The 72,089-nt window shown below is 42.8% G+C and overlaps 3 protein-coding genes across 3 annotated transcripts in view; 2 read left to right on the top strand and 1 right to left on the bottom strand.

The window, feature by feature from the left end:
* klhl8 (kelch-like family member 8) overlaps nucleotides 1-14,172 on the bottom strand; it is a 21,128-nt gene extending 6,956 nt beyond the window's left edge. The window contains exons 1-9 of the mRNA XM_083792933.1: nucleotides 14,060-14,172; nucleotides 9,961-10,180; nucleotides 7,647-7,708; nucleotides 6,543-6,708; nucleotides 6,009-6,329; nucleotides 4,650-4,836; nucleotides 1,548-1,691; nucleotides 858-969; nucleotides 346-514 (exon numbers count right to left, since the gene is read on the bottom strand). Of these exons, the coding sequence (XP_083649059.1) occupies nucleotides 346-514; nucleotides 858-969; nucleotides 1,548-1,691; nucleotides 4,650-4,836; nucleotides 6,009-6,329; nucleotides 6,543-6,708; nucleotides 7,647-7,708; nucleotides 9,961-10,158 (1,359 nt within the window). The 5' untranslated portion in view covers nucleotides 10,159-10,180; nucleotides 14,060-14,172. The remainder of the gene's footprint in view (nucleotides 1-345; nucleotides 515-857; nucleotides 970-1,547; nucleotides 1,692-4,649; nucleotides 4,837-6,008; nucleotides 6,330-6,542; nucleotides 6,709-7,646; nucleotides 7,709-9,960; nucleotides 10,181-14,059) is intronic.
* Nucleotides 14,173-22,659: 8,487 nt separating this feature from the next.
* On the top strand, nucleotides 22,660-33,517 carry sdad1 (SDA1 domain containing 1). The gene is made up of 22 exons (XM_083794019.1): nucleotides 22,660-22,832; nucleotides 23,006-23,110; nucleotides 23,288-23,386; nucleotides 23,789-23,899; nucleotides 24,134-24,205; nucleotides 24,462-24,562; nucleotides 24,865-24,922; nucleotides 25,010-25,084; nucleotides 25,172-25,273; nucleotides 25,816-25,885; nucleotides 25,985-26,088; nucleotides 26,427-26,484; nucleotides 27,227-27,285; nucleotides 27,962-28,038; nucleotides 28,633-28,730; nucleotides 29,124-29,200; nucleotides 29,469-29,586; nucleotides 30,370-30,464; nucleotides 30,799-30,986; nucleotides 31,791-31,875; nucleotides 32,359-32,520; nucleotides 33,335-33,517. Exons 1-22 carry the CDS (start codon nucleotides 22,743-22,745, stop codon nucleotides 33,380-33,382), a joined length of 2,052 nt encoding a protein of 683 aa, XP_083650145.1. The 5' UTR covers nucleotides 22,660-22,742; the 3' UTR covers nucleotides 33,383-33,517.
* Nucleotides 33,518-36,046: 2,529 nt separating this feature from the next.
* Nucleotides 36,047-48,399, top strand: LOC310878976 (uncharacterized protein). Its single transcript, XM_083793391.1, has 15 exons — nucleotides 36,047-36,330; nucleotides 37,081-37,199; nucleotides 37,649-37,737; nucleotides 37,861-38,036; nucleotides 38,324-38,481; nucleotides 38,853-38,942; nucleotides 42,819-42,983; nucleotides 43,187-43,325; nucleotides 44,197-44,311; nucleotides 44,936-45,030; nucleotides 46,162-46,280; nucleotides 46,380-46,499; nucleotides 47,188-47,285; nucleotides 47,703-47,756; nucleotides 48,078-48,399. The coding sequence occupies exons 1-15, from the start codon at nucleotides 36,074-36,076 to the stop codon at nucleotides 48,165-48,167; spliced, it is 1,884 nt and encodes a 627-aa protein (XP_083649517.1). The 5' UTR covers nucleotides 36,047-36,073; the 3' UTR covers nucleotides 48,168-48,399.
* The last annotated feature ends 23,690 nt before the right edge of the window (nucleotides 48,400-72,089 follow it).

Here is a 72,089-nt window from a genome sequence, read left to right as displayed (position 1 = left end):
CAAGTAAAGGTGAGAAAGCCTTCTAGCACGAAACTCTCCTTTAAGACCAGAGCTAAATCAGCACGAGAGAAAGGGAGAGGGTTAGGGGAGATGGAGAGGGTTAGGGGAGATGGAGAGGGTTAGGGGAGATGGAGAGGGTTAGGGGAGATGGAGAGGGTTAGGGGAGATGGAGAGGGGGGAGCAGATGAAGATGAGAGAGAGATCATGCAATAACCCGGTAATGCTAGGTACCAAAACCTGAATGAACACAACAACCCCAGCAACGCCGGGCAAGTATATACTGTATGTATGTAGTACTATATGTATATGAATAGAGTAGATGAACATTGTTCTGTTGTTTCTTACCCCCAAGGCTACAGAGCCCACCCCTCCTCTAGGTGAGTTCATGGAAGCAACAGCACTCCAGCGGTCGCTTTCAATGTCATAACGTTCCACATCATTGAAGCAGGAATTGTCATCCAAACCTCCAATAGCATATATAGGACCTCCAAGGGCTGCCAATGCTATGCCCCTTCTAAGAAACACACAGCAAATGCTACATCAGCAAATGATCTAAAAAATAACAAAAGTAAGAATAAATACAAAGGCATGCAGTATGGTAGATATGTTACAATCATTATGTTTAACACTTCTGACTTCAATTAAAAATTAATACATTTAACATTTCTAAATGTACCTATTTTGTGCATATTATAGGTGAAAACGCTTCCATTCTTTTCCAAAGCACCAAAAAAATTGCATCGCGGAGAGACACATTCTGAGCTTGTAGATCAGCTATTTTCACATGTTGTATTTCGAAGTATAAACTATGGCGAAGTTTGCTCATTAAAACATTTAAAATATACGGTGTAAATGACCTCTTTGTGTTCATAGAGGCTTTCATCATCCACTTATTAGTGAGGGGGTCGAACATCTCCATGTTTCCAAGGTGTTCACTTCCATCATGGCCCCCGACCGCATACACCTTCCCTGAGGAAAGATTACAACGTTTCAACATTGTGTCAACATTCCATTACATTGTAGTCTCGTGTAGCCATGACAACTATTCCACAATCTCTGGATGCTATGTAGAGTCTGGAACTAGAGTCTGGAGCTCACGTCACGGCTAAAATACTGAATATATGCTTTGATGGTGTCTGTTTATATCGGGATACATTTGCACGACGGAAGTGGAGGAGGGGGCGGCTTCCGCTTTCACCCTTAATCATTTTCAGAGCTTCCGTGCTCTGGAGTCTCAGCAAATCAGCAGCAAATGTTGAAAATGTATGTTAGAATGTTTTGAGATACACTACATTTTACTCAGTAGGATTAAATAAATATATATATACATTAATAGTGGTATGACAAATACATTTAGACACAAGGATGGACATTGGATGTGTTTTTTCATGGGAAGGCGGTTTGAAGCCCTGCTGCAAAGAATTTACTTGCGGTGAGGAATACAGACACATTGATGTTTTACATTTCCTGTCGATATATCCATGTTGTTAATGCATGGTACAAAATGGACGACACTGCTAGGACCTATATTTCCTATCTCTTCTCACCTCCTACAGAAATCACTCCTACATGGCGTCGTCTGCTGTTCATTTCGGGGCCAAAGAACCAGCTGTTCTTGGTGATGGAGTAGCACTCGATGCTGCGGAACGGGTCACCCGATCCACCTCGGCCGCCCACACAGAACAGCACACCTGAGGTGACAAAGAGAAGGTACAGTAAGCAAAAACAATATTCACTTCAGACTAAAATAAAACACACATTCGAGCCCATCCCTCCTTTTAGTTGTGTTGTGTATGTGGGAGCAACAGCATGTTGGTTTAAACATAATCTCTCAAGAAGACTTCTTAGATGTGATTGGCATTGTGCACAGTAACAAGATCTAAGTTATTGTTTTTTTTTTTAGGTGTGTAGATATTATTAACCATGAGCAATTAGATTTTCTTAACTGCATGAATTTAAAGGAAAATATTAAATAAAAGGTAGTAAAAACCTTTATGCCGAACCCAAACTACCAACGTGTTTTTGTCTCAAGAAAAATAAAATACTTTATTACATCAGGAACTAAATAACAAAATGTTAGCACAATGAATGTCACATGATGATGATCAAATGTAGTGAAGCCAAACTCCACCTTGTGAGTCCTACCTGCAGTGTGTTTCCTGGGTGTAGTGTGAGTCCTACCTGCAGTGTGTTTCCTGGGTGTAGTGTGAGTCCTACCTGCAGTGTGTTTCCTGGGTGTAGTGTGAGTCCTACCTGCAGTGTGTTTCCTGGGTGTAGTGAGTCCTACCTGCAGTGTGTTTCCTGGGTGTAGTGAGTCCTACCTGCAGTGTGTTTCCTGGGTGTAGTGAGTCTACCTGCAGTGTGTTTCCTGGGTGTAGTGAGAGTCCTACCTGCAGTGTGTTTCCTGGGTATAGTGAGTCCTACCTGCACTGTGTTTCCTGGGTGTAGTGAGTCCTACCTGCAGTGTGTTTCCTGGGTGTAGTGAGTCCTACCTGCAGTGTGTTTCCTGGGTGTAGTGTGAGTCCTACCTGCAGTGTGTTTCCTGGGTGTAGTGTGAGTCCTACCTGCAGTGTGTTTCCTGGGTGTAGTGTGAGTCCTACCTGCAGTGTGTTTCCTGGGTGTAGTGAGTCTACCTGCAGTGTGTTTCCTGGGTGTAGTGAGTCCTACCTGCAGTGTGTTTCCTGGGTGTAGTGTGAGTCCTACCTGCAGTGTGTTTCCTGGGTGTAGTGAGTCTACCTGCAGTGTGTTTCCTGGGTGTAGTGTGAGTCCTACCTGCAGTGTGTTTCCTGGGTGTAGTGAGTCTACCTGCAGTGTGTTTCCTGGGTGTAGTGAGTCCTACCTGCAGTGTGTTTCCTGGGTGTAGTGTGAGTCCTACCTGCAGTGTGTTTCCTGGGTGTAGTGAGTCCTACCTGCAGTGTGTTTCCTGGGTGTAGTGAGTCCTACCTGCAGTGTTTCCTGGGTGTAGTGTGAGTCCTACCTGCAGTGTGTTTCCTGGGTGTAGTGAGTCTACCTGCAGTGTGTTTCCTGGGTGTAGTGAGTCTACCTGCAGTGTGTTTCCTGGGTGTAGTGAGTCTACCTGCAGTGTGTTTCCTGGGTATAGTGAGTCCTACCTGCAGTGTGTTTCCTGGGTGTAGTGTGAGTCCTACCTGCAGTGTGTTTCCTGGGTGTAGTGAGTCTACCTGCAGTGTGTTTCCTGGGTGTAGTGAGTCCTACCTGCAGTGTGTTTCCTGGGTGTAGTGAGTCCTACCTGCAGTGTGTTTCCTGGGTGTAGTGAGTCCTACCTGCAGTGTGTTTCCTGGGTGTAGTGAGTCCTACCTGCAGTGTGTTTCCTGGGTGTAGTGAGTCCTACCTGCAGTGTGTTTCCTGGGTGTAGTGAGTCCTACCTGCAGTGTGTTTCCTGGGTGTAGTGAGTCCTACCTGCAGTGTGTTTCCTGGGTGTAGTGAGTCTACCTGCAGTGTGTTTCCTGGGTGTAGTGAGTCTACCTGCAGTGTGTTTCCTGGGTGTAGTGAGTCTACCTGCAGTGTGTTTCCTGGGTGTTGTGAGTCCTACCTGCAGTGTGTTTCCTGGGTGTTGTGAGTCCTACCTGCAGTGTGTTTCCTGGGTGTAGTGAGTCTACCTGCAGTGTGTTTCCTGGGTGTAGTGAGTCTACCTGCAGTGTGTTTCCTGGGTGTAGTGAGTCTACCTGCAGTGTGTTTCCTGGGTGTTGTGAGTCCTACCTGCAGTGTGTTTCCTGGGTGTAGTGTGAGTCCTACCTGCAGTGTGTTTCCTGGGTGTTGTAAGTCCTACCTGCAGTGTGTTTCCTGGGTGTAGTGAGTCCTACCTGCAGTGTGTTTCCTGGGTGTAGTGAGCCCTACCTGCAGTGTGTTTCCTGGGTGTAGTGAGTCCTACCTGCAGTGTGTTTCCTGGGTGTAGTGAGTCCTACCTGCAGTGTGTTTCCTGGGTGTAGTGAGTCCTACCTGCAGTGTGTTTCCTGGGTGTAGTGTGAGTCCTACCTGCAGTGTGTTTCCTGGGTGTAGTGAGTCCTACCTGCAGTGTGTTTCCTGGGTGTAGTGTGAGTCCTACCTGCAGTGTGTTTCCTGGGTTTAGTGAGTCCTACCTGCAGTGTGTTTCCTGGGTGTAGTGTGTCCTACCTGCAGTGTGTTTCCTGGGTGTAGTGTGAGTCCTACCTGCAGTGTGTTTCCTGGGTGTAGTGTGAGTCCTACCTGCAGTGTGTTTCCTGGGTGTAGTGAGTCCTACCTGCAGTGTGTTTCCTGGGTGTTGTGAGTCCTACCTGCAGTGTGTTTCCTGGGTGTAGTGTGTCCTACCTGCAGTGTGTTTCCTGGGTGTAGTGTGTCCTACCTGCAGTGTGTTTCCTGGGTGTAGTGAGTCCTACCTGCAGTGTGTTTCCTGGGTGTTGTGAGTCCTACCTGCAGTGTGTTTCCTGGGTGTAGTGTGTCCTACCTGCAGTGTGTTTCCTGGGTGTTGTGAGTCCTACCTGCAGTGTGTTTCCTGGGTGTAGTGTGTCCTACCTGCAGTGTGTTTCCTGGGTGTAGTGAGTCCTACCTGCAGTGTGTTTCCTGGGTGTAGTGAGTCCTACCTGCAGTGTGTTTCCTGGGTGTAGTGTGAGTCCTACCTGCAGTGTGTTTCCTGGGTGTAGTGTGAGTCCTACCTGCAGTGTGTTTCCTGGGTGTAGTGCGGACCGAATACTCAAAGTCAGGCACCACCTTGTTGCTTAGGTGAAGGTGGTAGTTCCTGGCCTCGTCCAGAAGGTCCCGACAGTTGAGATTAGTTTTAATAATCTCTTCCTTGGCCACCGTCCCCGTCAGGAATTCCACTGGAAGCAGGGGGAGGCGCACCTGAAGGGGAAATTGACAACTCAATAATAGTAATTATGCTTGCACATCCATTATACATAATGTCATGAACATGCATACACACTAGGATGTGTATGGACACACAAGTAAGACGCGCAAACGCGGGAAGCGAACGCAGCTCGTAAATGGCAATAACAACAATTAGAATAAATTACATACTTTTTTAAGGTTTTCTTTTTAAAGTTCTCTTTTTTGTGTTTTTTTAAAGATTTTATTTTGAAGTTAAGTTTTTTGAAGTTAAGTGTTTTTAAAGGTTTTTTTTAAGTTAAGTTTTTTCTTTTTCATTTTAAGTTAAGTTTTTTTTTAAGTTAAGTTTTTTTTAAGTTAAGTTGTGTGTGTGTGTGTGTGAGTGCGTGTGTTTTGTGTGATACAGCTGCGCCCTCTGGTGGCGGGCGGGTGGTGTAACAGCGGGACAGACAGACACACACACACACGGACACACAGACATGATCTGCAGGGTCTCATAGTTAGTGCTCAGTGCGTTCGCAACTAGGATGAGACATTTTGGCCGATGGCCGCAAAGCGATATCGATATGATCTCATTCTGTATAAAAACTTTTGGCCATTCTGAAAAAAGCTTATAAACACTGAATTTGATAAAAAGCAATGCCTTTTTATTCCAAAACTAGGGATGAAACGTTATTGAAATGTTAGCCCATATCCCAACATAAACAGCTTGAATGTAGTACCGGTATTTTTATTTAAAAATGTTCCAACTTGTTGACTCTTTTGAAAGCTCCCCCAGAAAGCACTGATATAATTTACAGTTTATCATCACAAAAGGTTTTTTCAGGTGTTTTTCAACATAATTATAAAATAAAATATCTGCTAAAACAGATATATTATTTTACCGATACCGATTACAGATATATTGGTTTAAGGCCAATCGGCCAATACCGATATGTTGACCGATTAATCTCCCATCACTAATACACACTGTCTACCTTGACTATGATCTGATTAGCTCTGAATCGATATCATGATGAGATTAGATATCTTTGATAAATCTTTAAAAGATTGCTGATGCAAAAGATAGCTTGAAAAATAACAATGCATTATATTATTGTCACAATACAATATTATCGTTACAATATTGATGAGGTATAATATTGTTAGGGGTATTTATATAGCAGGCAGGCAGACGTTTCTCTAACCTGAGACAATATCTGGTCCAGCCAGGCCTTATGGTGCTGTGGGTTGGCTCTCAACCACTTGACTGCTGCATTGTACACCTGTGTTTCTGTGTGGATGTTGAGGTCGCTGGAGGACAGCAGCGTGCGCAGGTGCTGCGGCGACACAGACGGGAAATCCTCACACTGCACCACCTCGCAGAAGTGCTCGCAGGCATAGCGGTCGGCCATGTCCATTAGATCCACGCGGTTATGGCTCTCGGCAAACGTGCGCACCGCCAGGCAGTTGGTGGGGTGGAAATGGGCCTTCATATATTCACAACAGGCACGCGCCACCAGTTCAACCTAAAGGATTCAGACCACAATTGCAAAGGCGCATGAAAACACTAGGCTGATTTTCCACTTCAGATTAAAATCTACAGCAGACGGCAGGCTAGTAAGCAATGCAGCCGCAGCAAATACAATTAATTATTATTTGTTTGTCATATGACAAAGGAGGGAGAGTGAGAGAGGATAGAGAGGGCCTCGCAAATCTTGTTTGCATGTATATTTTGTCACCTGAAGGATGCAGGCGGCGTAGAGCAGCGGCTGGACGTTGTCAACAGTTAGAGTGAGTCTAGAGGAGTAGGCAAAGTGCACGAGGTCCTGGATGGCATCACCGTCAAAGTCCTTGATCTCAATCAGCTGCTGCTTGGCTTCTGACATCTCTGATAGGAACATGGCCCTGATGGGACCAACAGTCTCTCAGACAAAGACTACGAAAACTCAAACATCTGATAGGAACATGGCCCTGATGGGACCAACAGTCTCTCAGACAAAGACTACGGAAACTCAAACGTCTCTGATAGGAACATGGCCCTGATGGGACCAACAGTCTCTCAGACAAAGACTACGAAAACTCAAACATCTCTGATAGGAACATGGCCCTGATGGGACCAACAGTCTCTCAGACAAAGACGACGAAAACTCAAACGTCTCTGAGAGGAACATGGCCCTGATGGGACCAACAGTCTCTCAGACAAAGACTACGAAAACTCAAACATCTCTGATAGGAACATGGCCCTGATGGGACCAACAGTCTCTCAGACAAAGACTACGAAAACTCAAACGTCTCTGATAGGAACATGACCCTAACTTAGATAACGACTAGAAAAACTGAAGTGCTACTCCAAACAGAACCTAAGCTTACGGTTTCCAATAAATTCTGTTACAGGATATTTTTGTCCTTAAAAATGGTTCACTGTTTTTCAATCCACTGTTTTTCAATCCACACATATTGTCTTTTATAATCGTGCATCGCACAACCTCACCAATAGCTTTACTAGTACTAAGAAATCTACTATGCTCCTGACGAATGTCTATATTCTGACACAAACAATGGTCACAAACAAACTTAAACTGCCACATCACTGATTTACAGGTTATATTTTCTTTTCTTAAAAATATACAGTGTTTTTTTCCACTTTGGTAATAAATAATTATTTTGGGGAGCATTCAAAACGGTGTGCATACGTCCTCTTTCTCTATCTCGTTTGTTCAAGCACCTGTTGAATTTTCTTGGATGTGCGTGCACCTCCTGACCACTATAGATTAAATTACCACAATATTACTACAATATAAAAAACAAGAGGACAGTGACTAAACAATGAAAATTAAATGCACCTGAAGTAAGGGATGACACAGGCCAGCACCAGCTTGTGACATGGTATCAGCTTACTGCCCACCTACAAATCAGAGACAGAAACGTATGGAAAACTCATTGCTAACTTGTTCACATAAAACATTTTAATCATTTTGTGTCCTTGTTAGGGCCGATTCATACTCCTATTTTAGAGCCGAATAAAAGTCGGTTCGGCGCTGTAAAGCCTACAATTTGACGTAATTTGAGGTTCGGGGGGGGGCGGGTACCGTTCTAAAGTCAGCTCTTCGGTGCTACTGAAAATTTTTGACGAGCCGAAATCATTTAGGCACTACAGCGCCGAAACAGCGGTAAAATAGGAGTATGAATCGGCCCTTAGAGTTGCCTGAAAGTCTCAGGCGGTTCCACCATTTCTGGAGAACTTTGCAGTAACATTAGGATATTTTAAGGTAACTATGAAAACGTTGCGAATTTAACAATTCATGTTGTACTGAAAAATGATAAATATATGTAAATAAATTAATGTGTCCCTATATTCACCACAATGTTTTCCTAAAGTCAAAGGAGTCTCACTCTCAACATGCTTTTTTAACCCATTCTGACCGGGCACCCATTTTGGTGTCGGCATCATGTTATGCTTTAGCTATTAAAAAATAGCAGATCTACAAGCTCATATCGCGCCACCGAGTGGCGCGATATGAGCTTGTAGGTCTGCTATTTTTTGAAAAATCGAAGACACTTTTAGAATCTGATCTCAGGTCAGAATGGGTTAATAATGAAACTGTCAGGATGTAGTAGACATTTCTAGAATCTGATCTCAGGTCAGAATGGGTTAAAGCAGTTAACCTTTGTTTATTTTATTACAGAAGTTCTTTATCATAGCTTAACTAGCAAATGTGCAGAGCAGAGCACAGACCTCAGCCAAGGTGGCAAGGTGCCAATATAACTGCAGTGATGATGATGCATGTGACCAGTTAATCAGTTCTTCCTGGGTCCATCCATGATGTAAAGCGTCTTGAACAACTTGTGATTTGGCACTATAATACATTTGAAATGAATTGACTGCACATTGTGGAAGTGCTTTGGATGGAAGGCGCTACAGCAGTGGTTTTCCAAAACTGATACCATTAGGAGAGATAACAGGCAAACATTGATCAAAATGACAATCCTTCTACTTTCTCAAATTGTTTAGACTTCTTGTAAACTAAGTAATGCAGTTTAACAAATGAACAAATGAAACAGAAAACGGTCCATTTTGTTTCATTTTACACTCTCAAGAGTTAAATACCCATATGAGTCCATTTGGTTACCAACTATCCATTATTTTGCTGGGGAGTGGGGAACACCTGGACCACTGGTGGTCCCCGAACCACTGGTTGAAAACCACTGCACTATAGAAATGCAGGCCAGATAGTGGAACCTGAGGAATGGCAGCAGCGATGAGGACAAGGGTTTCCCAGAGTCCCATCTACCATGTTTAATTGTTTATATGATTATGACTGGAAGCGTCATCCCATAATGCTAGGACCTTTAACCATGGCAGCCTTGCTAGTGAAACTTTTAATGCAATTACTATTATAGTTACACCCTTAGCCACAGGTCTTTAAGTATTTCTTTTAAAAGTCTGTCCTTACTAATTAGTTCTCCCAACTGAACAGTTGACGTGTGAAATCAGGTACAGTATCAGATTAATTTGAAGAGAAAAAAGAAATTGAGATGGGAACAAAATTATAATCAGATTCAGTAATGCCGTTTGTATCAATTGCTCCCACATGTTCCTAAAATGCAAAGTTACCATGGAAATGTCAGTTCAAAAGTCAAAAGAATCAAAGTCATATACGTTAAAAAAACGTATACCCCTTTTATAATCCTATTCGGATTGCAGATATGCAAAATGAAAGTAAGCAAGGGCCCATCATACTTAACGTGACACACAAACACACAACTATTTAATTTAAGCAATATTACACAAGAGGGTGTGCGTTATCGTGATTATTGGCACACCAGTATAAGAAATAAAACATCATAGAGGTCATTGATTGTCCCATATAAATAATAAATATGCATCAAAAGCTACAGTAAGGGCCGATTCATACTCCTATTTTAGCAGAATAAAAGTCGGTTCGGCGATGTAGAGCCTACAATGTGACGTCATTTGAGGTTCGGGGGGGGGGGGGGGGGGGGTACCGTCCTAAAGTCGTCTCTTCGGTGCTACTGAAGATTTCTGACGAGCCGAAATCATTTCGGCACTGCAGCGCCGAAACAGCGGTAAAATAGGAGTATGAATCGGCCCTAATTCAAATTTCTCTTTCCCTGTGAGCAGAACGAGGGCCTTACCTTCAGGGTGACATCACACAGCTCTCCGACCTCGTAGAACTGCCTGAGAGAGTTGTGGAAGTCCTTCCAGGCCTCATGGGCCTCAAACACAAAGGAACCATCAGGCTCACAATCCCCCTTTGAAGGCCTGCAGCCAAGCCGCTTCTCCTTGGATTTCAGCTGCTTGGCATGGTCTGGCACCACGTCACCTGGTGCCATAGCAGTCTACAGCACCCAACACCTGGACAGGAAGATAAGAGAACAATCTTACAAAAGTGATGGCCAATGTTAGTAGGCCATGATGGGGCTATTCAGAGACCTTATTTACGGCAAACACAGGGGATATTAGTAAAAGGGACACACAGATTATTTACCAGCTGAACAAGTTTGGTATGCAATTACCTCCCTCTCAGTTTCACTTCCTGATCGACTCCCTCAAAAGTACATTAATGAATAATGCAATGTGGAAAAAAGGAATTACCTCAGTCACATACAAAACATATGCAACACTACAGTAGCTATAGCTCACTGCTGACAGTACAGGGGAATCCATGCCATATAGTTAAACATCCAACCAATAATTGTTGAGTCTGATGGAGAATCTGTGCAGCTTTTGCACACTGAGCAACTGAAAGCCAGGAGCCAGGGGGCTAAACTCCACCCACACCTTACAGATAGTGTGTAGGGTCTCCCTACTTTCCATTTCTGTCTATGAATAGGCTCAGTGTATCGCCTCCTCATCGTTAGTCCACTCAGCTATACGTAGAGAGGATATTTAGGCTCTACTTGCTCGGTTAGGATGGGTAAAACACAGAGCATAAATTCCACATGAGCAAATGTACGGTTACAAATACAACTAAAAGTGATGGAATCATAATTATATTATTTAACATGAAGTGGGGATATTCATTTTCACACAAGGAGTGTGTATTTCCTGCGATTAATTCACCACATAGAAGACAAATATTAAAGGGGCAATAAAGCGACAAACAATACATTTTTGAAACCAGGTCTATTTTTCACAGTAAATAAGAAGCATCAATTTGTATCGTTTATTTGTCACGGTCCTTTATTGACACAAGGTATTTTATCATACAGAATGCACAATGCTATACACAGTAGTTCGACACTATATAATATGATATAATTGGATCTTGATCCAGCCAAATTAGTGAATGAGTCTAAACTGAAATATCAGTGTGTAGCACAACTACTCAATTGCAAGTAGACTAAAACTTTCTAACAGAAAGACAGGGCAAATATCAACAATGTTTCATTTTGCTATGCAGTTGGTATGCGTTTCATAATTATGTTCCCACTTCCTGGCTAACAGGAGATTCCGCTAATCATGCAAAATTCCACAATATGCAGAATGGATGTGCAATCAGTCATTTTGTCATGATCTCTTCCACATCCAAGGAAATGGCTTGTTCTTAGCTTTAAAATATCATGCTTCAATCAATGGCATATCCTTTGGCAAATAGTTTTTTTTAGAGCAGCCAATTTGTTCTTTTTTCCATGTCTGTTTTCCATTGTACATGTCTGTGTTGTGACTGTTATTGTACCCTAGTGCAGTGTTTCTCAACCTGTAGGTCACCACATGATTTATTGTGGGTTTCCCAGATGACAAAGACAGTAAAGTGACAAAAGGACTTTTTAATACCTAAAAATATATATATAATGAAATGGAAAGACTGCATCAAAAGTATTCAACAAAAGAACTATACTAGTATAAACTATATAGCTTATAGATATGTTGTATTATTTTTTCCTCGCCCACAATAATTTCCTGTGTCAAACAAAATGTAATGCCTCAAGTGTTTGTCAGGGTGGGAGAGGTCCCCAGTTCAGATGATTACTTTGGGGGGCATGGCCTGCAAAAGGTTGAGAACCACTGCCCTAGTGGCTCACTTGCCAGTTGCCAGTGAGTCCCCACCAGGAGGGTGGGACTCCTCAAACCACCACATCCAGCAGGAATCACTAGCAGAGCGACAAAGATCACCCTTCCGCCCCCCGCTTCCGCGTACGTAATGGAAGGGGAGGTTCGGTAGGCCAATCAGAGGCGCAACTCCCTCTTTCCCAGTGGCACTTGCTTTGGCAATGTCCCTGAAAAGACGTGCTGTGATTGGCCAGTACTACCCAGTAGTCACTTGAGTGGCAGTGACGCGGCGTGACGTCGGCACTAGAGACGGGTGGATCCAACGAACTGCAGCGACCAATGAGGCATCTATATATTTTTATATATATGCTTTACCCCTGTGCCATGCTGCCACCCATGCACCATGGGTTTAACCCATTCTGACCTGAGATCAGATTCATAACGAGGTTTCCGCTGGACACACACTGGTTTGATCAACACATTCTGACCTGAGATCAGATTCTAAAAATGTCAGTCGTTCTTCGATTTTTCAAAAAATAGCAGACCTACAAGCTCGTATCGCGCCACTCGGTGGCGCGATATGAGCTTGTAGATCTGCTATTTTTCAATAGCTAAAGCATAACATGATGCTGACACCAAAATGGGTGCCCGGTCAGAATGGGTTAAAACATGTGTACATGGTGAACCTGCATTTGCCAGGCCCATTGCTTTGTAGAGTTTATTTCACACACGCCGGCGATTACCGAAATGACATTTTAACTTGCTCCTCTTCTCTTTACTCCCTCTGCAGGTATATGCCCATCCACTTCCATCCCTCAGTAAATAAATGCACCATAAAAAGCATTATTTAATTGCTTGGCCAGGCCTGATTTAGTTTGGCCGACATCTATAATTATAACTGTCTACATCAATCCACTGCTAAGTTGGGACAGGCAATGACAACAATAATTAAGTACATCAAAAATGTAACGTTGGCCAGTGGCCACATAAAAATTCATGAATGCATAGGGGGCCTCAGCATGTGAGATATAGTATATTATGGGTCCATTTGGTTACAACAACACTGCAAATTAAATTTAAGCTGCTAGAGTATCCCCAACTAATAGTTAAAAACGTTATTTATAACATTAGATGTAAATGGTGTAGCCTCGGTAGCAGCAGCACACCTGCAGTGGTTCTGGTTGGAAGGTGGACTCCCCACTCTTGAGAAATGTAGACCCTGGTACTGGGTAGGACTGGACAACTGCTGGTACTGTCCAAAGCCAATAATAAGCTAATTATCTATTTGATCGATCCTGAGATTAGTGTATCCATAACACATAACAGTTAGAATCAAGCGGCGAATCCGGCGATTCTTAGCCGAGTTGATGTGGTTCAAACCCAGTGTCAATGCATGTGAATTGAACACCACGCGTTGTGGTGGTGTGCGTTTGATTGATTGATTGAAATATGTATTAACAGTTTGTAGAATTACAGTACATTTCAAGCACAAACTCAATACAAAGACTGATAACTGTGAGTGGACGACCCAATTAAGCATTACACTTGTTTACAACAGGGTCCACATTGTTCAATTCATCAAAATTGTGTGTTACCAGAACTATTTTAAACCACTGAGTAGATAGTAACATTGATAAGGTTATTTATAGCTATGAAAGAGTTTGACAACATGAAATATGTAACACGTCAACAGTTCATTAATTGTTTTGCAGGCGTGCTGCATGTTATTATAACTTATCAAGTTGGTGCTGCATGATATGGAACCAGGCTTTAAATCCCGGTTTCTATTTACTTCTCCGTGCTCAGATCTGGTCTAGAGACCGACTACTGTATCCGGTCATTTCCACACACACATGCATGCACGTACATGGGCCGTTTCCGTATCCGCTTACCGGATCTGCAGCCCCGGAAAACCAGACCCGAGTAGTCCCAAGTGCACTCAATGTAAACAACACAGCCGATGCCTTTCTCTGAAGTCTCACGTGAAAACACCCACTCACAAATGAAACCCACTTGCAAGGCACTGCGTAAATTAAATTACAAAGCCATTCGACGCAGGTGTTCGTCTGCTAAACCCAGCAATTTAGTAGCAAACGTGCAATCGTTAGTTAGCTAGTTAGCTAACGGTAGCTGCTGCCACCCACACGAGAATAAAAAATTACGCATTTTGAAATGAAAACAATGTTATTTACAATTGGAATGTTACATCATTTCACTAAATGAAACATGGCCATGTGTTACCTCATGTCGCAGCAAAGGAGAAAAACAAATGTCACTTTCATTCACAGCCGGAGGTGTAACGTTATGCACAGTAGATCCCGAACGGACGAGAGTATCTGCCACTGGAAGTTTGTAGTCGTTTGCTATGCTTATGCTTTGTGGGTATTGTAGTTTCACAATAGTAACAAGCAGCTGTTGAATTATTACTGGAGAGACTACATCATGTACACACTTTGCTTTATTTAGACAGAACAGAAAAGATGATTTGAATACGGTATACAGCCTAGGACCACCACCACCTATACCATGTCCATGATTTGTAAACTGTTGATAAAGTATTCAATCAAAGATAATAAACTGAGGACAGGAGCTGGGGCGGCAGAGAGGGAGGACGATTTGTATTTATTTATATTTTTACATGTACAATCATTTTAATGACAGTTAATGCCTAATATTCCTGCAATTGATAGAAATTGCTACAATACCTGTGATAGCCATCATTTAATTAGACCTAGAATGCCTGTGATCATTTAATTCACAGGCATTCTAGGTCTATCATTTAATTAGGTCATAAACAATTAAGAAGTTGAAGGTTAAATTTTGGTCTGAAAATTATGTACCATGCATGTTCATACCATGTACTCAGTGTATAGTCTACTTTACATTATTTGCGACCACATAATACCTTTTGGGGAAATTAGTCCATTAGTGCAGGTGTGGGCACCGGTTACAATTTAAAAGAAAAAGTACTGTAGTATACAGTAGAAGTAAGGCAAAATGAATAATGAAATACTACAGAGCAAATAAGGGTATACAAATAAGGAGTCTATTATTATACAGTCAATTAGTGCGCAAAAGAAAGTGCTCTATCATTATCAAATGTCAAAGATTAGCAATAAAACATAACTCAACTTTAATTTGTATAGCGCTAAATCAGTAAATGGGCTTTGCTTCACAAGTCAATTCTGTGAAATAATGCACTCACAAAACAAGAACAAAAGTAAGGGGGTCTAAATGTGAAAAACATTCCCACACAACATATTCACAATATGTGAAGAATATAATATATTATTTACTTCCTTGACCTATACTGCTGTTTATTTATGTATAGCCTACATTTATTTGGACGTAATTTGACAGCGCATATGGATACAAAATGTGTAAAAAACGTGAAAATACACCAGGCAGAGCTCCCTCCTTGTACAGTAGCTTGGCTCAATCTCCAATTTAAACAACCTCGCTAAACAAAGCACGTGGGACAAACATTCTGCATCCAGATGTTTTATTGATGTTTGGGAATGGCCTCCTGAAAACTGACAATGATAGTATATGAATTTTGTATGGTTGTCATAACAAAGAAAATAAATTAAAACAATCAGATCTGGCCTGCAATCTAAAACAGGATTAATATGATTTATAGATTGTATTCAGAAATTGTATAGTCTCAGAATCCAATAATAATAATTTCAGAACTCAATCCTTGATAGAGAGATCAGTGTGACTCCACTCAGAACAGTAATGAGAACAGCTCCAATGATGAGAAGATTCCTGGTTCCCTGCAGAGGACACAGATGAACACATAGAAAAGATAGATAGACCTTTATTGATCCCACATCGGAAATTCAGAGTGTGAGAAGTAAAAATGAGATACAGTCACACAAATGACAGAATCCCACCCTAAAATACATGCACACAGAAAGAGTGGGGACCATGAAAGAAGAGTTTAATCACTTTTTTTCCCCAAAAAGTTTTCAAAAATAGTGTAACTATAGCTAAGCTGACTCACATGCTGCCTATTAGATCTGCTAATGCATGTTTCGAAATGTTTTGCTAAATGGCATAAAATTTACCTACTCAGTTTTATTCATTAGAACGTACCTTTATTTCTTTGAAGTAGAATATACTCCACATAAGAGAAATTAATGCAGGACCCTGTGGAACAGACATTTGGTCAGAGTGGTGTTCGTTGGCAAGGTTATTATGACCATAATACATATACAGTAGATAAACTAAATGACTACAAACAGAAGTTATATTTATTTCAGTTTGAAACAAGAACCCTAAAAACCGACTAGTAGGCCTAATTGTTAACTGCTTTGGGTAATTGATGAAAATAAAAGTGTACATATTCATCTCCTTTAAAATTAAACTGTGGATACGTTTTAAATGTCATTAACAAAATATGTCTCTTTTGTAAATATGAGTCAAACATTTCCATGTCTTGTCAGAGACAACTTGTCAGACGTTTTCCTCGTCATACTACAGTTTTACACAACGTGGCCAAAACTGTCTATACAAGCTTGCGATGCAACACGTGAGCTTGTAGATCTGCAATTTGTGCTATTGTGTGTGGTTAAGTGTTTGTGGGGGGTATAACTGTTGTACAAATAAAGTATTAACAATAGCAATAGCTTGTGACTAACTACATTAGACCCATTGGAACACAGATTCAAATGGATTACTACTGAAAATTACTCTTCAGAATTTTCAAAATTCTGAAAAGTAGCCTGTTTTGGACAACGGAACCAACTTGGATGCAGAAACAGTATGTCTCAGGTGTGTGTGTGTGGTCACCAGCAGAGGACACAGAAGTTTACCTAGCCTTGGAGACTGCAGGTGTTTCATTTTCACAAGAAAAAATAAACCTGACCATGGCCATCATACTCTACAATGTGTCCATCACCATCTGGTCCAGTGCCCCCACTTATAAATTGAGCATTTGGTCAGATGAGTCATTGATTGTCATTTGTCAATGTCTGCAGTACTGCAACAGGACTGGGAAGTGAGCAAGAAAAGGACGATGGTGCCATCTGGAGGGGAGAGAACAGACTGAACAGATCTTTGTTCAGCATCATTCCACGTTCATAGTTCAGAGTTTGCACTGCAGTGGAGTCTTTAGAACAACTATTCCAATTTGCTTGTTGAAATGGGGGGGATTTAACAGCTAAATGTATTGATGATTGGTGGACGGAAGAAAATAACTCACTTTTACTCCCTGCATAATACAGCAGCTTGCAGTAAACATTCTGCTCTTCTTTTCCTTTCTGGGTTCACCCTGAACCTGAGGTTGATATTTGCTTGATCAGAATGGAGAGTTACCGAGAACATCCTGGCAGGCATGAGGCATCACTGCCTGCCTGGTTTCTGACCTGAGATCAGATTCTAAAAATGTCTTCTACATCCTGACAGTTTTCATTCTGACCTGAGATCAAATTCTAAAAATGTCTGTCAGTCGCTCTTCGATTAGAAAAAAAATAGCAGACCTACAAGCTCGACCCACCGAGTGGCGCGCTATGAGCTTGTAGATCTGCTATTTTTAAATAGCTAAAGCATGACATGATGCTAACACCAAAATGGGTTCAGTACTGGGCTTAGAATCTGCTCCTCATTTTATAGATTTTATTTAATAAGTGCTGTTTTACTATCTCACCCCACTGTTATTAACTACCCTTGTGTATTATATATCTTGTATACCAGGGGTGCCCACACTTTTTTGACTTGAGAGCTACTTTCAAAATGACAAGCTCAACAAGATCTACCGACCAAAATATATTATCCAATTACGTAAATAGTTAAACAATATACCTGGGGGCAGTTAAACAATATACCTGGGGGCTTTGGAATAGCGGCATTGGCATTACATACTAACACACTTGGAATGGGAAGTACAGTGGGTACTTTTTAATGCTACTGACATTAAGTGATACAATACTTGAAAACGAATTACTGACTGCATTGTGGGTTTGAGCAGACAGGCCCTTTTTGATCAAGTCACCTTAATTCCAGTTCCAGTGTGGCATATTGTCTGGTGTGTGTGATCTCATACATACAGTACATATGATTGAGTGTCCACCATGGCCTATTAACACAGTTTATTAAAAAGAATCCATTATTTCCCTTTAGATCACCTTTAAACTTTAAAGTGCTAGTACAATAGTCAAACTATCCCATTTCCTGAATATGCTATTGTTTAACTGTACTGTATTCTAATACTGCATGTTAACTTAACTACTGCTGCTACAATGTCTAATAATTGTACTGTGCACACTGTACACAAGACAATAAAGAAAACCTTGAAACCACAGACAAATTTTAAGGTAATTTATTACAAGTACATTATATAAGGTACATCATTATTTTTCACAAGAACGATTGAGGTATATAATTGATATGTATAAGTAATCATAGTAATGTATTGTTTAAAACAGTTTAAAAATGGTTAAAAACATTGTTTAAATTGTTTTAAACATCATTGTAGAAAACTGCTTTAAAGCCAAAACTAGAAGACTTAACAAAGAAACCTTAAATTCATATTACAAACACATTTGCAGGTTTAGGTAATATAAAATATATTATGCATTTAATAAATGATAATGTCATTCATGTACATTATAAGGTACATCATTATTTTACATCACAAGAATGATTGAGGTATTTCATTGATATTTACAAGTAAGTTATCAAACTTAAAACTGTTTAAATTGTTAAAAACATTGAAATTGTTTAAAACATCATTGTAGAAAAGTCTTTCAACTGCTTACCAGCCATACCCAGAGGAATGAGAGTCTTTGAGCTCTCCTTGGAGAGCTGTCCCATGGGGATACCTCCCTCTTGGGCCATGCAGGGGGTGATCAGCTCAGCCAGGTACTTCCAGAAGTGTGGGATATCTGTAGACATGTCCTCCGCCACGTCTAGGATAGCTTGAAGCCCTTTATAGTACTGCTGTATGGGCATTATGCCAGCCTTGATGAGCCGATGCAGCAGCTGCCCCATGTGGTCTCTGGCGATGGTGCTGCGATCTAGCGTGGACTCCAGGCCATTACGCACAAACACAAAGAGCAGCTGACTACTGTTCAACTCCTGTACACACTGCAGTGCCTCCTTCATGTCGTTGATGTGTAGGTACTCTTCAATGATCGCTGTGGATTTCTTGTCCACTTCCTCCTCGGTCAAGGTGGGGGTCTGGGGGTGTGGATGATTAGGAGCAGCGTCATGCTTTATGTTCTCTGTTGTGCTCAGCAGCTGGCTGTTGTTAATGTCAAGAACACGAGTCTTGGTCATTTTACTGAGATGTGAAGTATCGACGCTGGGTTTGTTGTTGGTGGAGATGGAGTAGCTGTTCCAGCCCTTGGCCACCCTGCTCTGTCGTGGGGTGTATGAGTTCCGTCCGCCGGGCCGGCCTACACCCAATCTGTTGCCTGTGCCTCTGATTGACTCCTTGGAGAGGAGGGTCTGCTGGATATTCAACTGCTCCCTTTGAACCTCCATCTCAGCATCTTTGTGGATCTGGTCGATGGTTTTGGGACCCTGGTCTGCGCGCCTGGGAACCCAGTTATTCTGTCTGAGGTCCACCACATCCTGCAGCATGAAGCGGATCCTGGGGGAGGTCTTCCTCTCCTTGATGATCTTGTCCATCTGGTCCATGCAACGCTTGGCCAGCTGAATGTCCATGTCTTTCCCAACGGTGGAAATAAGTGTACACAGAAACTCCATGGACTCCTCATCATGTTTTATGAGCAGCTTACTGATGATGCACTTGTCCAGTGTCGCTGCCGTTAGCATCTTGAGCTTGAACAACTCCCCAATTAACTTAATGTTGCCCAAGGAGCACCTCCTGACGGTGTTTTTGTAATGGACCAGTTCCTCTTTGCAAAGCTGCTTCTCCTCCCCCTGGGCAGCATCCAGATTCCTGTCGAACTCTGCTTTGCAGCGGTTGAGCAACAGCCTGCGGAAAGTCACGCAGACTCCTGGCTTATCTGCACTGGGGACCTCGAGTTCCATAAGGCAGTGGCACATGTTGGCGTAGACCACAGAGAAGCTGGGCTCTGAGACTGCCTTCTCAAAAATGATGCCGATGACTCCTTTAAGCCTGCCCTCTGTGTCGATGGGGAGCTCCCTCACCTGCTTGGTCAGCCGTTGGAACTTCTGGGGCGTTAACTTGTTCAGGATGCCACGCAGTCTGTTGAACAGATCCTGGGTCATGGCCTCCTCGGTGTTCTTCCCCTCCTCACGCTGCTGCTTCTTGCCTGTAGGCGCCTTCCATGCCTCCTTGGCCTTGTTGAGCTGCACGTCGACGGAGAGAGAGAAGTGACGACGAAGAGGCACCTCTGTGTTCTTCCCCTCCTCACGCTGCTGCTTCTTGCCTGTAGGTGCCTTCCATGCCTCCTTGGCCTTGTTGAGCTGCACGTCGACGGAGAGAGAGAAGTGACGACGAGGTCTGTCTCTCCAGCCTGCCTCTCCAAGTCCAACGGGACGCCTGAAATCAGAGCAACGGTCCATGACTACTGGTAGAGGCCTGGGCTTCAGCGCCCCCAGAGGCCTCTTGTTAACGCTGTCCAGGATTACATCATTGATGACTGGCAGACCCGCAGGTTTGTTCATGCTAGCTGAGATGAACTGCAAACTCAAAATGAGAGCTCTGTCGTAAGTGATCTTCCCCATGATGTCCAACGTACTACAACTCCAAGTCAAGACCATCAAGTAGAAATGAGCATCATTCTGAGTGTCTGCGTTGCAAGCTGAGCGTTTTATGCGCGACGTTCTCAACCGCAACGCTTCGTTCTCGACGGACATTGGCTGTTTGAATTTGAATGACTATCAGCGCGTCCTATCAGCGCGTCGCCCGTGGGTCTCCCTGGGCAACGCGCTTCTGTACACAAAGCGCGTCCAATGAGCGCGTCGCAACTGAGCGAAGGCAATTTGTGGCACGCCCACATAGAGTCGGGGGCACGCCCACCGCTCAAGCGACCTACTGACCGTAAGTTAACTAGTTATAACGTCCATCCATCGACTCCATCCCAAACTTGAGTTCAGTTCAAAGTAAACTTCACATATACATCGGTATCATTAAAATACAAATAACAGTTACTTTACTGCATCAGCTGCCTGCATGTGTTCTGTATTAAATCAACTTCATTTAGCCAGGGCTGCCATATTTCAGAAAATGTCAAGAGTGAGACTCTATAGTGTCTTAATGTGTTTGACGCCGTCCGAAGGGCCGGCAATTTTTTTTGGCTTTTTTTAATGTCAATTTGGCCCGTTTTAACGTTGATATTTAACCTTAACACTGATGTCTTCACCTCCATGCCAGCTGCTCTCCCTGCACTGACAGCCTCCTCATGCTTAAAGTAGAAATGAAAAAGATATCTATCTATCTATCTATCTATGCTCCTCAGACCCAGCCAGCCAGCCAGCCAGCAAGCCACACACATAGTACTCAGACCCAGCCAGCCAGCCAGCCAGCCACACACATAGTGCTCAGACCCAGCCAGCCAGTAAGCCACACACATAGTGCTCAGACCCAGCCAGCCAGCCAGCCACACACATAGTGCTCAGACCCAGCCTGCCAGCAAGCCACACACATAGTGCTCAGACCCAGCCAGACACACACATAGCTCCGTAAGGGAGAGGCTACTGGAGATTGGAGAACCTGATTTGGACATGATCTGATGCAGTACAATGTCACTATGACAGAAAGAGAAGATGGGTCTGGCCACATTCATTCACCCCATAATCTCAGTGGAAATTGGGGAATATGTCAGAAAACTGGAATGTGGGAAAATTCCTTGTTTTTACATTTTCTTAGTTCAAACACATCTGTGGGCTCTCTCTCTCTATGAACAGAAACAAGTCGCGATGCGGCCCCTCCCCCTTCCCTTCACTTCACACACACACACACACACACACACACACACACACACACACACACAACTTTGTCTCTATAATGTGCACGGGCTATGGCACCGTTCCACTTCCTCATATCACGCAAGAGACGCCACACACCAGTATAGAAGAGAGATAGTCACAGGTCACTTACTCACTTGTTGTAACTTGTGGGGGCTATATTGTCTTCCATGAAAAATATTTCGAAGCGATGTTAAACTCTGCATGGCTCATTTCCATGCGATTTGGTCCACTGTTTACCCTCCTGCATATATCAGCTATCAGATCGGCTATTTTACCGTTTGTGAGGACGCACACATGAGCGTGCGTTATTACGCGGCGCCGCAGAGAAAATTGTTATTTATCATTATAATGCGTGTGAAATGGCATGTGTGGCGTGGTGCGTGGTAAAGGGTTAAATTGCGTGACTGTCACACTCAAAGGGTGAGACATAGCAGCTCTGATTTAGCTGAACACTATATAGGCCTACAACAACTCTAACGTGAAATCAAGGCAACAATTTATTGTTCCATTGGTTTGAAAACTAGTTCTCGGTCTAAATTCATGTTTGTGTTTTATGATTATATGAATTATTGGGTTGTGATGAGCTGTTTTAAATAAAAATAAAAACGATATAAACAGCTAAAATGTCTGTTTTTATGTAAACAAACTTCGTCAGTCTGGCCTGGCTGGTGACAAACGGTGACGTGTCGACTCGACACGTCAATAATAATGACTATTTCAAGATGTGGATGGATTTCTCTTTCATATATATTTTGGCAGTCGTGATCACAGCGGCAGTCCCACAGTAGACCACACCAAGGCTCTGACCAGTCACCTGACCACAGCTAATGCGACGCGGCCCCGTTTTGTTTGTCCATATTCACGTTCCGTAGTTGTACCAGAGCACACAGCGCTAACCAAAACAACATGGCAGCCTCCTTGAGCCACGCATGAGGAGTGGGAAGTTTAGCGATTTTCAGATATATATATATATATACATAATATATAGTTATATACACGTGGACATTTTTCCTAAATCATGTCTGGCCGACACAACAACAAACTGCCCAACAACCTGCCCCAGCTGCAGAACCTTATTAAGAGAGATCCACAATCATACGTGGAAGAGGTGGGTTTTTATTTATTGCTAACGAAACTGTTGAGTAGCTAATAGTGCTAGCGATTACATTACATACATTTGTACTCAGTAGTGAGTTCGATCTGAAGTTATATTTGTACAAGGTTTGTCAATTGGCCTGGTCTGACCAAATCGGTGTCTTATTGATCTCTTCACTTTTCCAGTTTCTACAACAGTATCGACACTACCAGTCCAATGTTTCGATCTTCAAGTTACAGCCAGACAAGCCCAACAAAGTCCTGGCAGAGCTGGTTATGTTCCTTGCACAGGTTTGTGGTGGTATACTACTGGAGGCGCAAGGGTCTATTAAATTGGTTCCATCTGTGTACTCTTTATGTTAAATTAACACAGGTCTGTCATTTTGCATTGGGGTGCCAGAGAAAACATAGGCCTATCTGTTCAATTCCAAAGTGTGGTGGACTTACCTGAACCTTTTTATTTCCCAGGTTGCACACTGCTATCAGCAGCAGCTGTCCACCTTCCCTCAGGATCTGACTGAACTGCTGTTGAATCATCACACAGTCTTGGAGCACGACTTGCGGATGGTGAGACAACACAACAGTACAGGACCCCATAAATTACAATAACACCATTTCATGAATTGAAGTTCTCAGTCGCCACGAGTCCACGGCTGATGTCATTCGGATTCTATAGAAGCCAGCATGTCTTAAGGCATTGAACCCCTACCATGAAATGTTCTATGAGCAGGGCCTGGCTGTAAACAAGTTCTTGAGCTTAGTCCAGTTACCCTGGGTAAACATAGTACCCTTCCTTTTCTAAATTCTAATGGAAGCATTTGAGTGACAATAAGCTAATCTACAAGCTCTCAAACTCTGACCTAGACCTCAAGTCATTTAAAGGTCATATGCTGGCATGAAACATTTTCCAGTCAAAACATTTGTTTAATGTCGTTTTACAGTATGTATATGTCGTGCTTTCTCTGTCAGACCCTCTGCAAAGCGCTGATTCTTCTGAGGAACAAGGACCTGATAAATCCCACTTCCCTGTTGGAGCTCTTCTTTGAGCTGCTGCGATGTCACGACAAACTTCTCAGACAGGTGAGAGAGCCTCGATGTAAACCAGAGCACCAACCAGCCATAGAATTATAATGAGCTCCACATTTTGATTGATTGACAATTGATTGATTCTTTTGTGTGCCTGTATAGTTTTTTCTCTCTGTGGGTTTGTGCTTAAATATTGACACATTACCAATTTTCTATAGGTGAAATTACCACTGTATTATGCTGTTTCCCTTGTTCGTTTTTGACTATTGTTTTTCTTTGCCTCCACAGACATTATACACACACATTGTATCGGATATCAAAAACATCAATGCTAAGCATAAAAACAACAAAGTAAACACGGTAAGTAAACATGCTCACCTTTATGCATTTGTTCCAAATTTTGGGTCCTCAAAATTGTAGCAGAAAATAAATAACAGCAAGGCGATGATTAAGAGTAAGACTAACAATTGTAGTTATACATCTTTTCATGCTGTAGCGCACTTTGACTGCCTTGAAGGTGCATGTGTGCATGGTTTCTGCTTCTCTAAATATTATACTTTTATCTACAATGAGTGCACTCATCATATATAATTGATATATCATGCATTTGTTCCAGACTTTGCAGAACTTCATGTACACCATGCTGAGAGACAGTAACCCTATTGCATCTAAGATCTCTCTAGATGTGATGGCGGAGCTCTACAAAAGGAACATATGGTGAGCCACATGTCTTGTATTTGTGAGTCAGGATTTGACCCATTAAGACGAGGCAGATTCCACAATTGCCTTCTAAGTCGGTAGTTCTCAAACTTTTGAGATTGTTCAACATATCGTTCACAAAATATACATACATATATTAGAATACATATAATAGAATATAGTAGCCGATCTACAAGCTCGCAATGCACTCACCACCGGGGTACGATCAAGTATATAATGGGCCTTCAGTGGTAAAATTAGGTATGTAAAGGTGTTGTGCTCAAGAAAATACACATGAATGACTCTGTGCTATGTTCTAGGAATGATACCAAGACGGTTAATGTTATCACAACGGCGTGCTTCTCCAAGGTGGCAAAGGTAAGTCCTCATGATGAAAGCAAGTCCTTCCCCTTTTCTACCAGATAAGGACTTAAACTGAACGCACAGTGTCTTCTTCCTGTGCAGATCCTTGTAGCGGGTTTGAAGTTCTTCCTAGGCAGAGATGAGGACGAGAAGAAAGACAGCGATGCCGAATCAGAGGCAAGTAACATGGATGATTCATCGAGTTATCACTATACTGTGGTCATTATCAAAGTAATATTAATACATTGCTTCATGCTTCTGTAGGATGATGGACCAACTGCCAGAGATCTGATGGTGAGGTACTCTACCGGCAAGAAAAGCTCCAAGAACAAGAAGAAAATGGAAAATGCCATGAAAGTCCTCACGGTACCTCAGATATTTAAGCAATAGTTACTGTGGTAAAGATGTAACAACATAGGTATGAGTGATGCAGGATTTATACTCTGTTGTACGACGAAATATACGTAAGGCATCATACCGGTACAGAAGATTGCAGATAACCGCTGGAAGAATGGAGACTTGTCATCCTGCCCGTCATGCCATATCGCTCTAATCACAATGCAGAACATCTCCGTCACAACAGATAGGCCGTCATGGCAGGCATTTCTAAATGTTTTCCAAAATGCAATACACTTGGATTGCATGGTCGTCGTATGTCCAGACTGACATGTTTAGGAATAAGATGTATCGCATTTTGAATATGATTAGCAGAATTCAATTTCCATGTGTTATTTTGCTGTTCAGATTTGATAAAAGCAATCCGGTTCCAATCTACATAGGCCAGAAATCTGATGTAGGCTGCCAGTCTGAACATAGCGTTTGGCAGTTTCTCTTTTCAGTGTTTTTCTATACAAACATCTACTTGTACTTTACCATTTGCTAATTTTGCTTATGTATTCCTTTGAAAGAAACACAAGAAAAAGAAGAAAGTGGAAGTGTTCAATTTCTCAGCGATTCACCTGATTCATGATCCTCAAGGTACGGTATATTGCACATTCATATCCACACCCGAAGATTGTTCACGGCCATTGTTGGCAAAATGCATAACACTTACATCTGGCTTACCTTTGTTTTAAGATTTCGCAGAGAAACTCTTAAAGCAGTTGGAAGACTCTAAAGAGCGATTTGAGGTGAAAATTATGCTGATGGAGCTCATATCCAGATTGGTTGGAATTCATGAGGTAAGTTATGCAACGATCGGCCAGTTTGCACAGTTCTGTTCAAGGGTTCACGTTATAGTTATCCATAGCAAACTAATGTTTAAATGATCCGTTTCTTTCTTCTTTCGTGTGAAAAGGAGGACCAATAACTAGTTGAAAGGAATTTGTTAAAAAGCAAAAGATATACAGTCAAATTGACAAGGTTATGTTATTTTCTAGGCCAAAATGTTCAGACCATTTCAGCAGATGTAGCAGCATGCTACTGAAAAACACACATGAACAGTTGTCTTCTTGTGAAGCTACATTATGATAATAATACATTTTTCATTGACGATTGAATGGCTATTTCCCCTCTACAGCTCTTCCTCTTCAATTATTACGCGTTCATCCAGAGGTTTCTCCAGCCCCATCAAAGAGGCATGTATAAATATTTTATTCAGTACATTCATCCTGTGTTGACACATGTATAAATATTTTATTCAGTACATTCATCCTGTGTTGACACTAGGGTGACAAAGCGCCAGGCTTCAAGGCATTTCCAATGGAAGCCAGCGCTATGAAGATACAAATTAACGCTTGTGTGACACGCAAAAGATTATCAAAGATCTGCGCTCTCAGGGGGAACGGTGGCACATTCGGTAGTGCTGTCGCCTCACAGATAGATTTGATTTGGTTTGATTCCCGCTGTGGGGTAGGTAGTAGGTACCCTCACAAAAAACATGCAGTAATCCTGGTCTCTGAACTACCTGATGGAGGGGAAAGGAACTGGTCGGAATAATGTGTTCCTTCCACGAGCTACGTCCGCCTCGGGAAACTCCCCTCTGTCAGGTGAAAAGAACGAAGCAGCTTGGACCCCTCATGCATAGAATGAAGCATAAGGTCAGTCCGCTGCCCCCCCCCCAGGTTGGCAGAGGAAGTGTAGCCCCAGGATTACATCAGATAATTGACACTGGGTGAAAAAGTGGGTTTCAAATTCGTGGGATACATTTTTTATAAAAATCTGCACTCCCAATGATGCAGTGATGCATCAAACAATCATGCTTTTGTTTGTCCTGCTCCATTCCGTTAATGGAAAGAAAACTCATTCTCACGCAGCAACACGTGTAAGCATTTTATTTCGTTCCGATGTTCACATTTGTAAACTGTATTTCCTTGCCAGATGTGACCAAGATTCTCCTGTGTGCTGCCCAGGCGTCCCACCAGCTAGTGCCTCCCGAGGTACAGTAATATCAATACAGTATACACGGCACACTGTATATACACACAGAAAAATCAAACCCATTTCTCAAAGGATAAGTACCGGTAATCTTCTCAGGTACACCAGGGGTTCTCAACGTTTTTGCCTGGGGACCCCCAGAAATGCTTTGGCCCTGTCTCGTGACCCCCGCCCCGCCCTCCTCCCCACCCCCAATACAAATTAGCCGCTACAATAACCATAATAATAGTGAAAATACATCATAAATAAATACTGAAAGGAAAGTTTATTCATGTACTATGTGTACTATGTAAACTCTTCATTTCTCTTTTCCAGCCATTCAGTTGCAAAAAAAAATAATAATAATTTGGGGACCCCCCCACGGGTTGAGAACCCCTGAGGTACACAACTGATCATTTCTGAGAACCATCTCAGGCGTTACCGTTAGTCAGAATTCCATGTTATTGCAATACATTTCCTAGTGCTGATAGCAGTGAAGTTCAAGGGAACATCTATACATCTTTTCAGTGTATCACAGATACATTTGAGTCGGTCTATACCTGGAATTAACAGTAGCAGAGAGGCTATCGCGACACAAATCAGACCATGAACCAATCATTTATAGTAATATTTAAATCTAACACTTTTTGACCTAAGCATTATAATCTAATGCTGTGAATTTATTTTCTACTTCTGCAGACCCTCGCACCTGTGATCATGACTATTGCCAACAACTTTGTGACAGAAAGGAATTCTGGCGAGGTGATGACTGTTGGGTAAGTCTGTTTTTAATTGTCACCAGTCATCAAGGTCTATACAGACCATTGATGAGTCATGACTGCATTCTTACTGGGGACGGAACGGAACCGTACGCAGCTAAATGGCTGCACCGACAATTCGTCCGTCCCGCGGGGACTCGGGGGAGTTACATATTTACTGTGTAATATTTAAAGTGCTGCGTAACCGCATTTTCCCCTAATGCGGACAAATGCAGCACAAAATTATTCACCTGCAGAGCTTGCGCAACTAACCATGGTTCACATGACATGTCATGGCGCAACTTCAGCCTGTTTTTCACAGCTGTTGCATTTGCATACAATCGGGGAACTTAATTGTTTGATTTCACATTTGATAATGGCCTATAGACTGGTAGAATGTAAGGGTGATATCTAGATGTTACAGGAGATGTGCCCATAATTGTTCAAGAAATAACTGTGTCTTGTTATAACTTATTAATTGATAGAATGCATTGAAATGAGAAGTGAAAGCAGCAGACACAAGTAGCTGTTCTAAAATGCATGAATGCATAGACCTTTTTTAAATTATTAACAAATGATGCCAAACCTTATGACATGTTATGACTTGTGTAGCATCAATTCCATCAAGGAGGTGGTAGCTCGTTGTCCCCTGGCCATGACTGAAGACCTGCTGCGTGACCTGGTGCTGTACAAGAACCACAAAGACAAGAGTGAGTCGTCCAATCGCTGCCATCATTAGGGTTGGGAAACGGAATCGGTTCCATCACATTTGGAACCATTTCAGGAACTGGTTTTTATCACACTGTCAGTGCTGGCATGACACTTCACGTCTTATATATATAATTACACTACCGGTGATTCTCCAACTTTGAAATTTCATGGACCACCTTAACTCTGAGAGTGTACAAAATCTTGGTTCCATTTGTACACTGTCAGAGTTACAGAGCGGTTGGGGTCCATTTGGAACCCCCTATAGGAATCGTTAAAGGGAACCATTAAGGAATCAGACCGTTAAGGAACCGGAATCGTTAAAATCTAAACATTGATCCAAAAATTTTCAGTCATTAGATTTTATTTTTGCTTTAATCCATGTATTTGTCTAGATGTGATGATGGCTGCCAGAGGACTCATACAGCTTTTCAGAAACCTGCACCCACAGATGCTGCAAAAGAGAGACAGAGTGAGGAAACCTTTTTTTCTTTTTTTACATTGTCACATGTATTGCCTATCAATCGATCAAACGGCAAATAAAGTAAATTATGCATTTATAAATTGCGCCTTTCTCCAGAGTGCTTGTGCGTCACATTCACCTGGAAACCATACTGCTCAACAGGCAACAGGGTTCAGTGGCTTGCTCTGGAGCTCTGTCTCTCTGTCCCACACATGCACACACATACACTTTCTCAACTAATCCTGACGTAAACTGAACTGGTCACTTTGTCGTCTAGGGGAGACCAACGGAGTCATCGGCAGAAGCCACGATTCAAGACTATGGACACCTGCAAGCTAAAGACTACATCCCTGGAGCTGAGGTCCTGGACGTGGAGAAGGGAGAGGATGATGAGGGTATGGAGCTGTTCATGATATACTGTGTTATGTTAAACCCATTAAAAGCAGAAAAGCATCCATGTCATTTTAGACAAGCATTATTTTAATTTATACACATGACATGGAGGAAAAAAAAGATGAAGCAACATTTTTCAGAAAACGTACAATTTAGACATTTTGTAGAATCGGCCTCGGGTCACAAAGCTTTGCACGAACGCCATGCGAAACCCACCATAGACCATGCAAAAGTCCCCACAATAAGCTAAGCTGATCAGTCAAGCTAAGGTCAGTTAGGCCTTCAGGATAGCCCAGAATCTGTCCTGAGTTCAGGCCGCTCAGCGTACATTCTCAGAAAGCGTAGCTCAGGAGGTACAGTGGCTGCCTGGGAATCGGAAGGTTCCTGGTTCCGTCCCAGACACTGAACCCCCGAGCTGCTCCCGATGAGCTGATCGGTGCCTTGGATGGTTTACTCCACTGTCAGTGTCACTGTGTGAATGTATTGAACATTGTAAAGAACTTTGGACAAAGCCTCAATAAATATGCCATTTAAGTATATACGGCTTAAGACCTTAACCCATTCTGTACAGGAACCCCTTTTGGTGTTTTAACTAAGCATTATGTTGTACTTTAGCTATTGAAAAATAGCAGATCTACAAGCTCATAGCGCGCCACCGAGTGGCGCGCTATGAGCTTGTAGGTCTGCTATTTTTGAAAACTTGTAAAAATGCAGAACAAATCTTAGAATATATATATATTCTTTCAGAGCCAACGTTTTTTTCTTTTTTTTTTTCAAACTTCCAGAAGGTGGTTGGGAGAGTGCCAGTTTAGGTGATGAGGATGAGGATGGTGACTGGGTGGACGTTCATCACTCCTCTGATGAAGAGACCGGAGAAATGGTGAGACTGAACACGCCGACGAGACCTCTGTTTCCCAAACACTGGGTCAGGAACCACTTTTGGGTCGCGGATACATTTTTATGGGTCCCTTCATTTTAATATTTTTAATTTAATTAAATATTTTATTTTATTTTCAGTAATTTCATTAAGAAATCAAAGAAATTCCATAAATTGGAAAACAAATGTTTAAGCGCTACAAGCTCTAGGCTATTTTAACTAGTTTGGGTCTCTTGCCCTGAAAAGTTTGGGCACCACTGGACTAGACTGTATGAGTTCCAACCTGGGCTAATAGTTGTTTGAAGAGCATGATGACATTTCTTTGTCCGCTCTCTAGGCAGAGAAGCTCCAAAAAATCCCAGTTGAGGAACGGAAGGTTAAAGCAGCAGCGGTCAGCGGCAGCAGGCTCCTCACTCAGGATGATTTTAAGCAGATTCGACTAGCCCAGATGGCCAAGGAGGTCAACAATGCCCCCGGCAAGGGCCAGAAGAGGAACCTTGACCTTGATGATGAGGACGATGCCAGGTTAGTGGGACATATCATTTATATATATATTAGATGAACTGTGATGTTTTATGCATGCACTTCTTCGGAAAAAGTATAAGTTGTGTGTGTCAGTGTGTGTGTGTGTGTGTGTGTGTGTGTGTGTGTGTGTGTGTGTGTTTGTGTTTGTTCGTGTTCTCTGGTGGGTGTGTGAATAAAACTATCCGTATGGTAGAGTATGTTAATACAGTATACCAGTGGTTTTCAACCAGTGGTCGGGACCACCAGCTTGAGTGTAAAATGAAACATTTTACATTATTGTTAAACATCTGCATTAATTCAAAAGTCTACAGAATTAGAGAATGTAGAAGAATTGCACATTTTTTATCAATGCTTGCCTCTAATCTCTCCTAATGGTACCAACGTCAATACAGCATGGAATTGTGGACAAAATCGTATCCAACGACAACAAAATATTCTTAATTTTGGTTCCGAGAGACTACTATATCTCATGAAATGGTGGTCCGTGGCTCAGATGCCAATAAATAATGGGCCTTGATATGAAAATAATTGAAAACCACTGTTGTATACTGTAACTGACACAACTACAGTGGTGGTCTACCCACTGTGCTTTTCTATATTGTAAAACTTAGACCCTGGTGTCGGGTAGGACATTACTTGACAAGTGGTATTATAGTAAGTCAAAGGGCAGTTGTCACCTTCCCAGATGTCCTTGTTTAGCTTAGCAGTAGATATAGAGTCTACTTTAAATGTGATTTTAATTCCCTAATATTAATAGGTAGAGTTGTATGACCAACATTTAAAATGTTATGACACACTTTTCAGAGGGGAGATTTTGAGACTTGGGGATATTGAGAAACTACACAAGAAACCAAAACCAGACAAGGAAACAAGACTGGCAACAGCAATGGTAACTATATATTTGTAATTTTGTTATTATTTGTATCGAAAATAGACGAATTCCAAGTTCACAACGTGTCGCAACGCATTTTGAGCTTGTAGATGGGTCAGTCTGTACAGTAGTAGGCAGTAATGCTGCACGATTCTTGCTCAGATGTGAATCTCGATTTTCCTCCACAAGAATTAAGATTATTCTTACACCATTCTAATTCTTTAGCCTGTAGTTGCTGAACATTACTACATTCAAAATGTGCCACCTGAAACCAACTACTGTGGCTTTAAACAGACATCAAAGTGCTTGACTTAAACCTCTCTTATAAAGTCTCTCTTGTAGCAAAATCACAAGAGTACCGGTAACTAAAATGAATTGGACAGCCAACTAATACTGCAAGATTCTTGCTCAATCTCATAGTTGTCTAGATCTAGATTGCGATCTTTTTTCGATACAGCACTTGTAAGCAGTATTTATTGTAATGACCTGCCATCTTCTCAGGCTGGGCGAACGGACCGTAAGGAGTTTGCTAAGAAGCATAGCAAACTGAACCCGTTTGCTAGCACCAGCAACAAGGAGAAGAAGAGGAAGAAGAACTTCGGGATGATGAGGCACAGCGAGAAAGTTCGGACCAAGAGCAAGCGCTCCTTTAGAGATAAACAGGTACATCAACAAGACTTGATTCTGCTCTGCATTTTGCTAATTACTTGGAAATATACATTTGTAAAAATATTATTTGTATAAATATACAATATGTTTTGTCGACTAATACTATGACAAAAAAAGTTTGACTACCGTTTTTAACTGACGAAAACTAAATGAAAACTAAGCTATGATGACTAAAACTAAGACAAAATATTTTGACAATTTCGTCAAATAAAATCTAGACTAAAAGGTTAGGAAGGGACTAGTGGGCAAGAGATCCAGTATAAGTCATTTTACACTAGGTTGCATGCTGAAAATAGCAGATCTACAAGCTCACAACACGTGAGCTAGATCGGCTATTTTCAGCAAGTGTAAAATCAGTCATTACAACGACATCAAGGCCTGCCAAAATATATTTGTCGACTAAATCAACTGTAGATTTAGTCGACTAAAATCTTATGATATTTAGTCGACAAACTAGACTAACACGAAAACATTCCAGGTGACTAAAGTGTGACTAAAACTAAACTATTCAAGAGACTGGGCCCTATCTTGTGCCACCCCTTATACCTAAACATATTTGTCATTTTTTACTATATTAAAACATTTTTAAACAGTTCAACTAGCCAATCTACAATTCTACACCGACACATTGTGAGCTTGTAGATCAGCTATTTGAATTATTTTAAAATGTTTTAAAATAGTAAAAAATGGCAAATAAGTTTAGGGATAAGGGGTGGCACAAGATATAGCTGTCTGACGAAATCTAAAATCAAAATGTCCTGTCAAACAACAATGTTTGATTGCCATGTTGTCGACTGTCCTCATCCAGATCGCTCTGCGAGATGCACTGCTGAAGAAGAAGAGGCAATACAAGTAGGACACCTGGAGATGACCATGTCACCTTCAAGACCAACATTAACATCTCATGTTGTGTACGTTATAAACCTATTAACAGATGTTATATTGTATTCCTTGCCTTTTACACCATGCTGAAATAAATAATTTGACATGTAAATAATATGTCCTATCTGTCATATAATTGCTAATACATGTTTACGTATTATCTGAATCTGCACCCAGTATATTTTCGAGCCGATCCCTTGAACTGTAGTAGTCCACATATATCTCCTGCTCTGGCACAATTTCTGCCTCGGCCGTCTCAATGTCTTTATCATCCTAAAATAACCGACTCCATGTATGTACAGTACGGCAGGGGTGGGCAACTTTGACGATGTAGAGGGCCACTATATTGTATACAAAGGAGGAAACGGCCTTTATTAAAACGAGGCAAACGCCAACATGTTGCCCTTTTTAATTTAAATGAAGGCTGTTGCCCCCTTTTTACGTGGTTGAGGCCTTGATACAAGGAATGTTCAGCTGTTTCAGGACCCCCCCTCCCCCTCTGAGCGTCCACTCAGACTGAGAGTAGAACTGGCCAGTCCCAGGTGTTTACAGAAATGTGTAGCCAAGCTCAACATCCATAAAATAAGACAACATTTTTTGAACAGTTCTTGAGATATGCAAAAGGCATTTGGCATATACACACTCACTCTGAATTTAAAGATGGGTGACTTCATCTGCTTGTTTCAAGTGTGCAAATTATCTTGTTCTTTACAATCTAAAACCTACTGTAGTGCTGTCGCCTCACAGCTAGAAGGTCCTGGGTTCGATTCCCGCTCGGGACGCTGTGGGTGCTGGCGGCGTGTTTCCTCCTTCGCGTCATCAGTGCCCATACCCGAAGGTGGGGTTGGCGAAAGGGCCTTTCTGTGTGGAGTTTGCATGTTCTTCCCATGTCCCCTAGGGTAGGTACCCTCACAAAAGACATGCAGTAATCCTGGTCACTAAACTGCCTCCCCCTGGCCAGGAGGGGAAAGGAACTGGTTGGAATAACGTGTTCCTTCCACGCGCTACGTCCAACCAGGGAAACTCCCCCCTGTCAGGTGTAAAGGAGCAACTTGGACACTCAGGCATGAAGGAAGCATGAGTTAAAGTCCGTTGCTCTCCCCATATATGGGGGACTAGGTTGGTGGAGGGTGTGTAGAGCCCAGGATCACATTAGATGATTGACACGGGTGAAAAATGGGTTACAAAATCGTGGGATAAAAAATATATATACAATCTAAAACCCGAAAACATGTATTTAAAGCGGTAATCATCAACATCATATTACTTGGATGTATTATCTTGATCCAAAAGTTGTAAATTCAATAGTTGTGGTCAACTAAGAGGTTCCCTCTATTAAGGCCAGGGTGTTTTGTGATGATACAGTGGAATTACTCTGATAACAAGTTGACGCCAGCTTTGCCGTAATCACACCGTACGACAGGTTTGAAGTTTATTCATGCAGTCAAGAGGTGGCTGGAAGATGCGAGTCATATTAAATGACTGATTGCGATAAATGATGGGACTGTCTATGCTAGGCAGAGTCCTAAAGGGAAAAATACATACAGTATGTACTGTGCCTATCTATGTTGTAATTTCTGTGTGTTTGGGCCTGAAATTGATTGCAGTTCAGTACAGATACTGGCAGGCAACTACTTGAGAACTACTACTACTTTGGAACTACTGTTTTGTCTACTCTGAGCAGCAGTCACTTAATTACACTATCAAATGGCAAATGTGGCATTGTGACATTAACTAACCCTAAATCATAGTGTACGTCACTGGTTCTCAACATGGGGTCCAGGGACCTTGAGGAGTTACAGGCCTATAACTCGGTGTACAAATGGAACCAAGGGTCCACTTGGTTCCATTTGTGTAACTCTTATTAGTTAAATTATGGACTGTTCAGTGTGGATTGGATTCCCCCACTAGGGATCAAAATCATGGGGTTCTAATGCATTTCAAACTGGTGATCCTTGAAATTCAAAGGGTTAAGAATCACTGCTGTAAGTAATAAACACCCAGAAGGGTTAATCCGATTGGTTTCCAGTGGCAACGTGCATTCCACAGCACTGGGCGGAGGGAGTAGAACATGGCAAGAAGACGGCAGGCTGAAGAATGCAGAGGGAAGCCTGGGCAAGGAGGAGGATCCTGTGTTCCCGACTGAGATCCCCATCTCAGTCCTGTTAAGCCATTCAGGACGTGAAGCCCTTTTGGCGTTTTAAGCATTATTTGAAAGAAACTATAGTTGTTGAAAAATAGATCTTTTTGTAGATTGCAATTTGTGAAAAATCGTGAAAATGTGGCACAAATCGTTGAATATATATACTGTATATTCTTTCGGAGCGAATGTTTTTCACTCAAATCTTTGCTTCTGGGTGGGGTCCCTGGAACAACATATTTCCAGATGGGGTCGACGGCCAATTACATATAATTTTTGGGGTCCTTGACATGAAAATGTTTGAAAACCACTGACATCTTTTTCAGAAGTCATGATTTAGAAGACATTTTTAGAATATGGTCTCAGTCCTAAATGGGTTAACTTATTGTTACATTATCACCCGACCTGACCACGATGAACAACAGCAGCAGCGGCTGGGCCAGTACGTCTGGGAATGGATCTCTAGTAGTCGACCTCGGGGGAGACGGAGGCCTCCACAAGGCTCTCAGCGTGGTCCTGACCATCATGCTGGGCATGGTGGTCTTCTCCCTGGGCTGCACCGTGGAGGCGTCCAAGCTGTGCTTTCACCTGCGCCAGCCATGGGGAGTCCTCGTGGGCCTGCTGTGCCAGTTTGTTCTGATGCCCTTAACGGCGTATCTGCTAGCCACTGGTTTCAGCGTGCAGCCTGCCCAGGCAGTGGCCATCATCATCATGGGCAGCTGTCCAGGAGGGGTCATCTCAAACATCATCACCTACTGGATGGATGGAGACATGGACCTCAGGTAGCCTACACAGAGCAAACGTCAAACTTTCACACTTGTCTTTTTTGGGATGTGATATGGCAAAAGTGTCTTTTCCTGTCTTTGTATAAGTTTTTCATTTTCCTGGCTTTAATCATTTAAGTATTTTATACTTTCAAAAGTAGATTTTCAGAAATGGCACAAATAGATCTACAAGCTCACAACACAATGTGAATCTGCTGTTTTTTGAAAGATGTTGAATTTAAAAGAAAAATATATATAAATGTCTTTCATCACAATACAATGTTATCATCACATTATCCATATTGTCAAAACAAATTGTAATATTTCACTTTTTCCATGTCGTTCAGAAACTAGAATCGGTTTATTGGTAAGTATCTGCGCAATCAAGGACATACAGAATGTGACAAGTATCTTTACACCATATCACGTCATGAGATAAAGGAGCGTCGTAATGGCAGATTTACACTTGGTTGCATGTTGAAAATAGCCAATCTACACACGTCACACTGCAAGGTGTTGTGAGCTTGTAGATCTGCTATTTTGAGAGAGCAACACCTGAGCGCAACCAAACATATTTTGTCTTTTAGTTCTACTGGATCTCTTCTCCACAAGCCCCTCTCTAACACATTAGTTGTTGATTAGTTGTCAATATATTTATCATAGCTTAGTTTTAATTTAGTTTTCGTCAGTGAAAAAAGGTTGTCGACGAACATTAACACTGTTTCCTGTGTTGTTTGTTACTGATGTCTTGTTATTCCTCTCTTGTAGTATCGTCATGACGAGCTGTTCCACGGTGCTCGGTCTGGGCATGATGCCACTCTGTCTCTATGTTTACACTCATGGCTGGGTGGAGGCAGGACACATTACAATTCCATATTTGAACATGGGTAGGAAATATGGTCTTTATTCTCCATACTTTTATAATTTATTTATTCTAGCCTTCTGGAGTTTCCTATGCGGTCTCATGGAAGATGTTAACTATTCTGTATGTTTTGGTACATGGGTTGAGTCGTGACATCAACCTATGAATAGCACTGCTGCTAACTGGGCCATCAGAATTATACATTTCGAAAGCAATAATTAAGCTGTGATCACTTCTATACTTTTGATCTGCCCCAAATACCACATCAAATCCACATGGATCAGTTGAAAAACAATTCCCTCCAAAACCCAATGCTAACTTATATAACCAACTAACTAATGTATAAACTAACTAACTACAGTAACTAACTTCTGTAGCTAATATTGTGTGTTAGCAAGGAGTGATGGAATCCTTAAGTGTGATCATTTCCGTTTACAGTTCTTTATTATATATTTTTTATTGTTGAATGTATAGGCCTTACTCTTCTCACCCTGGTTGCACCTGTGGCCTGTGGTGTTTTTGTCAACTACAAGTGGCCTGAAACAGCGAAAACTATATTGAAGGTATTGTCCATGCCATTCAATCTATACTGCTTTTTCCATTTATATGACAGATTTTGTATTTCTCTGTAATTTGACTGAGGATGAAGGTGGTTTCTGTTACCATTATTAACCCCATGCTTTCAGGTGGGGACTGTGGTTGGAGGTCTTCTGCTGCTCGTGGTGGGTATCGCCAGTGCTCTGCTATATAAAGGTTCCTGGCATGCAGATACTTCAATCCTCATCATCGGCTCTGTCTTCCCTCTCATTGGCTACAGCGCTGGCTTCATCATCGCCGTCATTCTCAGGCAGCCATGGCAGAGGTGAGAAGGGACAGGTGGTGTACTCGAACAGTCTCCAATGTCCATTCTTTGAGACAACTTCCAAGCTGAACATAAAGATTCTAAGCCGGAGTATAGAACTCTTACATTATGTCACTCCTACGTCACTTGAGGAGTACAGTTTCAGATCTTGTAGGAAAGATGTTATGGAAAATGTATAGCTACTTAGTCGTAAGCCTGTGTTGCTCCCTGAGAATAACGCTTATCGTATATACTGTAGATTTTGGTATTGTCTATCTCTAACTTCAAATTCACACTGGTGTTTCCAGGTGTCGGACCATAGCCATGGAAACAGGAGCCCAGAATGTTCAGATCTGTTCCACAGTGTTGCAGCTCTCCTTCCCTCCGGAGCAGCTGCTTCTAATGTTCACCTTTCCACTCATATATGGGACCTTCCAACTGCTGAATGGCCTCCTGCTGGTCGCAGGTGACATTACAAGAAAAACACATGCATATTAGACTAGTACCGGTTAGAAATAACTGAAACCACTTGATCCTTAGCATCCCCATTCGGGGGATGAACATTTGCCAAAATGGCAGATCTACAAGCTCACAAGCATTTGGTGCAGAGGGGGGGAAAAAAGAGAGCACCAAGTGCAATCCTACGATTATAGCATAAATTGCCTGGTTGTATGTCTTGTCTTGTTTATTCAATCTCTACCTATCTGGTAGTATTTTTATTTCTGATTCAAACCATGCCCAGTTGAGCACCCTGTGAAGCTTGGTGGTTCCTTTCTATTTAAACAGTACAGTACATCTCTAACAATCAGCTGACATTGTGGGTTTGTTTTTTTCCAGTGTATCAGATTTACAAGCGGACATACCTGAGGAGAAAACCTGATGTCTCTGGTCAGGAACTACACAATATATCCAGTGTGGACAGTGGAGGTGAAACCAACATGGCTTTTGAAATCGATCCCCAGCCTGTTTCCTCTTCAACACCAAACAATGGCTCCATACTTACACCCAAATCAAAGTCAAGCTCATAGCAAGAGACACTGTAAGAAATCATTCCGTGCACCAGGACTTACTGTCAGTAAATCACTGTGAGATGGAGGATGACTGATTTAAGCAGTCACACCTGGCCTGAGTCAAACTAGAACTGGACTCAGAGCTGGGTGTGGCTGCGCACCTGTTGACTTGATCACGGCACAAGAGGATAAATCAGTCATCTCCACAAACACTCTAAACTGTCCGGACAGTGGAGAGCTATCGCCTCTCCTGTGTTTGTGGAGATTACTGATTAATCCTCTTGTGCCTTGATCAAGTCCATGCACAACAGGTGCAAAGCCACATCCAGCTCTGAGTCCAGTTCTAGTTTGACTTTGCCAGGTGTGACTGCTTAAATCAGTAATCCTCCATCTCACAATCACATACATCACAAACGGTATTAACCTCTTTCAACATGGTGTTTGTTTTCTCGTCTGGAGAAGTCTTGTCAGATGATTTGTGGTTTGTCTGAAAGCGTCTTTCCAACTTCCCTTTCTTCACCATCTAATCTATTTCTAGAACAACTGGTTGTTGAAGGCACATGACAAGGCACGGCTTTAAGGCCTGTTAAGCACCCTAGCTCTTATCATTATCTAAGTGTAGACACCCTATATTAACTGCCTGGTTGTTGAAGGGAACACGCAGGGTGTTCCCCTTTGCTGCAAAGGCTTTGCACTATACATAGGTGAGAAGCTCCTTGGCTTTTATCTTATTTTGTGTTTTTGTGTTTGTTCCTTGCCAGTGTCTATCACAATGTTATGCTTATATGTCTGATACAACCTAAAATACTGTTAGACATTCATGGAAATAGAAAAGCTGTTTCATCATTTTTCCATGATGTGTAAAATGTAGGTTATTGGTTTCGTCCCTGCTGATGATTGATTGATTGAATAGTTTATTGAACATGAATGTAAAAACAGCAGTGCAGTCAAACACAAAATTCAACATTATCAATAACAAACAAAAAAATCTAAATCATTTCCGGGAAAAAATAAAAACTGAATGTACAGAGTGGGGGAAAAGGAAGGGCGGGGGGGGGGGGGGCGGATGTTGTGATCACCTGTTTTAAGGTGGAAGGATCATTTCCTCTCCCTTGGGCCTGCTGAAAGGTGGATTTTAAGGCCTGATAAATAATACAAACTTTTGAAAATAGGCTAGCAATTAGTTACATAGGCTACAAATACAACACTTACCTACAGTATGCTGGTGAAGTGGCGGCCTAAGCACTGCAGGTGGTATATACAATCCCTGGAAAGAACCATGGTGGTGTGCATTTTGCACAACCAACATGTAATAAGGGTTTACTATAATATTCAACAGATAAGAAGCAACCGCATAGTAAACTTGTAACTGTTGGGCTGATTCTCACAAGTCACAACAGCAGACATTTTTATTGCTTTCCAAAAAACAATATCTATTCCCTATGATGCTTCGAAAACCCATACACAAACACTAAACACAATTTATTCTACAGTCTACTCATTATGTATTTACAGTTAAACGTTAAACTGTCATTATGTTGTCTAATGTGAATTCTATTGCACATGACGCATATCTCCAAAATGCCTCTAGTTAACTGAGTTTATGGAACCACAGCCTTGTAATGGTACTGTATTACCTCCATGCACTGTCATATAAGTGGTTAGAAGTAAGCTTGTGGTTTAAATTGGTATCCGTATAGTGTATCAAATCTAAATCCACGGGTGTACAAAGCTGTCCTTGAAACATTTAATTTAATTTTTATATTTATCAGATTTATTTTCCTTTTTTGACTAAACTTGCGGAGAGTTACTTGTAGTTACGTTTATGATGCAATAATGGTCTCATCCTACTATAAATGCACCACGTCTCTGCGTGCGTGCATGTGTGTACGGTTGTAATGCACGTTAACTCGACAACCGTTTGCCCTACCGACTTCACATTCGACACACGTGTTCCACACCCCCGCAGGGAGTGCAGTGCCCGGTATCAAGTCGGTCGGACCCACGGTTCTCCAGAACCACCACAAAAAAACCACCACCTATTGATTGCCATGGCAACCCCACACCTGACAATTGATTAGCCTACAGTTAAAACGGGTGCTACGACAAGTTGACGACGGGTATTATTAGGTTCCCAAGTTGCATCGTTCTTTCTCACCCCCCTAGTGGTGAAAATTTTAACTTCTGGGAACTCAGATTATTCTCAAGTAGGCCGATGGGCACGTACAGGTCTAGTACCAATAATTTACTTACTTTTTATATCCATGTTTAATATGCAGTGATTAAAAAGTGATTTTTGGAAATGCCAAATTAGACATTTCTAAAGTAAAATAAACTAACATGTGATTAATTGAATGAGTCAGTTGTCTCAACAGTCAACATGGGTCAGTTTAATTATTTCATTTTTAAACTCAAGGATGCTAGAAAATAGGCTAAAGTCAAAGTAACTAACTAAATATTCTAAAGCTGCTGCATGTCTGGGGATGAGCAATGGTTAATAGAGTTATGATGGAGTTCAGTGGCAAACTGAGCCAGTTCATACAGGCACACTGTACCTTTGCTCTGATCACATAAAGGACATTACAATGAGCCAGGTCATACCTCTGTTATGTAAGGGCATTGCGCACATTACAGTACATTTACTACAACAGGGAGGACAACAACATGAACCGAGGATGCATCCTTTATGTAGCCCTTCATCTGGTGACGGTGTCCTCAGCCCAAGATGCCCGCAATGACCGTAAGTATTATTATCTCTCTCTGTCTGTCTGTCTCTCACTCTCTGTATCCAGTTGTTTATTTCCATATTTTCATATATGTGTGTATTTATTTATATATATATATATATATATATATATATATATATATATATATATATGTATGTATATGTACTGAATGTATTTCCTAATGTAAGACTGTTTTGATTATAATATAGTGTAATGGTGTGCAATAACTTATTTCTGTATTTGTAATATAAAACCATCTATGACGTACCTGGGTCTTGTGCATTGCACAAGCTGGACATGGAGATGCTGCTGTTATATCATTCCTTGAGAGACTTTATGGGCCAGGATAGTAAACTGAATGGCAGTCATATGACAATTGTAATTATGCTTTGGTGCTTTACGTTGCAGATTTCCTACCAGTTCAGTGCATTACATTGCACATTCCTTGTTCTGTATCCTGGAACTAACTACAGTTCAATGAAGAAGACACTGAGGCTAAAATCAGGCTTCCTAAAGCTTGGGTCTTCAACAGGGTATCTGGGACCGGGACCCTTAGGGGGTCCTCAGAGTTACGACAGGGGGGTCTCCAAGTCTTTGTGTGATTTTATTTTTTATTTTTACACATGAACCACTTGGACCCTAGAATCCCTATTCTGTATGAGGGGAAACATTAGCCGAAAATAGCAGATCGGCTATTTTCAGCAAAGAGGTTTGGTGTAGACTGTAGACTCGGTATATATAGCTCTGGTCCATGGCTCTAATGCCTTCCAAGCTATGGACCAGAGCTAGTGTAGAGGGGAAAAGGAGCAGACCAAGTACAGAGTCAACAGTCAAGTTTACTTAGAGGGATTAAGAGGATAGTGGTTTAAAGGACAACTTTCTTTTTTTCAACCAAGGTTCATGTTTTAGGTTGTCCTTTAAATGTCTATCTTATGATCGTACTGTCAAACAAGTCTGCTATGAAATCTGCAACACCAGTTTATATGTAGTTGGGGGTCTCAGACTCCCAGCTTCATGTTGAGAAGCAGTGGTCTGCCTCCATATCTCCCTTGTGTTCTGTGTTCCAGGGTTGATCAGTGATGGAAGGTGGCAACCCGCCGATGCATCCAACACCTCTCTGGCCCAGACAAACACCTCCCACTCTCTTATTGAGGGTTTCACCTGTCTGGGTCTGTCGGTCATTGGCTTCGGTTCCGCCCTGGTGCCGGTCAAAAGTGTAGATACCGGAGATGGTGACTGCCTCATACTAGTACTACATAATGTATCCTCAATGAAATTATGAAAATCAACAACCATAATTATTAAGTGCACTTTACCACACCAAAGCAAATCAGCATGTTGTCATTTTTTATCAATTCCCATTGACTGCTACTGTATGTATGAATATGGGTTGTAAATATAGACTGTAAAGGGGTTGCCCTTTCTGCCCTGACAGGTATGTTCTTCCAATTTGTCTTCTGCAACACTCTGGCTCTGGAATCTCTCCTGGTGTATGTCATCAGGGGCTGCCCTGATATCTGGGCCTTGAGCATGGTCGGAGGTTTCCTCTTTGCCGTAGGTCAGTGGTTCTCAAAGTGGGGTCCGGGGACTCCCAGGGGGTCCTTGAAGGAGTTCCAGCTGCCCCAGCTAAATGATAGTTATGAACCAAATAGACCCTTATGGGTCTCTAACTCTGAGAGTTAAATGAACATTGATTTTACTGTATAGAATTAGGGTCCCAGAGATAGAAATGTCATTAAATTGGGGCCTGTAGCAAAACCGTGGGTCGTTGAAATTAAAATGGTTGATGAGAATCCATTTCTCTTATGGGGGTCCCTGGCATCTTTTCAAATGGGGGTCCGCGGGCTAATAAATGTCAATTTAGGTGTGTGTGTGTGTGTGTGTGTGTGTCCTTATTTCTGTTTTCGTAGCTAATCTGGCCACGGTACCGATCATAAAGACTATTGGACTTGGAATGGGCTTCCTTATTTGGTCAGTGTTCAGCCTGCTCATGGCATGGGCTACCGCAAGGTACAACCATATACACTTTTTACTCTTAGCTTATTTGCTTTTGTGGTCTTCATATGTTGGGCATGTTATTATAGGTGAAAATATTCCGCAACTTTTCAAAGGTTTTACACAAATGTTACATTAGGATAGTCATTCTTATCATGTTGTGTTCATCTCTTCTGACTCTTCATTCACTCATGTCTGTATACACTTTAGATTTGGATGGTTTGGTCTTGATAAACAAGATGTACCAAATTCACTACTCAACTATATTGGAACTGCACTTGCAACAATAAGGTTATGTACTGTAACAAAACATTTGATTCCTTTTTAAAGTGCATTTTTATGGATGTGAAATATACAGCGGAAATATCTAATTTAATGCAAATACAATGTTGCTATTATTTAAGAGTGAAATAATATGCACATTACCATGTTTTCTCTTTGTCTCTTTAGTGTGTTGATCCTGTTTCTCATTAAGACGGAGGAACAGGAAATGAGATGTGAGGACATGAAGGATGATGAGGAGAGGAAACCGCTGCTTCACAGATGCAGAACAAATTCAGACCAGGTCAATTAGCTTCACTATTCTTTCATTTGCTGTGCAATTATCACATTCTTAACAACGTTATCATTCTCCACAACAACAGGCCTCTTAATTTAGAATACTAGAGTGGTGCCCGTTGGGCACTGGCCTACTTGTAACGATACAAGTTGGAAATGCATTCCCCACCCAGTTTTTACATATGTGTCCCATTTATGCCCATATGGAGTTCTTTGTAAGGCATGCCCAAATATGGAGTCTATGCAGAACCTATTTGTGATGTCAGAACAGGCCAGCTTCATATATGGACCCTGGGCAGGGGCCCTGTCCAGATCCCGGGCAGAGGCCTTTTGTGGCGGTTCTGGACAACCGTGGGTCCGACCGACTCGACACCGGGCACTGCACTCCCTGTGGGGGTGTGGAACGCATGTGTTGAATTTGAAGTCGGTGGGCGAACGGTTCTCGGGTTATGTGGATCACAGACATATAGACTTGGTGCATTGATAGATAGATAGATAGATAGATAGATAGATAGATAGATAGATATGTGGCCTGGAACAACAACTAATCGTGTAATAAACAAAGGAACCATAATAATGAATGGTAATGGTCATATTCTGTAGTGGCTGTATTTTTCTCATGTCCATTCAGCTGGATTCCACAGACAGAGACTACATTCGGTCTGTTGATATGAACGGTCATGCCAGCTGGACTGACAGACTGACTACTGTCAACAAGAAGATCATGTAAGCCTTTGCCTGCACCCATTTATTCTGTACAGCAAAGTATGAACTTCTAACGATATTTCTGTTGCTTTTTCTGAGCCTTTATTTGAGTTGTAGTATTAGTGGAGTGATAGAAATAATAATTAGGGCGCTTGGGTTGTGCAGTGGTGAAGTCCCTGCCCACCACCATGGAGATCGTGGGTTCGAATCCAACGTGGTGCATCCGGCTTTGTCGGGCATCTATGCACTCACAATTGGCCTGTGTTCGTGGGAGGGAAGCCATGCGGGAAGCCATGCGGGTAGGGTGATATTTGTCACTACATACAGTACCCCTATGGGCTGCTGGGGCGGAGTACCTTTCAGCGGGGAGTGTTGGGTGGGAGGAGTAGGCTGAAGGCTCTAGTCTACGTCCTCCTGCTGGGGGCTCCTCACTGGCAGGTGAGTCTGTAGGATACCACAGCAGTTAGTGACAACACAGCATTGTGTCGATTGGCATAATTACTAAATTGGGGAGAAAATGAGTTAAAAGAATAACTGGCTACGGAGGAGATTCTATTTTCTGCTTTACCCTGTTGAGTGCTTCTCACTAGGGAGTACGAGAGTGGGAGAAGTTAGGGGTTAAGTGTCTTGTTCAGGGACACCTCGACACATTGCCGGGGGTCAAACCTATAGGACCCTTTGTCTTCCCAGGAGGGCTCTCTATTCAGCTATGGCTGATAGGGAGTGAAATGCAGAAAATGGTCAACTGGGAATCGAACTTGTGACTGACTCACTATCAGGTATTAGTGTGTGGTATATGTGCCCTAACCACTCAGCTATCAGGTCGCCCAACATATAAACTTCTGTCTTAACTCATTAAAACCAGGAAAGCATCTGCGTGATTTTAGATTTTTGCATTGGCTATTCAACCAGAGCTTGTACATCTGCTATCTCACACACACACACACACACACACACACACACACACACACACACACACACACACACACACACACACACACACACACACACACACACACACACACAGGATTGATTGATTACCACACAGTACTGTATAGCATTGGAACAAACTGCCATATATTTCGATGCTTTATTTGTTTGTTTGACAGCTTTTATTGACTTCAGTAAAAAACAGCTATTTTCTCCTCAAAGGGGCTGCTCACTTGCAACTATGGCTGGGCTATTTTATGGTGGAGCTTATACCCCAATAATATACATTAAAAACAACTCCTTGAAGAATGCCACGTCCTTTCCTGGAGCTAGCCAGTTAGGTAAGACCAAAGTAAAGGCCTTTGGAACGCTGCAAGATATAATATAATATTAAATGTACAAGGTTGACATTGCTATCTTGGTTTCTGTATCTTCTTTAGATCTGGACTACATTTTCCCTCACATGACTGGAAGCAGTACTCTGACATCGGTAGCATTTGTTGGATATTGTGTAGTGATGAAAAATGCACCTGTTTTACCATCCAAGTGTATATTGCCAGGTGAGTAGTTCATCTTGGTTCAGGTGGTGCTTTTAAAGTACCGGTAAACGTATTGCTATGTTTGACTGTTATACTTCGTCATACGACAAATAGTGAAAATAGCAGATCTTTAAGCTCACAACACTTCACAATGGAGACGATGTGAGCTTGTAGATCGACTGTTTTTGCAATATAATAGATAGATAGATTTTTATTTTTTTAACATTTCCATCTATAATAACATAGCCTGGCATGGCCAGACTAATATCACTGCGTAGATATTAGTCTGGCATCTCTGTGTGGAACCTGCATTTCCAAGTGCTGGATAAAACAGGTGGATCCGTACCCATATTTGCATACTGGGCCTGAATGGTGAAGCACAGCTTCTGGGGCAGCGAAATCCAAACACAATTGAGCACAATCAGCCGAGGGCTTTTTTTTTCTTTTTTTTGCACTGGCAAGTTTGTATATGGTTTCCAGGCTAATAATGACATGACAGACATATGGATACCAGGTTGAAAGTGATTAAGCAAAAATTATACATTGTTGATTATATGAGTGTTGCTCACTGAAAAAGAAATATCAGGAAATGGGACGCATGGCATTATTTTTTACTGAGCAAAGATACAATTTGGTTTTAGAAGCCAGCTCCTACAATGATCCCCTATACCTATAGCCATAGCACAATGTGTCATTTCTGTATTTTCAGCATTCTGTGCAGCATCTCTGCAGTTTGCCTCTCAGTGTGCATTTTTCACAGCCTGCTACTGCCTTGGGACAGTCATCACATATCCCATTGGAACCACAGTAAGTTCTGACGAGAGAGAAGACACCAATTCATGCTTATCATGACATTTGCTTTTCTTAAAGCTGCAATCCATAACTTTGATATCCTACCCCGATGATGTTGGATGTTAGTGCGTGCTATGACATTTCTGCTGTGGAGCTATAACAGAAAGCTGAATTGCGCTTTGATCCTCATGCAATATTTATTTTTGTTACTCTATATTTCTCAATAAAAGAGAAGGGAGACCATTTACAAACACCACAGTTGTGTTAGTTATATTGCATTAACATACTAGTCCAACGGTTTTTAGGGTTCTTGTTCAAACTGAAATAAATATAACTTCTGTTTGTAGTCATTTAGTTTATCTACTGTATATGTATTATGGTCATAATAACCTTGCCAACGAACACCACTCTGACCAAATGTCTGTTCCACAGGGTCCTGCATTAATTTCTCTTATGTGGAGTATATTCTACTTCAAAGAAATAAAGGTACGTTCTAATGAATAAAACTGTGTAGGTAAATTTTATGCCATTTAGCAAAACATTTCGAAACATGCATTAGCAGATCTAAATAGGCAGCATGTGAGTCAGCTTAGCTATAGTTACACTATTTTTGAAAACTTTTTGAAAAAAAAAAGTGATTAAACTCTTCTTTCATGGTCCCCACTCTTTCTGTGTGCATGTATTTTAGGGTGGGATTATGTCATTTGTGTGACTGTATCTCATTTTTACTTCTCACACTGAATTTCCGATGTGGGATCAATAAAGGTCTATCTATCTTTTCTATGTGTTCATCTGTGTCCTCTGCAGGGAACCAGGAATCTTCTCATCATTGGAGCTGTTCTCATTACTGTTCTGAGTGGAGTCACACTGATCTCTCTATCAAGGATTGAGTTCTGAAATTATTATTATTGGATTCTGAGACTATACAATTTCTGAATACAATCTATAAATCATATTAATCCTGTTTTAGATTGCAGGCCAGATCTGATTGTTTTAATTTATTTTCTTTGTTATGACAACCATACAAAATTCATATACTATCATTGTCAGTGCCGGTTCTGTTTTCAGGAGGCCATTCCCAAACATCAATAAAACATCTGGATGCAGAATGTTTGTCCCACGTGCTTTGTTTAGCGAGGTTGTTTAAATTGGAGATTGAGCCAAGCTACTGTACAAGGAGGGAGCTCTGCCTGGTGTATTTTCACGTTTTTTACACATTTTGTATCCATATGCGCTGTCAAATTACGTCCAAATAAATGTAGGCTATACATAAATAAACAGCAGTATAGGTCAAGGAAGTAAATAATATATTATATTCTTCACATATTGTGAATATGTTGTGTGTGAATGTTTTTCACATTTAGACCCCCTTACTTTTGTTCTTGTTTTGTGAGTGCATTATTTCACAGAATTGACTTGTGAAGCAAAGCCCATTTACTGATTTAGCGCTATACAAATTAAAGTTGAGTTATGTTTTATTGCTAATCTTTGACATTTGATAATGATAGAGCACTTTCACCGAATATTTGTGTAGTACAACATAGCTGCCTCAGCTTTAGGCCTTTTTTTGCGCACTAATTGACTGTATAATAATAGACTCCTTATTTGTATACCCTTATTTGCTCTGTAGTATTTCATTATTCATTTTGCCTTACTTCTACTGTATACTACAGTACTTTTTCTTTTAAATTGTAACCGGTGCCCACACCTGCACTAATGGACTAATTTCCCCAAAAGGTATTATGTGGTCGCAAATAATGTTATATATTTTTGAGTGGTGCAAACCACTCCTACAACCAGCTTGCAATGTCCTCGTACCTGTTTGTTTGTTTGTGTGTCTGTCTGTTTGTTTGTTTGTTTGTGTGTGTGTGTGTGTGTCTGTCTGTGTAAGCACGAGTATGTGACTTAATAATAGCAGTAGGGGGCGCCAGAAACAGTGAGAGGGGTAGTGACTCTAATGAGAGAGAGAGAGAGAGAGAGAGAGAGAGGGGGGGGAGGGGGGGGGGAATTGCACCACTCAGTTCACACGTGTGTGATTTTTTCTATGTATTTAATATGCCTGTAACCTGATACTGTGGCCTTGGTTATAACATACATGTTGGATGTGGACATCTTATCGCTCTGCACTTCATCAGGTGTCTCATTTTAGATTTTTCACGTGGGCCATTCACAGATGTACAAGACCATAGCGCGTCACGTCGTGCCATGCGACGAGCTTGTACATCTGCTATTTGTGAAACATTTCTGAAAAGTCCAGAAAGGGTCCTTAAGTCAGAACTACTGACTTAAGGACTACTACTTAATTTGTAGAATGGGCGTCAGGTCAGCCCTGAGTTTGTACATCTGCTATTTTTGAATAGCCAACGCAAACATCTAAAAAGGACACAGATGCTTTCCCAGTTTTGTTAAGTATTCGTTCACGAAATACTTCACTCTATGGGATGTTTCCCTTTGCGGAGCAAAAGGGCAGAAACTTCAGTCATGAACTCCCACAGAGCTTATGCTCCTCAAATATGCTCTGTGGGTTTAAGAGCGATGACGTAGATGCCCTGCTTCTCGAAGCATCTAGGCTGCGTCTACGTCACAGCGCGCTCATTCGCTTTTCCTCTGCCGAGCTGAAAGGACAGACTTCTGTTACTGAGTCAAGTGTTTAGGGCAATTTATACCTTAAAAATCGGACAAGAGTGCAACTCGAGTACCGTGAGGTTCCCTGATACTTGGACTTTTCTTCCGACAGAATCTTTTTCAAAAACTCTGCAGAAACAAAGCTCCTAGACGGTTCGTAAGTTCTATTACCAGAACATTTCGAAAAGACCGCCATTTCAGATATAGAGGGGTAACAACTAGCTTACAGCTGGCGCCGCTTAGCGGTTAGCTTAGCAAGGCGCTACCTTCTATTTTGCTATCTTTCTCGTTCGAGGCTAAGAAGCCCGCTACGGTTAACATAGTTTCAGTCTCACGAAGGTGCTACCTTTTCTAGCGAGCTAGCTCGCTCTCGTAGTGTTACTCACTAGCTTAGCGCTAGCATAGCACCTTCAACGTTAAACTAGCCGGTGTTTTACTGGGCCTGTAAGCCAGTTTTCGCTAGTCTAGTTTTTCACCTAGAGACTATACGATAAGCTACCTGGTGCTTTACGAGGCCGGTAAGCCCGTTTTTCGCTAGCCTAGCTTTCACCTAAGCTACACGGCCTGGAAGCCCGTAGCAAATTAGCTTTCTTCACGTTCGTGGCCACGAAGCCCTTTCACAAAGTTAGCTAATTCCTGGTCCCCCTCTCGACGGAAAACTACGAGCTACAAGCATGTATTCCCCGGTGAGAGAGACCCCCGCCGCAGCTAGACGCCGCCGAAGAGGCATCACTCCCGAGCCACAGAAGAGGTGCACTGTGGCGGGATGCGGCAACAAGATGTCCGGCACCGACAGACACGAAGTATGTCTGTACTGCCTCGGCGTGGATCATGCACGCAACGCCCTTCTCGATCTCGACGACCTATTTGGTTGCGAAAAATGCAGAAGGATGGACTTCACCCACCTACGAGGTAGGCTGAGGCGCGTCGATGAGTTCTACAAAAAGTACACACGCGACGAGCACGAGCACTATGGACCGAGGCAGAAGTTGGACTATACCCCAGCTTCGCCTCGCACAGCCAGAGGCTCCACTCAAGAGCGAGAGCGGCCTATACCGGCCCCTCGTAGCCGTGCTACAGCTACGGTCTCCTCCCAGGCAGCGGCAGACAGGGCCACCGCAGCCCGCTACGAAGCTGACGGAGCTAGACCTAAGAGCGGCTCTCGCCCTCTGATACCTCGTCAAGTGAGTACACCAGCAACCGGGCCTCGCGGCCGCGAGATCCCGGCTACCATGGAGGAGCGCTCCGCCAGACCGATAGCAAAGCCTCGTCTTCGCACTGCGGTCTCTACTACCATGGCAGCCCGCCTAGAAGCCTCTCCACCACGCAGCAAGGCCCCCACTAAGGACTGGGCTGACGCTGAAGAGGGGGAAATCGACTACGACGAACTCCCCTCCTTCCAGGAGAGAGACTGCGAGCGCTATGAAGTCGTAGACGAGGGCAACTACCAGAACGACTCGTCAGAGGCAGACGAGTACACTCGCCTCCCTTTCCAGGACAGTGAAGACGACGAGGTAGAGGAATTTCCTCCCCCCGTCGACAGACAGGTAACACCCCCACCTCAGCCTCGCGCTGCTCTCCCCAAGGATAATTCAACCTTGATGGAGATCTACAAAAGGGCTGCTATCCGCTGTGACCACGCCTGGGAGGAGATCCCCAGCGAGAAGGTGAAGTGGGATGGACGCAGCGATGAGTACGTCCCCCCTCCTGTACCAAAGAAGCAGGCCATTCCTCAGGCCTCAGGCCTTGAGACCTTGCTCAGCAAAGCCTGGACCAACCCTATAGTCAAGGTAGAGGCCATCCACCGCCGTGGCAAAAGGGCGGCCACTGAAATGAAGGACATGGAGAAGCTGAACCTTCTCAAGATGCCCTCCATGGACAGAGCCATGGCCTCGTACCTGGCTAACCCCCAAGCCCCAACTGTGATCCCACAGGACAAAGAACCAGTCTTCTCCAGTGTGGCCGACAAAGAAGGGTCTAAGATCAACAGGTGGCTGTATGACCACATGACCTTCGTCGCCAGGGGACTCAACGCAGGAAGCCTCCTGCATGGATCCATGAAGGCTCTCCTGCTGAAAATGGGCAACATATCCACCCCAGAAAACCTGGCTGAGATGCGCCGCCTGGTACACGAGCTGGCCCAGCTCCAATATGATGTCACCAAGCACACTGGAGCAGCTCTGGTGTCCTCCATCCTCCAGGAGCGGATGAGGTGGGTGAACCTCGCCCCTCTCCCCGATTCTGTGAAGAGGGACATGGTGGGGAGGGACATATCACACGAGAGCCTCTTCCATGGGGTTCTCGAAGACATGTCGGTCTCCATCCAGCAGGCAGAGACCTCCACCAAGACGATGAAGGCTCTCCAGCCACTGGCTGCCAAGGCTCCACCGGGCCGCGGCAGGGGCAAGCGTGCCCCATGGAAGCCCAGGACGTCCAGCAAGGACCCACCCGGGCCCCCGAGGGACTACTCCGGAGACAGACAGCGTCAACCGCAGGGTCCACGCACCGACCGTCGCCGCTCCCCCCCGCCCTACAAGCCCAGAGGAGGAGCGTCCAGGGGCCGAGGCGCTGGGAAGCGGAAGTGACCCGCATGGCAGGTCCCAGAGGGGGGTCCTAGCCTCACCCCCCCGATTTCTCCCACAGAGTTCGAGGCCGGAGGCAGTGGTCACGGACCTCGCCTCCGAGCCGGCGTCAAAGCGCTTGAGGACGAGTGTGCAGACTGCCACGGGCAGCAGTGTACACACGTACCAAAATGTTGTTATGTGCAATTCACAAAGTGTCAATGTTTTTGCTTTAATAAAGTGTCAAAAAACAAAAAAAACACAAAAAACAACACAACGAACTCTGAAGGGCACAAGCCCAGCCATGGGAGAGATAACCCATACTGTAACAGCACAAGCTGTTACAGGCAGGGACCACCACGCCAAAAATTTTCTTCACTACCCGAAGAATCCACTAGAGGGAGACACTCCACACAAGGTGAGTTTTCCCCTAGGCAAACCGTCTCAAGGTACCCACAGGCCACAGAGAGACACCACTATACAGGCGGGTTTCCCCCCACACACGGGGAACCCCCTGTCACGTCATCTGTCAAAGTGGCGAGAGTGCGGAGCATCATCATGGATCATGCGCACTATAGCGACCGGATACAGGCTCCAGTTCGTGTCGAAACCGCCCACCTTCGAGAGGATCTTATTCTCTCAAGCAAGGGGACAGGAAGCAGGCATTTTACAAGAGGAAATCAGATCCCTCCTGCAAAAAGGTGCCATCACGGAGGTTTCTCACAACCAGGCAATGAACGGGTTTTACTCCCGTTACTTCCTGGTGAAAAAGAAGGGGGGGGGGCTCCGACCCATATTGGATCTCAGAGCTCTCAACCGCTATCTGAAAACCTTCCGCTTCAAAATGTTGACGCCACCAGTCCTACTGCGATCAATCCGCAGAGGGGACTGGTTCACGTCAATAGACTTACAGGACGCATACTTTCACGTTCCAATATACCCACCGCACAGAAAATTTCTGCGCTTCGGGTTCGAGGGGAAAGTATACGAATACACGGTACTTCCCTTCGGAATGTCCCTGAGTCCGAGAGTCTTTGTGAAATGTACAGCAGCGGCGATAGCCCCACTGCGACAACAGGGTCTTCGTCTAGCAACCTACATAGACGATTGGATCCTATCCGCAGACTCTCAACAAGAGGCGCTGTCACACACACACACAGTGCTCAGCCACCTCCGCTCTCTCGGATTTCAAATCAATTACGAGAAGAGCATGTTAACGCCGACACAGTCAATAGACTTCATCGGTATAACGCTAGACTCAGTCTCTTACAGAGCTCGCCTGAGTCGAGAGAGATTAGACGCGATGATACAATCGGCAACGTCTTTCAAGAAAGGACGCTCGATTCCTTTCCACATATGTCTCAGGATGGCGGGGCTAATGGCTTCCTCAATCCATTTAATCCGCCTGGCCAGGCTACACATGAGACCATTCCAGCTATGGATGAACTCTCTGCGTGTACCTATGTACCGTCGCCACCAACGGGTAGAAGTGACGTCACACTGCATACTAGCCCTACAATGGTGGATAAACAGACGGATCCTTTCAGAAGGAGTCCCCATGGGGAGACCTCTGATCAGGAAAGTGGTCACCACAGACGCAAGCATGACAGGCTGGGGAGCCACGCTGGAGGGTGCCACAACCAGGGGGGTGTGGTCAGAGCACCTACGCTCCTCCCACATCAACTATTTGGAACTGATGGCGGTTTTCCTCGCTCTGAGGCAATTCGAACCGCTCATACAGGGTTGTCACGTGCTGGTGAGAACAGACAACACAACGACGATGTGTTACATAAACAAACAAGGCGGTCTCAGGTCCCCCCGTCTTCATCAGTTAGCTCGAGAGCTCATTCTATGGAGCGACTCTCGGCTTCTGTCCATCACAGCATGTCACGTCCCCGGTATTCTGAACACAGGAGCAGACCTGCTGTCCAGAGGACCTCTCCGCTACTCAGACTGGTCTCTACACCCACAGGTGGTCACACAGATCTGGAGCAAGTACGGGACACCCGAAGTGGACCTATTCGCCACAGAAGGGAACACGACGTGCCCCCTCTTCTTCTCGATAGAGGGGCCATCGACGCTGGGACTAGACGCCCTGTCACACCGATGGCCCAAAGGCCTACTCTACGCATTTCCCCCACTGACCCTCATTCCCCCCACTCTGGACAGAGTGAGGACTCAGGGTCTGACAATGCTACTAGTAGCCCCAGCCTGGGGGGTCTGGAGGTCGGAGATAACTCACCTCCTCTACGACCAACCTTGGCAACTCCCTCTACGAGTGGATCTCCTCACTCAAGCAGGTCGGGAGATTTTTCACCCTCGCCCCCAGGACCTAGACCTATGGGTTTGGCCCGTGAGAGGGTGATGTTGTCCGACGTAGGCCTCCCTCCGAATGTCATAGCCACAATTCAGAGGGCAAGGGCTCCATCAACAAGGGCCCGCTATGATACGGCATGGCACGTCTTTGAGCAGTGGTGCTCAACACGGCCTACTCAAGTGGTCCCCTACCGAGCGTCAGTAGTGGACATTTTGACTTTCCTACAAGAGTTCCTAGACAGGGGACTAGGTCTCTCCTCGGTCAAAAACAACTTGGCAGCAATCTCAGTCTGCCATGTGGGGTTTGAAAACGAGACGGTATGGAAACACCCCCTAGTTAGGCAGTTCGTTAAGGGCGTACGAAGGGAACACAGGATCAACAGATCCCTGGTCCCCTCCTGGGATCTAACCCTAGTCCTGGAGGCCTTAACCAAGGATCCCTTCGAACCACTGACGACAGTTAGTTTGAAGAACCTGACACTGAAGGTAGCCCTCCTAGTTGCCTTGACAACTGCTAAAAGGGTCAGCGACCTACACGCCCTCTCGACCTCGCCAGAGTGCATGAGGTTCGATGACAGGTCAACCAAGGTCACTATCAAGCCCAACCCAGCCTTCATCCCCAAGAACGCTCTCTCCGTGTGCGTTCCAGTGGACCTACAGGCTTTCCACCCCCCTCCTTTTGCTTCTAATGAAGACAGGAGGTTAAACTGTCTCTGTCCAGTGAGAGCTTTACGAGCATACGTGGACAGGACGGCCCCCTTCAGGATAGGGAATCAACTATTCGTATCCTGGGGTACCAGGACCAAAGGAAAGCCTGTCACAACGGTCAGCATCTCCAATTGGATAGTGCAGACCATCCGCCTGGCTTATACTAGTCAGGGAGTGGAGCCCCCACAGGCGCTGAGGGCTCACTCCACAAGAGGCATGGCAGCATCCTGGGCACTCTGTAAGGGTGTCCCAATCCAAGAGGTCTGTACCGCAGCGAGCTGGTCCTCTCCCTCAACATTTGCCACATACTATAACCTAGACGTGGCAGCGCCCTCTGTGGCGCACGCAGTGTTGGGGGCTGCCGCACCATAATGGACCTGTTAGGCCATTAAACCATGTGTAATCACATAAGTCTAGATGCCCTGGATATACCAGGCCTACATGAAGCATCTACACTGAGAATGTATATCAGCCCGAGGCTACTACCATTCTCCACCGGGACCGGGCTATCAACCAGAGGTTGCCCAGCCCTCATTAGGTTACTTTATATAGCCCTGAACACACTTGACTATTTCAAGACACGGGAGTTCATAAGGTCCCATAGAGTGAAGTATTTCGTGAACGAATACTTAACAAAACGAAGAGGTTTCTTTAGAAACCAAGGTTTTGTAAGTAGAGTGAGCGAAATACTTCACTCGAAACACCCTTCTGTCTTGGCCCGGCAGAAGGAAAAGTGTTCGAATGAGCGCGCTGTGACGTAGACGCAGCCTAGATGCTTCGAGAAGCAGGGCATCTACGTCATCGCTCTTAAACCCACAGAGCATATTTGAGGAGCATAAGCTCTGTGGGAGTTCATGACTGAAGTTTCTGCCCTTTTGCTCCGCAAAGGGAAACATCCCATAGAGTGAAGTATTTCGCTCACTCTACTTACAAAACCTTGGTTTCTAAAGAAACCTCTTCGTTTTAATGGGCTCAAAGGGAACCTTTGCCAATTTTGAACCTAGATCTCATTGTTCTGATGTGAGCACATCGCACGCACGCACGCACGCACGCACGCACGCACACACACACACACACACACACACACACACACACACACACACACACACACACACACACACACACACACACACACACACACACACACACACACACACACACACACACACACACAAAAATCTCCTCACATCAGAACCAGTGGTTAGTGGAGGCAAACTGAATGTACATGTGATAAAGTTCAGGGATGAGAACAAAGGTTAATGGTTGGGAAAACATCATTAAAATCCTGAGTATTCCTTTAAAGGTCTGGTGACATAATTTGTATTTATTGTTTATTTTTTAAACCCGCCGTCCGTCTCTCCTCCCCGCACCTAGCCTCGGTCCCAGCCTTACTCATCTGCGAAGAGAAAAGCCGGGACACAACCTAAGGCAGAGACGGTATCGGCGGAAGTGTCGGGCCGGAACATCCGTCAGATGTATTTTCCCCGGATGCGATATTTTTCGACCGGAGGGGGGGGGGTTATTGACAATGGTGACGTCTGCTGGCAAAATGTTATGTTTTCATTACAGCTCAAAAGACTTCAGAACACAGAGAAAACCCCAGACCACCGAAGGTTTCACTGAATGTTCAAAGTTCAGGTTGTAATTGAGGTCACAGAAAATGCATTTTCAGGTTGGCAACACATATGCGGGATAAACGAGGGAAATTCGAAGTGATGATGAAACCAAATAATAGAGAGACAAATTGAAACTGGAACAAAAATATAAGCTCATAATTATTTTGCTGGCTATTCACTGATGCTCACAGCATGTCACTTTGTGCCATGTAGCGAGCTTGTACAACTGCTATTTTTTGAAATTGTGAGAACTACTGATTTAGAAGGCATTATTTTTTGCAGAATACGGCCTCATGGGTCCTAATGGGTCAATAACCGTGGAAGAAGTTGTCTTGCACAACAGGGATGTCAATGCAACAGCCCGGAAGCAGGTATGGACATGTGACCGTTATCCTAACTGAATCATTTAACCGTAGACAGCCGCTCTCTTTCTCCACGAGTTATGTGTTCCTAAATAGTTTAAAATGAATTTGCTGAGCTGCCTTTCCAGTTTGATCCAGATGGGAATCTTTACCACATGTGCTGTTGTGCTGTATGTGTGGGAGACATTTACATTAACACGTATTTAGGGATGTCCCGATCACGTTTTTTTGCTCCCAATCCGATTCCGATCATTTTTAATATGCCGATACCGATTTATCCTGATCCGATCTTTATAGTTATATACAACACTTATCCCATCACAGTAGTACAATATCCTAAATCACAGACTATATCCAGTCTAATATCATGATATGTATACAAATATTGATGCCCTACCCATGCAACAAATGCCCTAAAGTGACAAAAATATAAATACTGTAGGCCTATATATTTTTTTGTTTTTTTGTACCATTGCAATGTTAGAAATGTATTCTAGTCTATTCTGTTGTTACCTTTAAATTATTCAAAGGCAAAAATATGTGACTACCGTACTTTTATTAGAATGACTGCATTGTTTTTATTTTATTTATGAAAGCAGGGAATCATAGCAAAAATAATGTTGTATTGGTTCATTAGATTGAGAGAATAGTTTTGAAACTACAGCTTATAGAACTGAAGTCAAGTTAAAACTCGTATAGAGAATCTCTCTCATTCAGAGATAGTACTACAGAAATCTATACCATCATGCATACTTTACTTCCATAGCAGGTGTTGTATTTCCTTTGTTTTCATCATGGGTGTCTTTCACGCCTCTCTAAGGCCTGACTCACACGTGCACAACAGATTGATGTATAGCTGATGCATGAGACTTATTGACTGATGCAAGCTCGCAATTCATTTCCAATGGGAGTCACATGGTTTGACACAACATTTTTGTTGTATGCGGGGGAGGGGGGCAGTCAAAACACAGCCGAAAAGCCGTACAACACAAATGTTGTCAAACCATGTGACTTCCATTGGAAATGCATTGGGAGCCTACATCAGTAAACAAGTCTCATACATCTAGCATGCATCAATGTTGTATGCTAGATCGAAAGGTGTGAGTCAGGCCTTAATGATCTAAAATGTTACACAAACACACAGACGGAGACACAGGCTGCTGCAGACACAGACTGGAAGTGGAGCTGCATGTGGATGCAAATATCCATGCATAGCTAATTCCGATCTTTTGAAAATCATGTGATCGGTGCCGCTTTCCGATCATGTGATCGGATCGGGACATCTCTACACTATATTGTTCTGGCACGAATGTGTGTCTGACCACCTTGCAATATGGCTTCTGTGACCTCAACAGTGCAACACTCTCTACAAGCTCACAATGCGACACATTTTGACCTTGTAGATCGGCATTTTTTGACGAAGACATTTTGATGGGAAAAGTATAGTTCAAGTCCACTTCTGGTTTTCTGATCAGATCTACTTAAAGCCTATGCTGGAAAGCAAAAATAATACCCAATTTACAACTTCACGGCACATTGCATGTGTGCTGTGAGCTTGGAGATCTGCTATTTTCGACAAATTGTTCGCCTCTTGCCATAACGTTCCGATGATACATACTGTATATTTTGAATGATCCGTTTCTAATCAAAGGAGCAACCATTTTTTTTACTTCTTGCCCATACCTTTGGAGTTACATCATGGCAAGGTAAACTACACAACCCGAACCTCAACCAAAGTGTTCTTGCCCTTTAAGCGGTTAAATCATAACGTACTGTCTCCACTACATTTCCTTGCGTTGTAGTGGAGTGTGAAAGTCAAAGAATCCAAAAAATACAAATACTTGTGTAAATTACAGATACTCAAAAAAAATCAACTTACTTCGTGTCCTCCACCGATACCAACTGCAGACATCGCGAGGTACTTACTGTTCATTCTAATGTGCATAATCTGTGATTGTGATGATCCTCCTTGTCATCCTGTCCTACTGTATGTGTTTTCAAAGCCATGGTTTTCATTTGAATGAAAAGCTATGTTGCCCCCCCCCCCACCCAATGTTTTCATTTCAAGTTAAATGAATTGTAATAGAAAATATTATATTGTAAATAATAAATTGTAAATAACATCTGTATTATTTTGTGGCTTTGATTGTCATTTCTTTTATTGCCATTGACAATCAATGCATTGATATTTCACTTTCAAAAAAACTTTTGGTCATTTTATCATCTACTCAGGCTTATAACACCCCAGACAGTTTTTTGCGAACGCAGTGAGCCACTTACTATGACAGCAAGGGCTGAATGTCTGTGTGTGTGTGTGTCACGCTATGGTGTCACGCTGTTACACCACCCGCCCGCCACCAGAGGGCGCAGCTGTAGCACACACACACACACACACACACAGGGCGCAACTGTAGCACACACACACACACAACCACACACACACGAGCTGCGTTCGCTTCCCGCGTTTGCGCGTCTTACTTGTAAGTTGCTTGATTCAATATTTAGATACTATACCATAACGTCAAACTCCATTTTAACCATGACAGATTCATCGTATATGTGAGGGGGCCGTGGATTTTCATTTACTGTTTTCAGTTATTTTTAATAACTAGTCCTTACCCGTTGTGGCCGTGAAGGGTACTGCGCCCAGGTGCGTTTGTAATTGACTAATACATTAATTAATAATCATTAATGTGTGAAATCGAAAAAAGGGCTTTGTTACGCCCTCCATATTCATATGGTCAATGCCTGTGTGAAAAGTAGGAGTGATTGGTGCAGGCAGTAAGGAGTTACGGCACTGTTTCTGACACACAGACACACAGACACACACTCAGACATTCGGTTAATTATAGTATGATGGTGATATGATTATTGTGGAAAAGAACCTCCTCCTTTGAAGTTATAATGTGTTTATATAGAAGGGGGCGGGGCAGCTACAATGAATATAAAAGATCTAAATACTGAATGGAGCAACTTAAAAAACTGTCTGGGGTGCTCACATAAACCTGAGTAGACACTGAAATGACCAAAAGTGTTTTTGAAAGTGAAATATCCCTTTAAGTTAAATAACAAAAAAACTACAAAACAGTAAAAAGTTCCAGCATGTGTGTCCACAGTAAGCTGAATTATAAAAAGATGAAACTAAATAGGTTTGAATTGTTTCTAGGTGTAAGTATGTAGGACTAGTAGCATGCCAATTAAAGTATGTGCTATTGTCATTGAGAATGCATTGGACGTTTAAGTTAAATAACTCAGAAACTACAAAACATTAAAACGTTCCAGCATGTGTCTCCACAGTAAGGCGTAAGCTGGTTTTTTAAAAGTGTGAATGGAGTTTCTAGGTGAAAGTGATTTTTTTGACATGCCAAAATCTGCCATTGACAAATTTCTCAAATTTGAAAGCACTATATTTCTAAAACTATGAAACATTTCAAATATTCATTTTCAGGCAAACATGTCCACCGTAAGATGAACCTAAATAGGTTTAAATGGGGTTTCTAGGTGTAAGTATGTAGGACTAGTAGCATGCCAAAGTTTGTGCTATTGCCATAGAGAATGCATTGGGCGTTTAGGTTAAATAACTTAATTATTTAACTTATATTAATTATAAAATCACACCCATGTGAAGTAAGTGGTGCAACTCCGTGTGGGGGTCCCCGGAAAACATCCAGACCCCCAGGAACATGCCCAGGGGGCCGGGCCGGTTCCGGCGAGGTGCCCCGCGTCCGAAACAGTTGAGAAATGACAAAGTTACCGTGTGGGGGTCCCCAGGCGCCGGGTCCCTCACTGTACTGTACTGATACACCTGAAATAATCATATATACAGTTAATATGTGTGTGCGTTAGGCTGCACAACAGTGACACTTGGTTTTGAAAACCAACCAAATGCTATTTTCGTGCTCAGACACAGCCAGCCAGGCACACACAAATTAGCTACTTAATGAAGTGGTTGCACTACTTAAAAAGTGTGAATGGAGTTTCTAGGCGAAAGTGATTTTTTGACGTGCCAAAATCTGCCATTGAGCCCCTGCCACATGATCGGGAGATGGTGAGGTCAAACCCAACTCAAGTCTTAACTTTCGAGACCGTTTTCAGAAGAAAACAAACAAAAAAGCAGTGTGAATTGTCTGGAACCAGTGGCTCAGTGTGTTAAAACTCTCCCACATACTTAAACCTACCAACCCCATTCTAGCCTACTTAGGTTCATCTTACGGTGGACATGTTTGCCTGAGAAGGAATCTTTGAAATGTTTCATAGTTTTAGAAATATAGTGCTTTCAAATTTGAGACATTTATAGGCAGATAGTGGCATTTCAAAAAAATCACTTTCACCTAGAAACTCCATTCACACTAAAATTCAGCTTACTGTGGAGACACATGCTGGAACTTTTTACTTTGAAATGTTTTGTAGTTTCTGAGTTATTTAACTTAAACGCCCAATGCATTCTCTATGGCAATAGCACAAACTTTGGCATGCTACTAGTCCTACTTGCCATAGAGAATGCATTGGGCGTTTAAGCTGAATAATAAAAAGTGTGAATGGAGTTTCTAGGTGAAAGTGATTTTTTGACGTGCCAAAATCTGCCATTGAGCCCCATGTTAAAAGTCTCAAATTTGAAAGCACTATATTTCTAAAACTGTGACACCTTTCAAAGATTCCTTTTCAGGCAAACATGTCCACCGTAAGATGAACCTAAGTAGGCTAGAATGGGGTTGGTAGGTTTAAGTATGTAGGACTAGTAGCATGCCAAAGTTTGTGCTATTGCCATAGAGAATGCATTGAGCGTTTATATTGCTGTTTGTTCATGGTAGAATTGCTATTGTGTGACTGGGGTGTCAATCAACCTGAGCCAACCTATGGAGAACAAGAGGGGGTGGGACTTAAGGAGGAAACAACACAGACTGGAGAAAGAAAAACGAGTGGACAAACGGAGACATTAAAGGGCAGTCCATACTGTCTCCGACCACCGAACTTTTCGTCGGAAAGATCAGACTTTAATTTTTTCTCCGAAGTAGAGTTCGGAGAGTCACAACATCTTGGAGTGCAGCTTTCAGAACAAAAATTCGAGTATGGACTGCCCTTAAGTGTTTAAATAAGATTCTGCAGATTAAAGAACTGACTTTAACCACAGTGTGGTTGCAGTGTAATGCTAAAGGTTTAATCACAGGGCTGTCTGCTTCATGTAATAATTAAAAGTGTATTGTGAATCAATTAATTGAGTGCTATCCTTACTTTCATGCAAAGCACCAACTTCAGTGTTTACGGACTGACCTATAATAACAATAGGCCTATAGCCTACAATAGCACAGTGAGTCTAAATGAAACGCATTAGAGCTATGGACAGGCAACTTTTACGTCATATATTTTCTTTGTCGTGGACACTTTACAGTTACATTAATAATTATACTCGAGTTGGAAGCATTAAGACCCATTTTAACCCTCAATGGCTTCCTTTCTGAAAAATTACGTTATTGTTAAAAAAAAAGATTCACGCGTTCATATGTAGCTATTTAGTATTTACAATGAGAAGCGGATGTAATGTAGGAGGACTACAATATGACTACAAGAATCTCGCAGAAAAAAACTCGCCGGAAGGAAGTGTCACCCCCCTCAAATACGGCGCAGACGCGTTGAGGCGGGTTTGGTCAGTGTTTGTTTGAGAATTGCCACGTCACGCATGTCTGTCGTCTGCAGGCAGCAGGTATAAACAATGAAATGTTATTTAATACTTAACGTTGTTCTTGTTTTTGTTCAAACATGTTATCACTTATGAAGTTACTTGTTATGTTTATATATATTATGCTAGTACTACTATTATAAACCGTGTTCCAGTAGGTGAGTGGTTACTGTCGTCGGTTTGTGAATATCAGGTCCAGGGTTCTTGTCCCCGTAGAGGACTGAGAGTGTGTTTCCTTCTTACCAAACAAACACAATTGTTTTTATATTTAGTTTACATTTATAGACTCTCACAATGGTGGTCAGAGGCTCAAATGGGTCTGAGAGGCTAAATGGCCTCAAATGGTGGTCCGTGGCTCAGATACTGAATGAATAATGGACCTCGAAAAACAAATTCACACACACATTCATACACCGATGGCAGCGGAAACCATGCAAGGCACCAACTAGCACATCGGGAGCAATTAGGGGTTCAGTGTCTTGCTCAAGGACACTTTGACAGTAACTCTGGGGGAGCCCGGGTTTGAACTGGCAACCTTACGGTTACCATCCAGGCACTCTACCCCTGAGCCACTGCCGCCCCACAAGGCACTTTGGGGCATTCAGCAGATGTCTCCTGGTGCTTTTGAGTTTTTATTTTTTATTCAAGCCTTGAAAAGTTCAAATTACTGCAGCATTGAGCTGTAGGAGGAACAGGACTTGAACATGGAATGTCTGTACTGAAAGCCTGATGATTAGACCACTGCACCATCAGTCAGACACTCTCAGGCAAAGTCTCCTGGTAATTTTGAAGTGATCTTTTGTGCGTTAGCCTTCAGTAAAGTTTAAATAACACAGACTCATATTAATCAGATGTTTCTTAGCGCTGTTGTTGAGGTCTTCTTTTGTATGATAGTGTAATAGCCGGGAATTGAACCCTGGTCTCCCACGTGGAAAGCCAACATCTTAACCACTACGACAATTAGAGTTTTGAGGTAGTCAGGCTGAGGCTGTGAGCCACTGCTAGAATAGCAGTAAATGAAGCTCAATAACTAGCATTAAACTTTAGGAAGAGTGGGATTTGAACATGAACTCTCTGTGCTGAATAGCCCCTACTAGAACATCACTCAGTAACATCTGTCTCTTTGTACTGTTGAAGCGATCTTTTGTATGTTAGCCTTCAGATAGTAAAGTTGAAAGAATCAAGAGTTGAACATAGACTCACGTTCATCAGAGTGTAACACCCAGGAATCGAACACAGGTCCCCTGCACTGAAGGCCAACATCTTAACCACTAAGCCAAAGCAACTGCCTATGGCTCAGGGGAGATATGAGACTTTTGAGGTTATCAGGCTGAGGCTGTGAGCCTTCAGTTAATACATCTCTAAATGTTCAAATCCCTGTTCTCCTATAGCTTTATAATGCTGGAGTGTTTCAACTTTACCAACTGAGGGCTAACACACACAATTACCAGGAGATGTTCACTGTGTGTCTGACTGATGGTGCAATGGTCTAATGATCAGTCTCTCTGTACGGACATTCTATGTTCAAGTCCCATTGCTCCTATAGCACAATGTTAATGTTTCTCATCCTCCGCAACACCCATTCTCATACACCGCTATACTTTTAAGTATGTTGCGGTAGAGAGAACGTCATCATTTTGGACCATGGGCTATAGCCCATACGATCATACGATAGCACGCCGTTTTTCATCATTTTTGAGGATTTGAAAAAAATGAAAAAATGAAAAAAACGATGGGTTATAGCCCATCGTTTTTTGAATTTTTGAATTAATTTTTTTATCCTCGTTTTTCATCATTTTGGACCATGGGCTATAGCCCACATCGTACGGCATACTATAGCACGGCGTTTTTCATCATTTTTGAGGATTTGAAAAAAAGTGAAAAAATGAAAAAAACGATGGGTTATAGCCCATCGTTTTTTTTATTTTTGATAAAAAAAAATTATCCTCGTTTTTTATCATTTTGGACAATGGGCTATAGCCCATATCGTACGGCATACTATAGCACGCCGTTTTTCATCATTTTTGAGGATTTGAAAAAAATGAAAAAATGAAAAAAGCAACTGCCTATGGCTCAGCCATAGGCAGTTGCTTTGGCTTAGTGGTTAAGATGTTGGCCTTCAGTGCAGGGGACCTGTGTTCGATTACTGGGTGTTACACTCTGATGAACGTGAGTCTATGTTCAACTCTTGATTCTTTCAACTTTACTATCTGAAGGCTAACATACAAATGATCGCTTCAACAGTACAAAGAGGCAGATGTTACTGAGTGATGGTGTAGTAGGGGCTATTCAGCACAGAGAGTTGTTCAAATCCCACACTTCCTAAAGTGTAATGCTAGTTATTGAGCTTCATTTACTGCTATTCTAGCAGTGGCTCACAGCCTCAGCCTGCCTACCTCAAAACTCTAATTGTCGTAGTGGTTAAGATGTTGGCTTTCCACGTGGGAGACCAGGGTTCGATTCCCGGCTGTTACACTATCATACAAAAGAAGACCTCAACAACAGCGCTAAGAAACATCTGATTAATATGAGTCTGTGTTATTTAAACTTTACTGAAGGCTAACGCACAAAAGATCACTTCAAAATTACCAGGAGACTTTGCCTGAGAGTGTCTGACTGATGGTGCAGTGGTCTAATCATCAGGCTTTCAGTACAGACATTCCATGTTCAAGTCCTGTTCCTCCTACAGCTCAATGCTGCAGTAATTTTAACTTTTCAAGGCTTGAATAAAAAATAAAAACTCAAAAGCACCAGGAGACATCTACTGATTGCCCAAAGGTGCCTTGGCTCAATGGTGTGGAGCGCTTGACCCGTTGCCTCTGCTACAGACAGTTGGCAGGTTCAAGTCCCATGTCATGACATCAAGGTGCTGGAGGACCATCGGGAGACGGTGCTCTCTCCCCCTGTTTCCTGAGATGTAATGGTTGGGGCTTATGTCTGAAAGAACCCTGTCCAGCTAACCTTTTACCATGAAAATGTCCAATTTAACATAAATGGTAAATGGTGCATGCACAATCTCTGTAAAGCACCTTGGATAAAGGCGCGTAAGCACCTTGGATAAAGGCGCTACGCGCCTTTATCCAAGGTGCTTTACAGAGCAATTAGGGGTTCAGTGTCTTGCTCAAGGACACTTTGACAGTAACTCTGGGGGAGCCCGGGTTTGAACTGGCAACCTTACGGTTACCATCCAGGCACTCTACCCCTGAGCCACTGCCGCCCCACAAGGCACCTTGGGGCATTCAGCAGATGTCTCCTGGTGCTTTTGAGTTTTTATTTTTTATTCAAGCCTTGAAAAGTTCAAATTACTGCAGCATTGAGCTGTAGGAGGAACAGGACTTGAACATGGAATGTCTGTACTGAAAGCCTGATGATTAGACCACTGCACCATCAGTCAGACACTCTCAGGCAAAGTCTCCTGGTAATTTTGAAGTGATCTTTTGTGCGTTAGCCTTCAGTAAAGTTTAAATAACACAGACTCATATTAATCAGATGTTTCTTAGCGCTGTTGTTGAGGTCTTCTTTTGTATGATAGTGTAATAGCCGGAAATCGAACCCTGGTCTCCCACGTGGAAAGCCAACATCTTAACCACTACGACAATTAGAGTTTTGAGGTAGTCAGGCTGAGGCTGTGAGCCACTGCTAGAATAGCAGTAAATGAAGCTCAATAACTAGCATTAAACTTTAGGAAGAGTGGGATTTGAACATGAACTCTCTGTGCTGAATAGCCCCTACTACAACATCACTCAGTAACATCTGCCTCTTTGTACTGTTGAAGCGATCTTTTGTATGTTAGCCTTCAGATAGTAAAGTTGAAAGAATCAAGAGTTGAACATAGACTCACGTTCATCAGAGTGTAACACCCAGGAATCGAACACAGGTCCCCTGCACTGAAGGCCAACATCTTAACCACTAAGCCAAAGCAACTGCCTATGGCTCAGGGGAGATATGAGACTTTTGAGGTTATCAGGCTGAGGCTGTGAGCCTTCAGTTAATACATCTCTAAATGTTCAAATCCCTGTTCTCCTATAGCTTTATAATGCTGGAGTGTTTCAACTTTACCAACTGAGGGCTAACACACACAATTACCAGGAGATGTTCACTGTGTGTCTGACTGATGGTGCAATGGTCTAATGATCAGTCTCTCTGTACGGACATTCTATGTTCAAGTCCCATTGCTCCTATAGCACAATGTTAATGTTTCTCATCCTCCGCAACACCCATTCTCATACACCGCTATACTTTTAAGTATGTTGCGGTAGAGAGAACGTCATCATTTTGGACCATGGGCTATAGCCCATACGATCATACGATAGCACGCCGTTTTTCATCATTTTTGAGGATTTGAAAAAAATGAAAAAATGAAAAAAACGATGGGTTATAGCCCATCGTTTTTTGAATTTTTGAATTAATTTTTTTATCCTCGTTTTTCATCATTTTGGACCATGGGCTATAGCCCACATCGTACGGCATACTATAGCACGGCGTTTTTCATCATTTTTGAGGATTTGAAAAAAAGTGAAAAAATGAAAAAAACGATGGGTTATAGCCCATCGTTTTTTTAATTTTTGATAAAAAAAATGTATCCTCGTTTTTTATCATTTTGGACAATGGGCTATAGCCCATATCGTACGGCATACTATAGCACGCCGTTTTTCATCATTTTTGAGGATTTGAAAAAAATGAAAAAATGAAAAAAGCAACTGCCTATGGCTCAGCCATAGGCAGTTGCTTTGGCTTAGTGGTTAAGATGTTGGCCTTCAGTGCAGGGGACCTGTGTTCGATTACTGGGTGTTACACTCTGATGAACGTGAGTCTATGTTCAACTCTTGATTCTTTCAACTTTACTATCTGAAGGCTAACATACAAATGATCGCTTCAACAGTACAAAGAGGCAGATGTTACTGAGTGATGGTGTAGTAGGGGCTATTCAGCACAGAGAGTTGTTCAAATCCCACACTTCCTAAAGTGTAATGCTAGTTATTGAGCTTCATTTACTGCTATTCTAGCAGTGGCTCACAGCCTCAGCCTGCCTACCTCAAAACTCTAATTGTCGTAGTGGTTAAGATGTTGGCTTTCCACGTGGGAGACCAGGGTTCGATTCCCGGCTGTTACACTATCATACAAAAGAAGACCTCAACAACAGTGCTAAGAAACATCTGATTAATATGAGTCTGTGTTATTTAAACTTTACTGAAGGCTAACGCACAAAAGATCACTTCAAAATTACCAGGAGACTTTGCCTGAGAGTGTCTGACTGATGGTGCAGTGGTCTAATCATCAGGCTTTCAGTACAGACATTCCATGTTCAAGTCCTGTTCCTCCTACAGCTCAATGCTGCAGTAATTTGAACTTTTCAAGGCTTGAATAAAAAATAAAAACTCAAAAGCACCAGGAGACATCTACTGATTGCCCAAAGGTGCCTTGGCTCAATGGTGTGGAGCGCTTGACCCGTTGCCTCTGCTACAGACAGTTGGCAGGTTCAAGTCCCATGTCATGACATCAAGGTGCTGGAGGACCATCGGGAGACGGTGCTCTCTCCCCCTGTTTCCTGAGATGTAATGGTTGGGGCTTATGTCTGAAAGAACCCTGTCCAGCTAACCTTTTACCATGAAAATGTCCAATTTAACATAAATGGTAAATGGTGCATGCACAATCTCTGTAAAGCACCTTGGATAAAGGCGCATAGCGCCTTTATCCAAGGTGCTTTACAGAGATTGTGCATTACATTCACCCATTCATACACCGATGGCAGCGGAAACCATGCAAGGCACCAACTAGCACATCGGGAGCAATTAGGGGTTCAGTGTCTTGCTCAAGGACACTTTGACAGTAACTCTGGGGGAGCCCGGGTTTGAACTGGCAACCTTACGGTTACCATCCAGGCACTCTACCCCTGAGCCACTGCCGCCCCACAAGGCACCTTGGGGCATTCAGCAGATGTCTCCTGGTGCTTTTGAGTTTTTATTTTTTATTCAAGCCTTGAAAAGTTCAAATTACTGCAGCATTGAGCTGTAGGAGGAACAGGACTTGAACATGGAATGTCTGTACTGAAAGCCTGATGATTAGACCACTGCACCATCAGTCAGACACTCTCAGGCAAAGTCTCCTGGTAATTTTGAAGTGATCTTTTGTGCGTTAGCCTTCAGTAAAGTTTAAATAACACAGACTCATATTAATCAGATGTTTCTTAGCGCTGTTGTTGAGGTCTTCTTTTGTATGATAGTGTAATAGCCGGGAATCGAACCCTGGTCTCCCACGTGGAAAGCCAACATCTTAACCACTACGACAATTAGAGTTTTGAGGTAGTCAGGCTGAGGCTGTGAGCCACTGCTAGAATAGCAGTAAATGAAGCTCAATAACTAGCATTAAACTTTAGGAAGAGTGGGATTTGAACATGAACTCTATGTGCTGAATAGCCCCTACTACAACATCACTCAGTAACATCTGCCTCTTTGTACTGTTGAAGCGATCTTTTGTATGTTAGCCTTCAGATAGTAAAGTTGAAAGAATCAAGAGTTGAACATAGACTCACGTTCATCAGAGTGTAACACCCAGGAATCGAACACAGGTCCCCTGCACTGAAGGCCAACATCTTAACCACTAAGCCAAAGCAACTGCCTATGGCTCAGGGGAGATATGAGACTTTTGAGGTTATCAGGCTGAGGCTGTGAGCCTTCAGTTAATACATCTCTAAATGTTCAAATCCCTGTTCTCCTATAGCTTTATAATGCTGGAGTGTTTCAACTTTACCAACTGAGGGCTAACACACACAATTACCAGGAGATGTTCACTGTGTGTCTGACTGATGGTGCAATGGTCTAATGATCAGTCTCTCTGTACGGACATTCTATGTTCAAGTCCCATTGCTCCTATAGCACAATGTTAATGTTTCTCATCCTCCGCAACACCCATTCTCATACACCGCTATACTTTTAAGTATGTTGCGGTAGAGAGAACGTCATCATTTTGGACCATGGGCTATAGCCCATACGATCATACGATAGCACGCCGTTTTTCATCATTTTTGAGGATTTGAAAAAAATGAAAAAATGAAAAAAACGATGGGGTATAGCCCATCGTTTTTTGAATTTTTGAATTAATTTTTTTATCCTCGTTTTTCATCATTTTGGACCATGGGCTATAGCCCACATCGTACGGCATACTATAGCACGGCGTTTTTCATCATTTTTGAGGATTTGAAAAAAAGTGAAAAATTGAAAAAAACGATGGGTTATAGCCCATCGTTTTTTTACTTTTTGATAAAAAAAAATGTATCCTCGTTTTTTATCATTTTGGACAATGGGCTATAGCCCATATCGTACGGCATACTATAGCACGCCGTTTTTCATCATTTTTGAGGATTTGAAAAAAATGAAAAAATGAAAAAAGCAACTGCCTATGGCTCAGCCATAGGCAGTTGCTTTGGCTTAGTGGTTAAGATGTTGGCCTTCAGTGCAGGGGACCTGTGTTCGATTACTGGGTGTTACACTCTGATGAACGTGAGTCTATGTTCAACTCTTGATTCTTTCAACTTTACTATCTGAAGGCTAACATACAAATGATCGCTTCAACAGTACAAAGAGGCAGATGTTACTGAGTGATGGTGTAGTAGGGGCTATTCAGCACAGAGAGTTGTTCAAATCCCACACTTCCTAAAGTGTAATGCTAGTTATTGAGCTTCATTTACTGCTATTCTAGCAGTGGCTCACAGCCTCAGCCTGCCTACCTCAAAACTCTAATTGTCGTAGTGGTTAAGATGTTGGCTTTCCACGTGGGAGACCAGGGTTCGATTCCCGGCTGTTACACTATCATACAAAAGAAGACCTCAACAACAGCGCTAAGAAACATCTGATTAATATGAGTCTGTGTTATTTAAACTTTACTGAAGGCTAACGCACAAAAGATCACTTCAAAATTACCAGGAGACTTTGCCTGAGAGTGTCTGACTGATGGTGCAGTGGTCTAATCATCAGGCTTTAAGTACAGACATTCCATGTTCAAGTCCTGTTCCTCCTACAGCTCAATGCTGCAGTAATTTGAACTTTTCAAGGCTTGAATAAAAAATAAAAACTCAAAAGCACCAGGAGACATCTACTGATTGCCCAAAGGTGCCTTGGCTCAATGGTGTGGAGCGCTTGACCTGTTGCCTCTGCTACAGACAGTTGGCAGGTTCAAGTCCCATGTCATGACATCAAGGTGCTGGAGGACCATCGGGAGACGGTGCTCTCTCCCCCTGTTTCCTGAGATGTAATGGTTGGGGCTTATGTCTGAAAGAACCCTGTCCAGCTAACCTTTTACCATGAAAATGTCCAATTTAACATAAATGGTAAATGGTGCATGCACAATCTCTGTAAAGCACCTTGGATAAAGGCGCGTAAAGCACCTTGGATAAAGGCGCGTAGCGCCTTTATCCAAGGTGCTTTACAGAGATTGTGCATTACATTCACCCATTCATACACCGATGGCAGCGGAAACCATGCAAGGCACCAACTAGCACATCGGGAGCAATTAGGGGTTCAGTGTCTTGCTCAAGGACACTTTGACAGTAACTCTGGGGGAGCCCGGGTTTGAACTGGCAACCTTACGGTTACCATCCAGGCACTCTACCCCTGAGCCACTGCCGCCCCACAAGGCACTTTGGGGCATTCAGCAGATGTCTCCTGGTGCTTTTGAGTTTTTATTTTTTATTCAAGCCTTGAAAAGTTCAAATTACTGCAGCATTGAGCTGTAGGAGGAACAGGACTTGAACATGGAATGTCTGTACTGAAAGCCTGATGATTAGACCACTGCACCATCAGTCAGACACTCTCAGGCAAAGTCTCCTGGTAATTTCCAAGTGATCTTTTGTGCGTTAGCCTTCAGTAAAGTTTAAATAACACAGACTCATATTAATCAGATGTTTCTTAGCGCTGTTGTTGAGGTCTTCTTTTGTATGATAGTGTAATAGCCGGGAA

Source organism: Protomyctophum parallelum (assembly GCF_964188405.1).
Source record: "Protomyctophum parallelum genome assembly, chromosome: 21".
Taxonomy (NCBI): Eukaryota; Metazoa; Chordata; class Actinopteri; order Myctophiformes; family Myctophidae; genus Protomyctophum; species Protomyctophum parallelum.
This window is presented reverse-complemented; position numbering and strand designations above follow the sequence as displayed.

Excerpts from the sequence above, each read along its gene's own strand:
- sdad1 (XM_083794019.1), top strand. The coding sequence starts at position 22,743 with ATGTCTGGCCGACACAACAACAAACTGCCCAACAACCTGCCCCAGCTG. Across the intron at positions 22,833-23,005 it reads CACAATCATACGTGGAAGAG|TTTCTACAACAGTATCGACA; the intron begins GTGGGTTTTTAT and ends TCACTTTTCCAG. Across the intron at positions 25,085-25,171 it reads ACAGCGATGCCGAATCAGAG|GATGATGGACCAACTGCCAG; the intron begins GCAAGTAACATG and ends ATGCTTCTGTAG.
- LOC310878976 (XM_083793391.1), top strand. The coding sequence starts at position 36,074 with ATGCTGGGCATGGTGGTCTTCTCCCTGGGCTGCACCGTGGAGGCGTCC. Across the intron at positions 38,482-38,852 it reads TGGCCTCCTGCTGGTCGCAG|TGTATCAGATTTACAAGCGG; the intron begins GTGACATTACAA and ends GTTTTTTTCCAG. Across the intron at positions 42,984-43,186 it reads AAGTGTAGATACCGGAGATG|GTATGTTCTTCCAATTTGTC; the intron begins GTGACTGCCTCA and ends CTGCCCTGACAG.